Below are 67,613 nucleotides of genomic sequence, written 5' to 3'. Positions count from 1 at the left end.
ATTTATTTATTTATTTATTTATTTATTTATTTATTTATTTATTTATTTTTAGCAAGGCCTGTTTATAGGGGTGAGAGATGAGATGCATTTTAATAAATATCCATCTACAGGAGTGCTATTCTTCTCTGTCTATAAGTAGGATGTTAATTCTATTCTTGTTTTGTTTTGCATGTGTGATTTTCAGAGAAGGCCATAATTTGCTCAGTAGAGTCTTGATTTCTCTCCTTTTGGGGAAATTGTTCAAGGTCGTCATGGCCCATATCCATCAATTATGCCTGCTTCACAGACTTCCTTTGTCAGTAGTACATATCAGTATGATTAATGGTTCAGGGTTCATATGAGAAACCTGATTGGATAACTGTCGTTTCATTTGTTGTCACTGATAATTCAGAAAACATTGATGAAGTTGTCCAAGAAAAAAGGGCAGGGCAAGTCAGTTTTACTTATAATGAACAACAAAGGTTGGTCTTTTGTTAGCAAAAAAAGGCTATGCACTTCAGTATATTAGGGAGGGATATTAACTCTTTTAACTGACTATCATGCAGCATTAAGTGGTGGCTCTGTAATATGAAAGAGTGAATACCACACTATGTTGAAGGCTTCATTGCTGGAAGAATGAGGGTAATGAGCCCTTCGGTAAAACCTAACTTTTGTTCTATATCTAATAGACTAGTATTATTCACTTACTTTAAATATATCTTGATTTCTTATAAATTACTGAATTATTTACTTATTTAAAGAGACATGCTTTTTATACAAGAATGATGGATGTTTACCATTAAAGATAAAATTTAAAACATTAAATAAGTTTCCAAAAATCCCCTGAAATCTTAGTGTCCAAAGGATGGCTCTTGGTCTCAGAGGAGATACTAGAGGAATGTAAGAGACTCTAGAGTATTGAAATAGATTCAAGTTTTTCTGGAAATTTAATAAATAATACAAGGTGCATTTTAAGTCGGCAGAGTTTTTTCTTTTTCCCCAAGTAGATCATGCTGCTATAGCTACCTACCTTTTTGAGGGTAAAAAGCTTGTTCTCATTTTCACTCTCATTTTATACTTATGTAAATTCCTTTTTTAAATTAATTTTTTTATTTAAATTCAAGTTAGTTAACAAACAGTGTAATATTAGTTTCAGGTGTACAATATAGTGATTCAGCAATTCTATACATTACTCAGTGCTCATCATGATAAATATACTCTTAATCCCCTTAACCTATTTCACCCACCCCATCCACCTCCCCTCTGGCAACCATCGGTGTGTTTTCTATAGTTAAGAGTTTGTTTCTTGGTTTGTCTCTCTTACTTTTTTTTTCTTTGTTCATTTGTTTTGTTTCTTAAATTCCATATATGAGTGAAATCATATGGTATTTGTCTTTCTCTGACTGACTTATTTTACTTAGCATGATAATCTCTGGATCCATCCATGTTGTTGCAAATGGCAAGATTTCATTATTTTTGATGGCTAAGTAATATTCCATTGTGTGTTTTACACACACACACACACACACACACACACACACACACACACACATCACCTCTACTTTACCCATTCATCAATTAATGAAACTTGAGCTACTTCCATATCTTAGCTATTGCAAATAATGCTATAAAAATAGGGGTACATGTATCTCTTTGGATTAGTGTTTTTGTATCTGGGGGTAAATACCCTATAGTACAATTATTAGATTTCAGGTTAGTTCTATTTTTAAGTTTTGGGGGAACCTCTATACTGTCTTACACAGTAGCTACACTAGTTTGCATCCCCACCAACAGTGCAACCGAGATTCCTTTTTCTCTAAATGTGTGTGTGAAGCGATATCTCATTGTAGTTTTGAGTTGCATTTCCCTGATGATGATTGATGTTGAACATCTTTTCATGTGTCTGTTAGCCATCTGTAAGTCTTCTTTGGAGAAATATCTGTTCATGTCTTCTGGTCATTTTTTAATTGTATTTTGTTTGTTTTGTTTTTGTTTTTGTTTTCTTGGTGTGGAATTGTATACATTCTTTATATATTTTGGATACTACCCCTTTACCAGATATGTCATTTGCAAATATCTTCTCCCATTCAGTAGGGTATATTTTAGTCTTGTTGGTTGTTTCCAACCAGTTTTGCTGTTCAGAAGCTTTTTATTTTGATGTAATCCCAATAGTTTATTTGTGCTTTTATTTTTCTTGCCTCAGGAGACATATCTTGAAAAATGTTGCTATGGCTGATGTCAGATAAATTACTACCTGTGCTCTCTTTTAGGATTTTTGTGGTTTCAGGTCTCACATTTAGGTCCTTAATCCAGTTTGAGTTTATTTTTATGTATGGTGTAATAAAGTGGTCAAGTTTCATTCTTTTGTATGTTGCTGTCCACATTTCCCAACACCATTTGTTGAAGAGGCTGTCTTTCTTCCATTGCATATTCTTGCCACCTTTGTTGAAGATTAATTGACCATATAATTATGGGTTGATTTCTGGTTTGTCAGTTCTGTACCATTTGTCTATGTGTCTGTTTTTGTGATAGTACTATACTGTTTTGATTACTACAGTTTTGTAATGTAATGTGAAGTCTGGAATTGTGATACTTCTGATTTTTTTTCTTTTTTGAGATTGCTTTGGGTATTTATGGTCCTTTCTAGCTCCATACAATTTTAGAATTGTTTGTTCTAGTTCTTTGAAAAATGCTATTGATATTTGGATAGGGATTGCATTACATCTGAAGATTTCTTTCAATGGTACAGAGATTTTAACAGTATCTGTTCTTCCAGCTCATGTGCATGGAATGTCTTTCTATTTCTTTGTGTCATCTTCAGTTTCTTTCATCAGTGTTTTATAGTTTTCAGAGTACAGGTCTTTCACATCTTTGGTTAGGTTTATTCCCAAATATTTTATTGTTTTTAGTATGTTTGTAAATGGGATTTTTTCTTAATTTCTCTTTCTGCTGCTTCATTATTAATGTATAGAAGTGCAACAGATTTCTGTACATTGATTTGTAACCTGTGAGTTCACTGAATTCATTTATCACTTCTAGTTAATAGTTTTTTTTTTATTGAGGCTTTATGGTTTTCTATACAAATTATCATGTCATCTGAAAATAGTGAAAGTTCTTCCTTACCAAGTTGAATTCTTTTCTTTTTGTTGTCTGATTGCTGTTGCTAGGACTTCCAGTACTATGTTGAGTAAAAATGGTGAGAATGGACGGGCATTCTTGTCTTATTCCTGAACTTAAGGGAAAAGATCTCAGTTTTTCCCCATTGAGCACAATGTTAGCTGTGGGTTTTTCATATATGGCCTTTATTATGTTGAAGTCTGTTCCCTCTAAGCCTACTTTGTTGAGGATTTTTATCATGGATGGATGTTGCAGTTTGTTAATTCTGCATCTATTGAAATGATCATATGGTTTTTATCATTTCTCTGATTGATGTGATGTATCACATTGATTGTGTGAGTATTGAACCACGCTTGTATCCTGGGAATAAATCTCACTTGATTGGGTTGAATGTTTTTTTTAATGTATTGTTGGATTCTGTTTGCTAGTATGTTGTTGAGGGTTTTTTCATCTATGTTCATCAGAGATATTGACTTATACTTCTCTTTTTTGTGGTGTCTTTATCTGATTTTGGTATCAGGGTGATACTGGCTACATAAAATGAATTTCAAAGTTTTCTTTCTTCTATTTTTTGGAATAGCATGAGAACAATTGATATTAATGCATCTTTAAATGTTTGGTAGAATTTGCCTGTGAAGCCATCTGATCTTGGGTGGACTTTTGTTTGTTGGAGTTTTTTGATTACTGATTCCATTTAATTGCTGGTAATCTGTCTATTCAAATTTTCTATTTCTTTTTGCCTCAGTTTTGGTAGGTTATATATTTCTAGGAACTCATCCCTTTCTTCTAGGTTGTCCAATCTGTTGACACATAATTTTTCATAATATTCTCTTACAATTGTTTGTGTTTTTGTGGTATTAGTTGTTACTTCTCCCATTTCATTTGTGATTTTGTTTATTTGTCCCCCCCCCAACTCTTTTTTTGATGAGTCTGGCAAGAAATTTATCAATTTTTTTGATCTTTTCAAAGATTCAGCTCCTGGCTTCTTTGATCTGTTCTATTAGGGTTTTTTGTTGTTGTTGTTGTTGGTGGTGGTGGTGGTGGTGGTGGTGGTGTTTTTGTTTCATTTTGTTTTGTTTTAGTTACTATATTCTTTATTTCTGCTGTAATATTTGTTATTCCCTTCCATCTGCTGAGTTTGAGTTTTATATGTTGTTATTTTCCTAGCTCCTTTGGATGTAAGGTTAGGTTTTTTTTTTTTTTTTGAGATTTTTCTTGTTTCTTGAGGTGGACCTGTATTGCTGTAAACTCCTCTCTTCGATCTGCTTTTGCTGCATCCCTAAGGTTTTGGACTGTTATGTTTTCATTTTCATTTGTTTCCATGAACTTTTTCTTTTTTCAATTTCCTGGTTTACCTATTCATTGTTTAGTAGCATGTTATTTAACCTCCACGTATTTGTGGTCTTTCCAGATTTTTTCTTGTGGTCGAATCCCAGTTTCATGGGGTCATGGTCAGAAAGGTTGCATAGTATGACTTTGATCTTCTTCAATGTGTTGAGGCTTGCTTTATGGCCTCCTCATATGGAACATTCTGAATATATCTGTTAAATACATATATTTCACTGTATCATTCAAAGCCACTGTTTCCTTGTTGTTTTTCTGTTTAGATGATTTAGATGATTTCTCCATCATTGATTAAGGAGGATTGTTAAAGTGTTGTTAAGGATTGATAAAGTCCTTTTCTATATTTGTATTACTATTAATTGCTTCTTTTATGTTTGTTATTAACTGTTTTATGTATTTGGGTACCTTCATCTTGGGGGCATAAATATATACAATGGTTATATCTTTTTGTTAGATTGTTCCCTTTAATATTATTATAAAGTGCCCTTCTTTGTCTCTTGTTACAGTCTCTTTTTAAAGTCTATTTTGTCCAATATAAGTATTGCTACCCTGATTTTCTTTTGACATCCATTTGCATGATAAATGTTTCTTCATCCCTCATTTTAAATCCATAGGTGTCTTTAGGTCTGAAATTAGTCTCCTGTAGGCAACATATAAATTGATCTTGTTTTCTTTATCCACTCTTTCACCCTGAATCTTTCGACTGGAGCATTCACTACATTTACATTCAAAATAATTATTTATATATATGCATTTATTGCCAATTTGTTACTTGTTTTGTGTTTGTTTTTGTAGTTTTTTTTATAGTCTGATCCTTCTCTTGCTCTCTTTCACAGTTTTCTGGCTTTCTTTAGTGAGACACTTGGATTTCTTTCTCTTTATTCTTTGCATATGTATTAGTGGTTTTTGATTTGTGGTTACCATTAGGTTTGTACATAACATCTGTATATAGCAGTCTGTATAAAATTGATGGTCACTTAAACTTAAACCTATTCTTAATTCCTTTCTCCCTAGTACTTTTATTATATAGTATCACATTTTGCATCCTTTTATCTTGTGAATCCTTTGACTAGGTTTTACAAATATATTTTTTACTGCTTTGTGTTTCCTAGTTTTCATACTCTTATGGTCTTTCCTTTGTACATAGAGTCCCTTTTAACATTTCCTGTAGGGCTGCTTTAGTGGTCATAAAGTATTTTAGTTTTTGTCTGAGAAATTCTTTATTCCTCCTTCTTTTCTGAATGCTAGCCTTGCTCGATAGAATATTCTTGGCTGTAAAATTTTCCCATTCAGCACTTTGCATATATGCCACTCCTTTCTGGCCTACAAAGTTTCTGCTGAAAAATCCACTGATAGCCTTATGTGGTTTCCCTTATAAGTAAATGTCCTCTGTTGCTGCTTTAAAAATATTTTCCTTATTACTTCTTTTTCCCATTTTAATTACTATGTGTCTTTGTGTGGACCTCCTTGGATTGATTTTGTTGGAGAATCTCCATATCTCCTGGATCTGGATTTCTGTTTCTTCCCCAGATTCAGGAAGTTTTCAGCTATTTGTTCCTCAAATAAATTTTCTGCCTTCTTTTCTGTCTCTTCTTCAAGGATCCCTGTAATGCAGATGTTATTATGCTTGATGGAGTCATTGATTTCTCTAAGTCTAGTCTCATTTTGTATGTTTGTTTTCTTTCATCTGCTCAGCTTGATTCTTTTCCATTACTGTCTTCATTGTCATTAATTTGTTCCTCTGTTTCCTCTAGCCTGATATTTATTTCATCTGGTGTATTTTTAATTTCATTTATTGTGTTCTTCATCTCTGATTAGTTCTTTTTTATCTCTTTGTTAAAGGTCTCACCGATGTCCTTCACTTATAAGGACATAGGATAGTACAGTGACTATCTTTATGATCATTACTTTGACTTCTCTATCAGGCATATTACTTACATCCATTTTGCTTAGGTCTCTTACTGTGGTTTTGTTCTGTTCTTTTCACTTGGGACATGTTCTCTGTCTCTTCAGTTTGTCTCTCTGTCTTTTTCTTTGTGTTGGGAAAGTCAGATACATCTCCTGCTCTTTAAAGTAGTGGGCAGGGCATACACTTTTAATAAGTTGGTGCTGGTCATCTTCCGTAGGGTACGTACAGCAGCTGGCCAGTACAGGACTGGCCAGTGCTGCTCTGCAAAGCGCATGTGGACAAGGTTTGTGCAGAGATGACCCACTGCCAGGAACAAGCCCCCATAAAACATGCAGATTGGGAGACTCGGTGTTAGCAAGGTTTATGCCAGTCTTCTAGGGAAGGGCATGCAGTGCATGCAAGTGACTGGGAAGGGCGGATCTCCTGACATATGGAGAGGTGCTTGGTGTAAGCAAGTTAGGTAAGGAGTGTGAACTCTGCTAGTTTCTGAAGGTGGCCAAGTGTTTATGCTGAGGCATGGGGGAGGAAATAGTGCCTGCCAGCTTCTTTGTTTCTGGAGGAGTTTCCCAGGGAAATCTGTTTCTCTGGGACATGCTCTGTGATCAGTAAATAACTCTCCCTCCCATAGGCCAGGTGCATTTCAAACTGCTGCTTCAATGCTGTATTTCCATGGGCTATTTGTTGTGCTATCTTTTTAGGGGTGAGGACTCAGTTTCCTATAGTTCACTGGGCTCTCCCAGAGCAGAGCTTGTTAATGTTTAAAATTCCAGGCTTTAAGTCCTTCTGCTTATAAGCACTCATGAAATTTGGCCCCTCTTATTTTCAAAGCCAAATGTTATGAGGATTCACCTTTCCCATGGAGGTTCCCCAGTGTGACAGTGTATTTCTCACCTTTCTCTGTGTTCCTGATTCCCTCCAAACTTCAGACAGCCAGGGACCTTTGAGCTCTCCACTGCATTCACCCTTCCTACTCTCCTTGATATGGGTTCATCTCTACCTTTAGTTGTGGAGTTTGTTCTACCAGTTTTTGGGTCATTTTCTGGGTTATTTATGCTAATGTGAATGTTACCTAGTTGTATCCATGGGATGACAGGAGCTTAGGGTCCTTCTATTCTGCAATCTTCCCAGCTTCCTACACAAAGATTTATTTTTAGAAAAAAAAGTGAAATTGTAATTTTTTGTAATTAAATATGTTAATATTCCAAAAGCTTGGTTTAAGAAGGCCTTTTAAAACGTGTCAGAAACCCAGAAAATAAGAAAGGAAAAAACTCTGAAATCTGACTGAATAAAATAGAAAAACTTCAGCTTTTCAAAAAACAAAACACTATAAAATCAAAGATAAAAAGGTAAACAATAAAGATAAAAGAGAAAACAAAATGGAAGGAAACAGAACACATGAAAAAGAATTATTTTTGTAATATCCTAAGGTGCTAACTTTTAGTAATCAATAACAACAAGATAGAAACTACTAGAGGAATGTGCACAGGCAATTCTTCACAAAAGAGGAAAAATCAATAAACATACACTTTTTCTTATATATCAATAAATATATACTTTCTTAGTATTTAAAGAATCCACAGCACATGTTTTATTAAAATTTTGGTAAATTCCAGTACAATCAACAAATGGAAAGAATTTTCTGGTCAATAGGCCAGTGAAACTTAGTTGGCTCATTTTTCCAGCTTATCCTATATTTAGCCTGAATGTGGCCTCTTGATCTGGAGAAGGAATGGGGTAAGACCAACAGTATCATATATGATTCTTCATGGAAATCTGAGAATTTCTTGGAACTCTCTAAGTTTTATATATAAGACAAAATTGTCTATTTATATTAGAAGATGTGTTTGTAATTTTAATATAGAAATAAGTGATCAACATTATTCGAAATGCAACTTTTTGAATACAGTTTCATAATTGATATTTATGCTTCAACCACTATGAAACTCAGACTGTTATTAAAAAGAACCTTTCCCTCTTTCTTTATACTGAATTCAGACTCTTGCAGATCTTTCATAATTTCTGCTTTGAGATCAGGTGGTGCTGTTGTATTAAAGTTGCAGGTTTCTGTCAAAAAATCCCAAAGCAGGTCACCATTTTCATTGCCATCAATAAAACAATCAGATATGTCCATGGTGGACAGAAGGTCATAACATTCATACTTAATCCCCAATTTGTCCAGCATCTGAGAGAGGTCAGACGATGTAACATATTGGCAGAGGTCATATTGGGGTAAGCGGGATCGGTACTTTTTCCACAGCTTGTCCCAGCCACTGGTTCCTGTGTGACAGAACAAAGTTCATGCTTTCATTTATTCTTATTTTCATTTACCTACTTTAGCAGGCAGTATAGTAGATGTTTAGAATAAATCAGTCAAATAAAGAAATATTCTTTCCTTTGAGTAGCTTAATTTAAGGAGTACACAGCAGGGAGAAAGAAAGTTAAATACACAAGTAAATAAATCACATATCAGATGCTGCTAAGTGCTAATAAAAAACAAATTAGAGCAAGGAATAAGGAAGGTCAAAGAGTTGGATGGATTGCTGTTTTATATAGGTGGTCACAGAAAGTCTCTGTAATAATGTGACATTTGGGCAGAGACATGACAACTAACCATGTATTATTATTTTTTTAAATGTTTATTTTTGAGAGAGAAAGAGACAGAGCATGAGCAAGAAGGGGCAGAGAGAGAGGGAGACACAGAATCAAAGCAGGTTCCAGGCTCTGACCTGTCAGCACAGAGCCTGATGTGGGGCTTGAACTCATGAACTGTGAGATCATGACCTAAGCCAAAGTTGGATGCTTAACCGACTGAGCCACCCAGGCACCCCATGACAACAAACCATGTAGATATCAGAGGGAATAATCTCTCTACTTTAGGTAGAGAGAAGAGCAACTACAAAGGACCTGAGACAGGAGCATGCTTGGCATGTTAAACACTAGTCAGGGAACCAGTGAGATTGGAATTGAGTGAGCAAGGGGGAGAGTAGAAGGAGACAGGTTGGATGAGTGGTCGGGGGAGTAGATAAGGTGCCAAATCATGTGGGCGAGATGTGAAGCCATTGTAGTGCTGTTTGATAGAACTTTCTGTATTGATGAACATGTTCTATATCTGTGTTGTCCAGTATGGTAGCCACCAACCATCTGTGGCTAAGGAGCATTTGAACTGCAGCTAGTGTGATCAAGGAAATGATTTTTAAGTTTTATTGCATTGCAGCTCACTTAAATACCAATTTCAATAGCCAAATGTGGCTTTCATATTGGACAACACAACATTAGAGTGACTTAACCTGATTTACATTTTAATAAGTTCACTTGGTCACACACATGAGAATAGATTATAGGGGGAATATGGGCAGAAACTGGGAGAACAGTAAGGAGGCTATGGCAATAATCTGGGTGACAGATGATAGTTAAGTTGGAGGCGATGAGAAGTGGTTCAATTTTTTTTTTATTATTATGCTCGTAGATCCAGTGAGATTTGCCAACAATTTGGATACTGGGTGTGAGTGAAAACAAAGAGTCAGTGATGACCCCAATGATTTTGACCCAAGCACCTGAAAAGAGAGAACTGTCATTGTTGGAAATGGGAAGATTGAAGTAGGAGCAGTCTAAAATGTATCATCAGGGTCTAGTTTTGGAAATGTAAATTTGAGATATCTATTGATATCTCTATTGGATATTCCATTGGTTATTGGAGGAAGGCAGTTGTTTATGTGAGTCTTGCATTCAGAGGAGAGGATCTAAGGTTAATAACTGAAATAGAAAGAAAGAGCACAATAAATACAATCATGATTTTCTCAAAAGGAAGATGAGGTAGCCTCTCATGTCTCCACTTCTAAGATGCTGCCTTGGACTGCGAAAAATGAGGCTGATTCTTAGAAATTTTGTTGCCAGCTTTAGAAGATGTTTTAGCAATGCCTATTATGTTTAACTGAAAACCCAGCCCAGTGTAGAAGCTAAAGATGCAGCCTCTGAAAGAGAAACAAAGGTTGGAATGTACTTTTGACACTTCATGAATAAGATGAGATTCATTATTTAGTCTCTCAGAACCTTAGTTTTCTCATCTGTAAAGTGGGGATAACCATACTTACTTCACATGGAACTACAGTTATTAAATGAGATAATCGAAGTGAATTGCTGCACAACATTAAGCATGTGGCAGATGAGTAATAAGTACTTACAAAATAAATGAATATTATATGGAATTAGTTTGATAATGTATTTTCACTGGTTGTAATCTTGAAAAAAGCAAGCTTGCTCTTTGGAAATCTATACTACTAATAAATTAACATAAATGAGCATCTATTTATGGAGCCTCTAATACATGCATGTAATAATGGGATGTTATATACATAGTTGATACAGTGTATAGTAATTAAGAAGGTCTCTAAAGCCCAACTGCCTAAATATGAAGCCTGGCTCTTCCTCTGAGTAGCTTTATGAAACTATGCCTCAGTTTTATTATCTGCAAAATAGGGATAATAATAGAATTTATTTATAGAATTGGGGCAAGAATAAGTAAAGATACTGAGAACCATGACAGGCACATAACATAACATAACATAAATAAACATCGCTGAAGTGTTAGGAAATTAAGTTGGACCTGGCCAAAGCAATGTAAGGGAAAGCCTATATTTTCTGTGAGCTTCCAGGATTATTAGTGAAGATTTCAAAGGCTTAAGGTATTTTGGTTCCCAAACCTCTTTTGTGGTCTAATGAAATGGTTAACTCTCCAGAAAAGTACACAAACAATATATATGCATATTCTGCATAAAATTATTGGATGCTCAAAGACCCCTGGCCTTCATCAATGGACTAGTCTAAAGTCTCCTAACTGACTTCAACAAAAGAGACTATCCAAGGCAGGAAATGGTAAAATTTAAATAGTCTAGATAGTTGACATTCTACTAATACTTCAGAAGAGGGAGCAATAATTGCAGGGTATTCTCTACAAGGTACAACTGGAATTAAGCAGGAAAAAAAAAGAAACCTCAGTCCAGTGGGGAAAAAATTCGGGTCACAATTATGTATTAAAAATTCTTTCATTCCAAAGAGAGTGATCATCTGCCCAAATAAGAATTTGCCTACCAATAAGACTTCACAAGAAAGTAAATATTTCAGTGGTTGAGGAGAGGCTCTATTATCATTATTTTTTATTTTTAACCTGCCAGAGGAAAAACAAAACAAAACAATCCAAACACTGATTGCAGAAAATTTGCTGGTGTCAGTGTTGTGTGAGTTGGTGCCATTTCTGAGCTGAGCAATTATACAGTTTCTAACTGATGAGTTATCATAATGGCTCTTGGTGGGCACAACATATGGTGTTACTTTTGTCTCCAACATGATATAAATGAGATTCTTTTTTCCCCATTGTATTAAAAATAACATACCATGATTTGCCTCCTTCCTTAGTCAGGTATGGAGAGGGAAGGACAACAAACAAACAAAACCCAAAACTGTCTCCTTATGGCTAATACTCCTTAACCAGAAAAGTTGTGTTTTAATTAGCAACTCTCTCAACTAATGCCTGGCTACTATATTTGAAGAAAACTGTGCTACTGATATCATTAAAAAATTTTTTTGAACGATTATTTATTCTTGAGAAAGAGAGAGAGAGAGAGAGAGAGTGCATGTGTGAGTGGGGGAGGGGCAGAGCAAGAAAGGGACACAGAATCTGAAGCAGGCTCCAGGCTCTGAGCTGTCAGCACAGAGCCCTATGGGGGCCCCAAACGCAGGAGCCTTTGAGCTGTGAGATCATGACCTGAGCTGAAGTCAGATGCTCAACTGACTGAGCCACCCAAGTGCCCCCGATATCATTTTAGTGTGAGATACTCACTTTAAAAATCCACTTTGTCCTTATTTCTCTTCCTTTTCATACCCAAATCAAATATTTTATCTTTGTATAACCAGGAACTTCTGCTTGTTATAATTAAATGAATATTTATTGAGCTGGGCTACTAAGGAACACAGAGGAAAGCCTCTCTTCCCTCAAGCAACATGTATTCTAACAGGGTGACCAGTAAACTCTGTCACTTAATTACGATATCAATTTCTCTTTCTTTTCCTAATGAGTTTCACTTGCCTACCCTTCATCACTTTTGTCTGCCTGTTTCAGCATACACTGTAGTATGTGTGCGAGTATGTGTGTATGTGTAGCTTTTTTGTTGAGTCTTTTATTCCTGTTTATTAAACATATGTTTAGATCTCCAGAACTTAATATATCCTCTGATTCCATGTCCGTCATGTAGTAGGTTTTAGGTAAAACATACTCTCTTTTGTAGAAAGACATTCAGAACTAGTAGTTTAGAATATTATAAGGCAGCTCTAATAAATTGTTATTAAATAATTTATTCAGGGGGCGCCTGGGTGGCTCAGTCGGTTAAGCGTCCAACTTCAGCTCAGGTCACGATCTCACAGTCTGTGAGTTCGAGCCCTGCGTCAGGCTCTGTGCTGACAGCTCAGGGCCTGGAGCCTGCTTCGGATTCTGTGTCTCCCTTTCTCTCTGCCCCTCCCCTGCTCATGCTCTGTCTCTCTCTCTGTCTCAAAAAATAAAAATAAAAACATTAAAAAAATAATTTATTCAGTTCAATTCAGATATTTATTGAGTGTCTGTCTTCTAGGTGCCAAAGAGACAGAACTCCTGCTCTCAAGGAGCTCTCCTGAAACTCCCCATATGTCTCTGATAACACACTTAGCATACTGCTCCAAGTATTTCCATGTCTCAATCCTCCATTAGTTAGGAGCCATTCAAAGGCAGAAAAAAAGTAATAGTCATCTGCATCCTTCATAGCCTACCAGTGACTGACTGTAAGAACTCAATACAAGCTGCATGAACCAAATCTACACAACAGCTATACTGTGCAGCCAACAAGGAACTGAGAACACAGGCTATGTACCGTTTTGAATATGGCTGAACGCACATAATACCTTGGTACACAAGGTGCATATAGCCATCCTAGGTCTCTGTATAATTAAATCTAGAAACTGACACCATATTTCATTATCTTATGATCTAATAAAAATTGCAAAGGTGGGTGTCTATGGTACTCAGAAAACAGTAATTCAGTCTATTCAGGGAAATACATTGTCAATTTAGTAACAGGTCAGTTGTCTGAAATAGACAGGAAAAAGCCTTAGTTATGTAGCATATTTAAGACAGCCCTTTGGAGCAAGATAATAATCCAGACATACCATTATCTGCCTAGATATTATCTAGATGAGTATTCTTAGAAATTTAATTTAGTGACTAGTTCCAGGCTTGTCTGAATCTGTCTATAATGAGCAATCAATTTTCTGCATTGAAGTGTAGCTATGGATGTACTATGGGCAGCTATAGTACTGCCCTGAAACAAAGATAATACGCAAACAGGCTTTTCACTTCCAGGTAATTATGAAGCAAAGTCTACTTAGAAAGTGACTGCAAGAAGCTAGATAAGAACAGAACTTAATGTGAACCATTTTGATGTGCATGTGTTCCAAGTTTTAGGGCAATATTCAAATTTAATGAATGTTTTCATAAGGCAAATATGGAGAGTGGGGCTTCAAGAATCATAGTTTGGACTGAGAAGGGCAGTTTAGAGCAATGGTTTTTATACAGGGATGAGGGGGTAAGTTGCTCAGTCACCTCATATGACCCATTGAGCATTCTCAAACCTAGCTGCTAGCCACAAAAAAAGAAAAAAGAAAAAAAAGTATATGTGATAGAGGTAGGGGTCTTTAGAGTCCCTTTAATAGTTGGACATTTGTTATTTGTTACATTCTTATGTTTAGGAACAGTATCTGTGAACAATTTTTTCTTCTTTGGGATACCTGTCTCCCATGCTTGGTACAGTAATGAAGAGTTGTTTACTGCATAAAGACAAAGGTAGTAAAATACAAACTTAGTAAAATCAAACTACACAGACTGAGTAACTTTTGATTCAAAATACTTTTTTAAGAAAAAGCTCACTGATAGTTGAGTCTTTACTCCCTTTCTTTGATTTTTTCCCCATTAATGTACATACACATAGTACATATGAACCACATATATACATAGATGCAATGTAATGTAGGTGTGATTATCCAGAAATAGCCCTGGAATAAACGAAGGCTAACAGACCAAGTTCACACAGCTAGGAAGTGCCTCAGCATTCTTGCTGCATGTGTCGTCATACATTTCACTGTGGCTGTTTTGGTTTGCATATTTCTTGATGCCAACAAGCCATGGATTGTATTAATATGTTCATGAGATAGTGAGTAGAATACTGTATTTGTAAGGGCACTTAGTCAATTCTCAGTTGCTTGTAGACTACTCATGCCACTTTCTAAACCTTAGTCTGTTTTTTTTCCTATTGGTAGAAATAGACTCATAGAAAACTGCTTTCTGACATTAAAATACTTCACTTCTGAAAATATTTAAGAGTAAACAAACTATAAATAAGAGTGGATATGCTATTGATATGAAATATATCCTAAAATCAAACATACATGACTTCTGGATAAATTGCTGTTTCTGTCTGTAATACTTTCTCTTCACTATTGACACAGATTATCAAGAATAGACTGCCCTCAATGGTGACAACTAATTTTTACATTTCCTAAATGTACTATAAAGGCTTTATCCAAGTGTCTTAATTTGGAGAGAGGTTAGTAGGAAGCATCCGGTTTACATAAGCCCTTCTAAATGGGAAGATAGAACTCTCCCACATAAATGGGTATTTTTAACCAACCAGAGATAAAAATAGTTTATCAAAATGTTCCTTTGGGGAAGAGATTGTATGGCGGAGCTCTCATTTGCAAAACTGCCACATGAGTTCAAGCCTAGGATTACAAGCAACAGGCAAGCTTGCCATCTTTAAAGTCATTCCTCATATTTAAGAATAGATGAATTTTGTGACTTATGGTTTTGAGTATGGGGTCTGATATAAGTTTAGGAAGATAAAGACTCTTGTATATGTAGAATCAACCTGACTCCCACTGTGTGCACAATCCACAAAGAATGCTGAATGAAATAAGTAGTGAAATAATGAACTCAACAGTGTCAGTGTTTCATTTATTAACATGTTTGCTTACATTTTCTGTGTGGTACTTATTATATAGTGGGAACAACATGACATGATCAAATGCCTTCTTTGGAAAATAATAACACAAAATAAGTGAACAATTTTTGGTTATTTGAGAAAATCTATCATGAACAATATTGGCAATAGCTCTAGAAATGCAAATTAATCAAATATGAAAGCATCCCAAATATTTAAGCCTGTATTTATGTATTAATAAACACCATAGAAGGAAAAGAGATATTCAAGAAACAAAAAGGAGGTAAGCAGAAATATTTACTATTTTCGGTCTCATTAAAAAAATTCCTATTAGTGCTATTTGCTCCATGTTATATAAAGAAGAATTTATATAGAGACAATAAAGACAAATTTTCCCCAAGAGAAAGGTGTAAATAGACATTTAATTCCATTAAACTCCCTATATTGAGAACCATCGTGAAGGACTTTCTGAATACTGTATTAATTGACTATGATCAGAAGCCAAGTCAAGAATTTCATAATAAAGACAAAATATAGCAGCTGTCTTCAAATACATATCTCCAAGCACATATGCACTTTTGCTGTTTAGAAATTCAGGATGAATGTAAAAAATTTACCTGACACAAGAATAATGAGAATCTTAGCATTGGTAGCTAAGAGACTATGGAAGAATTGCAGGGTAGCTGGGATATCTTTTACATAATACAGCATCTAGAAATGAAGGAAAAGAGAAATTAGACACTTTTCTATATCAATGTCTTTGTTACTTGGGCTAGATATTCACTAGAAAGTTTGATTTTCAAATTGAGTAGATTTTTACTCAACAAAACACTTTAAATATTAAAGAGGTTATATGGAAAGAGAGAGTAATAATGTGATAATATATTAGGGAAAAGGGAAAACTATGGTATTTGCTCAATTACAGCCAAGTTGTTTTAAATTTACTCTTTCTGGCTTCAATAACACAGACATTTATAGCTGGAGATACTTAGTCTCCTCTCCACATGGGGGCATTGGTTCTATGCGTACTCTATATTTTGTGAATTATAGTTCTTATGGGAGAAGATAGTGCTGGCACCATAAAAACAGACCCCATTTCATGGAACGTTGCTTTAAAATTAAGCCCTTTGCACTAGCTTCACCATATGCTCACAAATGCTTTTTTAAAATCACAGAAAATATGGCAAGCTCTGATGTTGACAGATTCTCTAGGAAAATGGACTGAATAAAGCATGAGGTTACATGCTTGGTCACAAGGTGCTAGGGGTCAACCCACCACTTTTAAATAACTCTGGAATATATCTGGTGAAGCACAGGGAGAGGCCTTTTTATTCAATACAGGTAGAGCTTGGAATACACTGACGGTGGAAAATTTTCCCCAGAGCTTGCATCCTGGGAATCTATTCCCACAGACACTTACTTCTTATATCTCATCTCCATCTCTCTTGGACAAGAATTCAATATATTATGTAGATGCCCATGACAGAATTTAATGCATAATGCAAATACAACTTAAACTGTGTCCCTCTCACATGAATGAATGAGATAAAATGGACCTGCACATGGCCAATGCTGCTTCGGGGCCATATTTAGTCTCATGTCATTCCATGCTGTTCACAGGGGGAGAGATACCCAGATACATAATCTAATCCATAAGATGCCTAACAGTCTATGATGTGACCTGGCTAAAAAAGAGGAGGTGGCCCATAACAGATTCTTTGAAATTTGATCTAATAGACACTAAGATCTCTGAAGTTAACTGTGAGTATTAAGTTGAAAGAATGTCATGAGAGTGTTAAGACTATAGGGAGCAATGAAGAGACAAAAATATAACCCATAAAATGCAGAGTAGACAGAGAAGAAGATAGAGAAATAGAATAGTATAGTAATGCAGAGCAAGCAGAATTGCTCTAAGAAAGAAGACATGTGCAAATTTTGAGAGAAATGGGAGAATGATCTCTAAAGCTGTAACATTTTATAACAGGTAAAGAACTGAATCCAGAGCACAAGTGGAGAGATTGGCTTTTGATAAAAAGACACTTTTATAATAAGATGAAAGAAAAAGATGGTAGGTACAGGAGCAGCTATGTTTGTAAATTTGGAGGGTAGGGGCGCCTGGGTGGCGCAGTCGGTTAAGCGTCCGACTTCAGCCAGGTCACGGTCTCACGGTCTGTGGGTTCGAGCCCCGCGTTGGGCTCTGGGCTGATGGCTCAGAGCCTGGAGCCTGTTTCCGATTCTGTGTCTCCCTCTCTCTCTGCCCCTCCCCCGTTCATGCTCTGTCTCTCTCTGTCCCAAAAATACATAAACGTTGAAAAAAAAATTTAAAAAAAATTTGGAGGGTAAAAGATGACTTTCCATCTAATGATTTCACTTTTCACTATACAGTATGAAGTAAGGTCATCAGTTAGGAATGAATCATGAGGGAGGGGTTACAGGAAGTGTAAGGAGAGAGAAGGAGGTATGAAATAGATATATGAGGAAATAGGAAAGTAAGTCTGATAGAGAAACATTATATGCTTGCTGGACAATTTATGTGCTCCCTTATAGGTAAAAGATTTTGTCAGCTAGGAGAGCAGAGGTGTAGGACTGCTTGAATATGCCAATGTTAGAGTCATTTCTTCCTTGGGTTTCTTATAAGTTTATTCCCTTGGGATGACTGAATTATGGACTATAGAAAGAAAGAAGTCTCTTGCTGTTAATATTGGTATTTCTAAAGTACACACATTTTCTAGTGGTAGTCAACACCCAAAGATTATACACCCATATGCTATCCAGAAATATCAGTGATTCTCGTAATTGTGTCCCCATACCATATAATGAATAGTCATGTCCTTTCCAAGATATACTCTAGTGTATTTCTAAGAAATACACTATCAGTGCTGGATTATGGAAATAAATTCCTACTGAATGGCTGACTGTATTAGTAAACTTTATTGACATGACAAATCACCTAACATGCCCCTTCAGTTACATGCACATTAGCCAGGTCACCAACATAAGACAAAAGCAAGAGGATTCAGAAAAACTCTGGGACATCAGAGTCCCATCCAGACCATTAGAACTACTGAAGGACTATGCTAGGATATGTTACACTCTACTGTCCTCAAACCTACCTATGAACTTTCAATCCTACAAAGTTAATTAAACCAACATTGAAAAAAAAAAACACTATAAAGTATTTCAAGTATAAAAAACTAGCTTTTTGAGTGTTAGAGTGAATCTCTTAGTATTATAAACATTTTTATCCTCATTTTGGACAGATAATGTTCACTTGTAAAATCAGAAATCAGATTTTCATTTTTCTTCCTAAAGGTATAATATTAGGCACTCTTCATACATATTTCTGAAAAATCTCCTTTCTGAGAATATACAACAATAAATATTTCTTACCTGAATCATATGAATAAAGTCCCACTTCTGAATTTCTTTTTTCTCTGTGATTCTGTTTTGATATTCAGATGATGTCTCCTTATGCCAAACAAACTTTATGTTCTCAAGGTTTGATGTCTTGGCTACAAGCTCTAAAATACAGGGAAGAGGTGGCACACCACCAATTTTAATTGCAAATGCAGAATCCATTTCCATTTCGAATTTTAATGCAATCAATGTTATATACATAACAGATATAAAGCACATTTTTCTTTTTTATGTAGCTCTGGAAGACCAGAGTTCATACTGATTTTTTTTTCTAGCGTTAAATGAAATTAGAGATGAAAGAAAGAGTCAGTAAGAAATAATGAGAACACTTATCAGACATAGGTTACATTATCTCTGTGTTGATGAGGAATCAACTGGTGAATTTTATCAATGGAAAACAAGTGATATGATTCTGTAACCCAGGAGTCAGCAGACGATGGTCCGTGGACTATATCTGGTCCACCACCTATTTCTAAATGGACTACAAGCTAAAATATATATACTACTGTACTTCCTGACTTTATGCCTATCTTTTATATCTCATGTTGTTACACTTTAAAATGGCTGAATAAAATCAAAGGAAGAATAATACTTCATGATATGTGAAAATGATATAAAATTCAAATTTTAATGTTTATAAATAAAGTTTTATTGGAACATATGAACACTCAGTTTATCAGTATCATCTATGGCTGCCTTTGTGCAGAGTTGATTAGTAGAGTTTATTAGTGGTGACATGTGGCCTTCTATGTCTAAGATGTTGACTGTGTGTTTTTTCAGAGAAGTTTGCTGACTCCTGTTATAATCCATTAAACACAAGTTCTTTAAGAGCAAGGATTCTGTTTAAATATTTATTAATGAATTAATGACTCCGTCTCTAAGAAAAAACATCAACGATAATAGCTGATAACCAGGGAATAGATGAAAAGTTGGTAAAAAAGGAAGTCTAATTATTCACTGTTCATATTTCTGAGGTGTTAGTCATGTCTTTCAAGAAAAAAAATTAAATATGTTCTTTTCCCAGTAAGCTTACAAAGACTATATCACAGCAATTATGTTGTTAATGATTGAGGGGACATATTTGGAATGAAAGCCATTTGGGATAGGATTTGACATACAACACTATGGGTTACAGGTACCTTTGTACTTGGCAATTTGCTCACCACTTGGCTCAACAACTTCATTGTTGATATGAATTCCTGGATATTGAGCCTGAACTTTGGAAAGAATTTGAAGATCAATTTCACCTAAAAGACAAACATATGGAACAAATCATGTAATTCCAGAAAGAAATGCTTAGGAATAATTTGAGGTAGTTTATTGCCTGTCTTACTTGTACTAGGAAAGTTCAGCATAAGTAAAGAACGATGCTCAACTGTGGCCCTGCCACACTGTCTGTGGTGCTAGGTTGTAAGTAGGAATAATAATATGATTTGAGGGGGGCTATGATTGCTATTCATTCCTTCATTCGTATAACCTTTATGTATTATCTAGTACTGCATTATGTTAACTCGAAGCTGCCATTGATTATAGGACTCAATCAACTCTTCTTTTTCTACTAAGTCAGAAAAAAACACTGTCAATTATAATTTTAAGATTCTATCAACTGAAAGATGTATTCCAATTTCAAAGATGTTAAAATATGAAAAAAAAAGCACCTTAGAATTGATACACTTGGCTAAGCCAAAACCATATAAAATATGTCAGAAGAGGGGCACCTGGGTGGCTCAGTGTCTGACTCTTGGTTTTAGCTTAGGTATTATCTCATGGTTTATGAGTTTGAGCTCCGTGTCTGGCTCTGTGCTGACACCATAGGGCCTACTTGAGATTCTCTCTCTCCCTCTCTCTACCCCTCGCCCATCTCAAAACAAATAAATAAACTTTAGAGAAGTGTCAGAAGAAAAATATGTTAGGTGCAAAAAAATGATACAGAAATATGCCAGACATCTACCTTCAAATACACCATGGTCTAGTGGAAGACATAGACATGGAAGGAACCCTGTCAAGTTGGGCCATGGTGGCAAGAGGAAAGGAGACAGTGAGGAAAAGGATAGGAGGAGAGGTCAGAGAAATGAAAAGATTTATGGAAGTAGACCACTCCTGAGCTCTGTGTTACAGGCTCAGTGGAAGTTAACTGAGAGACCTCTGGGGAAAGGAAGAATTGCAGGTGGATAGGACAGCAAGTTAGAGATATGAAATCAGGAAACAGAATGGTGTACATGGACTACTGGAAGCTCAGAGTTTTGGAATATTGGACAAGGGAGAGCCTCCAAGCAAAAGGTGATTCTAGTAAGGTAAATAAAGAGGAGGCTATGATAGAATAGATACCTATTCATTAATTCATGCACCAACAATTACTGTTTATTATGTGTCAAGCACTGCACTAGGCTCTAGCAAATGATAGGAAGAGCACAGAGCTATCTGTCTTCATGAAAATTTAGCTTGTAAGTGATTGCATGAGAGAGATAGTGGTGTTTGATGGACTTGAATTCCAAACCTGTCTTCTCTACTTACTAGGTGTATATAACTCACATCAATTTGCTTTACCCTTTCAAGCTGCATTTTCCTCATCAGAAAAATAGCAATGATAATAGTACAGAATTTATTAGTTGTGAGAGTTCAGTGAGGCAATGCATATCAAAACTCAGTGCAAAATAGACACCCAATAAATGTTAGCTGTTCGTTAGTTTTATTGTTATCTTTGAGTGCCATGCCTCTCTTTGAAAATATCTCCTCTGTCCCTATTGCTGATACCTCCAACTTATGTTCTGCATTTGTTCTCTAAGGTTATGATGTTGACCTTTACTAAAGTAAACCTATGTGCTGGCAAGACTAGCATATGAAAATGATGTTATTCTTTAACATTTTGGCATAAATGACATTAACAGAACCTTTACAAGGTTAGATATAGCAGGCAGCAGCAAAAGCATGAGTTATAAGACTAGGAAATCTGGAAGAAAGGAAATGAGGAAGATAAATCAAGAACAAAAGATGCTAGACCAGGAAAAGAGGATAGTTTAACCGTATCATGAAAGCCCCAAGTACTGGTAGTAGGAGCTGGTGCGGGTCGGGAGGGGAAGGAACGGGAAGGAAGCTGAAATGGAGGATAAAGGAGCCTATGTGACAGTTTTCTGGCCTCACCAACATGAAGCCTTTTATACTTTCCTTAATAATTCTTCTAGCTCCCACTTATTGGCCACCTAACTATTTGTCAAACACTGTGCTAGGCAATTTACTTGGATCATCTCACTTAATCCTGCACACAATGTCATCACTCCACAATATTATTCCCAACCACATAAGGTGATTTGAGTAATTTGACACACAGGGGATATTAATATGCCTAAAGTTAAGGCACACTTTTCTGACTCTGAAGTGTTAGTTCTTCTACTTCATACTAAGAAATAGGAGGACACCAAATACTAAAAGGGCTTAAGAAATTTTTTCCCTTCTTTCCAGTAACTATTTTTGAATGATAAAAAATAATAATAACTAGAGCAAAAAGCTGTGGACTAATGAGAAACAGATTCCACCTTGCCTCAAAGAATCAGAGGCCCAAAATTCTATTCTTGCCTCTATCAAACTAGCCATATATTTTAAACAAAAAAATTCTGAGGATTCATCAATTCTGAGGATCCCTTGAAACTCAGAAGGTTGCAGTAATTTCCTCTTGGGCCTTGATGAGCCGCTTCTCCTAAGATGGACCCCAACATTTTGGATCTGCCCAAGTGTCAGAATGTATCCAGCATATATCCACGGTATATTCCTATATTGTTACTTTCCCAACCAGCAGAATGTTCTACTACAGTCAGAGCCAGCCAGTGTCTCTTTTTAGGGCAGTGATGGAAGAGACAATGCTAGAATTACAACTGAAACATGGAAAGCATGGGTTTACACGACAGCCTCTAGAATGTGAGCCCATGAACATTTGTGCATTCACTGCTGGATCCCTAGCAGAAATGAATGAACAACAAAAGGAGATAAACTATTACATCAGGAATTAGCACACAAAGTCCATTTCTGACTTCATAAGTTGAGCAACCAGACTTCTCGTTTGCCAGAGACAGTTCCACTTTTTGCTTATTGTGCTGGTGTTCCATCTGGTTTTGTTTCTTATTCTAAGATTTTTTTAATTATTATTTTTAAACAAATATTGTTAGAGTTTTATTTTTGTAAATAGTTTTTTAAATAACTATTTTATAGTGATAGTATTCTTAGTATTTCATTGTACTTATAGTACTTTATACATAACTATTTTATAAAGAAGTTTCATAATAAAAATATCAATAAATATTTTTAAAAATTATAATAATTTTAATTCTTTACTCACTACAACTCTCATTAATAAAAGCGTCCTGAGTTTGACAGTAAGTAATACCATCATGCTTATGGTGATATGGGGACACTTACTTTCTGTGCTATATTTATTATTTATAATGGACTCTTTTTTCTTATTGCAAAACATAGATAGATAGATAGATAGATAGATAAATAGATAGATGTAGAGATCACCCAAAATATAAAATATTCCTCGATCTCATACCCTACATAGTTTGCTTTCTGGTATCTCTCAGAAATAGGAGACATGCATTTTAAAAAATGATTTATATGAACATCTTCAACAAAAAGTGAGTAACAGATGACCTACAGTATTATGTCCTATAGTCTAGCCTAAACATTTAGCAATTCATGTTTTTAACAAATCACCAGTGCTGTTCACTATCCATCGAGTCTTTCAAGCTTTGCTCTTTGCTTCTTCCTTCCCTAGCCATGTGTAAGTTTTCCTGCCAAATGTTTCTTTCTTTTTTTTTTTTACTCCTATTAGCAATCCTTGTTCAGGCCAAAATTATCTGTCTTGGAATACTGCAAAAAATACCCTAAAAATCCACCCTATCTTTGCTGAACTTTATGTTCCTCCAAAGCCATCACTACAACAATTATCCAAAACTCTATGCTAAGCAAACCCATCATTTCCCTGCTTAAAACCTAAGGACTAATCAACTGGATAAAGTCCAAGCTCCTTAACTGAGCATGGACCACCCTGCCTGATTCCTTATTCTCATCTCTCACAGCTTCATATTTTGAAACTTTTAGCTCTAGGAACTTTGAATTTCTTGCATTTTTACCCTTCTCTATGCCCTCCATATACACCATGCTCTTCCATGCCTTTAGTCTTTTGCCCATGTTTGCTTCTCTGCCAGGAATCCTCTCCCTTCACTTCCTTATATCATCTAACTCCTATGTGTCTTGAACTCTTCTACACATGACCAATTACCTTGGTGGTCTTTCCCACAGAGTCTGGGATAGCATCAAAATCCTTCAGACAGAAACTACCCATCATTTGACTAGAGTTGGCAACAAAAATAAAACCTTGTGTGCCCTGATATAAATTATTGCTTTACTTCACTTATTTTATTCACTAGCAAAGGCTTGATTCCAATGAGTTTGTTAAAAAGTATCAAGGACTCTAAAATGCTAGATTGAACAACTGAGCAGGTTTGATCATCAATCACTGAAAAGCATGTGAGAGATTATCAGACCCTATAGTATCATGAGCCAGCAATAAAGAGATTCAAACAAACAAACAAACAAACAAACAAAAGCAAAGAGAGAGAGAGAGAGAGAGAGAGAGAGAGAAGGAGACCATTTGTTCTTTCTTAACTGAGTCCTCCTGAGTAGGAGCTGTAACATTATGAATGTGTTCCAGTATCAGGCATTAAGCACCCTATAAATGCTTTTAGAGAGCACACAAGCCAAACTAAAGTGCCAAAAGTAAACTAGAAACGAATCAATCAAATAATTCAGAAATTGTCAGCAAATTCAGGGGTAAACAAAAGAAATGTGGAAGCCAGTAGCCTATTTGTATTGTGCATTGAAAAGCCTCCTGGGAATCTTAACTTTGAGTTCCAAAACACAGCATTTAAGGGGAAGAAGGCATGCATGTCTATCAAAGTCAGTTTCCTTTTACATATGATCTCTCATTAGGCATTGCTTGATTATAGTTCTGACAATAGTAGGCTACTTATTTTTTTAATGTTTATTTATTTTCGAGAGAGAGAGAGAGAGAGTGCAAGTAGGGGACAGGCAGAGAGAGCAGGGAACAGAGCATCTGAAGTAGGCTCTGCACTGACAACATTAGCCTGATGCAGGACTTGAACCCACAAACCGTGAGATCATGACCTGAGCCAAAGTCAGACACTCAACCGACTGAGCTACCTAGGTGCCCCAGTAGACTATTTTTAATATCCTAACCTTTAGATAAATAAATGCCAACAATTGTTTGGATTAACTAAAGCCTTATTATGTGTTTCCCCTTAAAGTTTTGGAAGAAAATCTGCAGTTTCCTGCGACAAATGATAAAATTATAATGATTAAACAACTCTATTTCAACATACCATCCTTCTTTGGAGTCTGTGCATGTTATTCTGATGTAACTGATTTTCTCAGTTGGTTAATATGTGAAATTTTAGCAAAATTGGTAAAATCCAAACATGTCAAAATGTTACAGAGTATTTCATTTCAATATACAGTGTTTGGAAACATACACACCAATTTACAATCATTGGTTATTTCAGGGTGATGGAATTATAGGTTATTTTTCATTATTACCCTTTTTACTTTTTATTCTTGTGACTTATTCATTCCAGAATTGGAAGCCTGTATCTCCCACTCACCTTTACCCATTTTGTCCATACCCCCAACCCTCTCCCCTCTGGCAACCACCAATTTGTTCTCTGTATATATGAGTCTGTTTCTACTTCATTTGGTTGTTTGTTTTGTTATTTTTAAAATTTTTTTTGGTAATGTTTATTTTTTAGATGGGGGAAAGAGAGAGAGAGAGAGAGAGAGAGAGCGAGCAAGCACTAGCGGGGAAGGGGCAGAGAGACAGGGAGACAGAATCCGAAGCAGGCCCCAGGCTCTGAGCTGTCAGCACAGAGCCCAATGCAGGGCTTGAACTCACGAACTGCAAGATCATGACCTGTGCTGAAGTTGGACGCTTAACCGACTGAGCCACCCAGGCACCCGATGGTTGTTTGTTTTGTTTTTTAGATTTCATTTATAAGTGAAATCATGTAGTATTTGTCTTTTGCTGACTGACTCGCTTCACTTGGCATAATACCCTCTAGGTCTTTCCATGTTGTTGTAAAATGGCTAGATTTCATTCTTCTTTATGGCTGAGTAATGTGTGTGTGTGTGTGTGCCACATCTTCTGTATCCATTCATCAATTGATGGACACTTAGGTTGCTTCCATATCTTGGCTATTGTAAATAATGCTGCAATGAACACAGGGGTGCATATCTTTCCAAGTTAATGCTTTTGTTTTCTTTGGGTAAATCCTCAGAAGTGGAATTATTGGATTGTATGTATACTTCTATTTTTAATTTTTTGAGGAACTTCCATAATGTTCCCCACAGTGGCTGCACCAATTTACATTCCCACCCAGGTGCATTTTCTTCTCCACATCCTTGCCCACACTTGTTATTTCTTGTCTTTTTTTTTTTTTTTTAATGTTTATTTATTTTAGAGAGAGAGGCAGACAGAGTGCAAGCAGGGGAGGGACAAAGAGAGAGGGAGACACAGAATCTGAAGCAGGATTCAGGCTCTGAGCTGTCAGCACAGAGCCTGACACAGTGCTCAAAACCACGAATTGTGAGACCATGACCTGAGCCAAAGTCAGACCTTAACCGACTGAGCCACCTCTGGTCTTTTTGATACTCTCTATTCTGACTTCTGTGAGGTGATATCTCATTGTGGTCTTGAATTTCATTAACTTGATGATTAGTGATGTTGAATATATTTGCATGTGTTTGTTAGTCATCTATGTGTCTTCTTTGGAGTAATGTCTATTCAGATCCTCTGCTCATTTTTAATTGAATTGTTTGTTTGTTTGTTTGTTTGTTTGTTTTGGTGTTGAGTTGTAAAAGTTCTTTATATATTTTGGATATTAGCCCCTCATCGGATATAGGATTTGGAAATCTCTTCTCCCATTCAGTAGGTTGCCTTTTTGGTTTTTCGTTTCCATCACCATGCAAAAGATTTTGTTTTGGTGTAGTCACAATAGTTTATTTTTACTTTTGTTTCCCTTGCCTGAGGATACAGATCCAGAAAAATATTTCTAAGACCAATGTCAAAGAGATTATTCCCAATGTTTTGTTCTAGGAGTTTTAGGATTTCAGGTGTCACATTTAGACCTTTAATCCATTTGAGTTTAATTTTATGTAGGTGTAATAAGGGGCTCGTCTTTTGCATGTAGTCCAGGTTTCCCAGCACCATTTACTTAAGACACTCTTCTCCCCATTGTATATTCTTGCCTCCTTTGTTGTCAACTAATTGACCATATAAGTGTAGGTTTATTTCTGGGATCTCTATTCTGTTCTATCGATTTATGTGTCTATTTTGTGGCACTGTGTGCCAGTACTGTACTGTTTTGATCACTACACTTTGTCATATAACTTGAGGTCCAGAGTTGTGATGCCTCCAGTTTTGCTTTTCTTTCTCAAGATTGCTTTGGCTATTTGGGGTCTTTTGTGGTTCCATCTAAATTTTAGAATTTTTTTTCTAATTGTTTGAAAAATGCTTTTGGTATTTTGATAGGGATTGCATTAAATGTGTAGATTGCTTTGGGTAGTATAGACATTTTAACAATATTGTTGCCTCCAATCCATCAGCATGGAATGTCTTTCTATTTCTTTGTGTTGTCTTCAATTTCTTTCATCAGTGTTTTATATTTTTTGGAGTAAAGGTTTTTCACCTCTTTGGTTAGGTTTATTCCTAGATATCTTATTATTTTGGGTGCAGTTGTAAGTGGTATTGTTTTCTTAATTTCTCTTTCTGCTGTTTCATTATTAGCATATAGAAATGCAATTTCTGTACATTGATTTTGTATCTATGAATTTACTGAATTCATTTATCAGTTCTAGCTATATTTTTGGTGAAATCTTTAGGGTTTGCTGTACAAAGTATCATGTCATCTGCAAATAGTGAAAGTTTGACTTCTCCCTTATTGATTTGGATGCCTTTAAGGTTTCTTTGTTGTCTGGTGGCTGTGGCTAGGACTTCCAGTACTATGTTGAATAAAAGTGGTGAAAGTGGACATCCTTGTCTTATTCCTGACCTTAGCGGGAAAAGCTCTCAGTTTTTCCCCATTGAGCATGATATTAGCTGTGGGTTTTTCATGTATGCCCTTTATTATGTTGAGGTCTGTTCCCTCTAAGCCTACTTTGTTGAGGATTTTTATCATGGATGGATGTTGTAGTTTGCCAAATGCTTTTTCTGCAACTATTTTTTTTTTAATTTTTTTTTCATCGTTTATTTATTTTTGGGACAGAGAGAGACAGAGCATGAACGGGGGAGAGGCAGAGAGAGAGGGAGACACAGAATCGGAAACAGGCTCCAGGCTCTGAGCCATCAGCCCAGAGCCTGACGCGGGGCTCGAACTCACGGACCGCGAGATCGTGACCTGATTGAAGTCAGACGCTTAACGCACTGCGCCACCCAGGCGCCCCTTTTTCTGCAACTATTGAAATGATCATATGGTTTTTATTATTTCTCTTGATTGATGCATCACACTGATTGATTTGTGAATGTTGAACCACCCTTGCATCCTGGGAATAAATTTCACTTGATTGTGTTGATTTCTTTTTTTTTTTTTTTTGTATTGTTGGATTCTGTTTGCCAGCATTTTGTTGAGGTTTCTGCATCTATGTTCATCAGTGACATTTGGCCTGTAGTTCTCCTTTTTAGTGGTGTCTTTATCTGGTTTTGGTGTCAGGGTAGTGCTTGTCTCATAGAATGAATTAGAAAGTTTTCTTTGGTTTTTTATTTTTATTATTTTGGAATAGCTTGAGAAGACTAGGTATTAGCTTTTCTTTAAATGTTTGCTATATTTTGTCTATGAAGCCATCTGGGCCTGGACTTTTGTTTGTTGGTAGTTTTTTTTATTACTGATTCAATTTCTTTGCTGGTTATTACAAATTTTCTACTTCTTTTTTGGGGGGGTTTTAGTAGTTTATATGTTTCTAGGAATTTATCCATTTCTTCTAGGTTGTCCATTTTGTTGGCATATAGTTTTTCATAATATTCTTTTCTAATTGTTTGTATTTCTGGGTGTTTGTTGTTATTTCTCTTCTCTTACTTGTGATTTTATATATATATGTGTCATTCTCTTTTTTGCTTCCTAAGTCTGGGTAGGGGGTTATCAATTTTATTGAGGTTTTTCAAAGAACCAGCTCCTGGTTTCATTGGTACATTCTGTTGTGGTTTTAGTTTCTATATAATTTATTTCTGCTCTAATCTTTATTATTTCCTTCCTTCTGTTGTTCTTAGGTTTTGTCTGTTGTTCTTTTTCTTGCACCTTTAGGTGTAAAGTTAGGTTATTTATTTGAGATTTTTCTTGCTTCTTGCGTTCAGCTTGTATGGCCATAAACTTCCTTCTTAGAACTGCTTTTGCTGCATCCCAAAGGTTTTGAACTGTTATGTTTTCATTTTCATTTGTTTCCCTGTACATTTTTATTTCTTCTTTTATTTTCTGGTTGATCCATTTATTGTTTGGTAGCATGTTATTTAACCTCCATGTATTTCTGGTCTTTCCAGATTTTTTCTTTCGGTTCACTTATAGTTTTATAGTGTGTTAATCAGAAAAGATGCAGAATGTGATTTCGATCTTCTTGAATTTTTGAGGCTTGTTTTTTGGCCTTTTATGTGATTTATTCTGGAGAATGTTTCATGTGCCCTTGAAAAGAATGTGTGTTCTGCTGTTCTAGGATGGAATGTTCTGAATATCTCTGTTAAATCTATTTGTTCCAGTATGTCATTAAAAGTCATATGGTTTCACTCTTATGTGGATCCTGAGAAACTTAACAGGAACCCATGGGGGAGGGGAAGGAAAAAAAAAAAAAAGAGGTTAGAGTGGGAGAGAGCCAAAGCATAAGAGTCTGATCTGAGAACGAACTAAGGGTTGATGGGGGGTGGGAGGGAGGAAAGGGTGGGTGATGGGTATTGAGGAGGGCACCTTTTGGGATGAGCACTGGGTGTTGTATGGAAACCAATTTGACAATAAATTTCATATATAAATAAAAAATAAATAAATAAATAATAAAAAATAAATAAATAAATTAAAAAAAAAAAGTCATTGTTTCCTTGTCGATTTTCTGTTTAGATGATCTGTGCATTGATGTCAGTGGGGTGTTAAAGTTCCCTACTATTCTTATATTATTATCAATTAGTCCCTTTATATTTGTTATTAACTGTTATATAAAACAGTTATATATGTGGGTTCTACTATGTTGGGTGCATAAATATTTACAATTTGTTATATCTTCTTCTTAGATTTTCCCCTTTATTATTATATAGTGTCCTTCATCTCTTGTTAGAGTCTTTGTTTTAAAGTCTGTTTTGGGGGTGGCTGGGTGGCTTAGTTGGTTAAGCATGTGACTTTGGCTCAGGTCATGATCTTACAGTTTATGCGTTCGAGCCCCATGTCAGGCTCTGTGCTGACAGCTCAGAACCTAGATCCTGCCTCAGATTCTGTGTCTCCCTCTCTCTCTGCCCCTCCCCTACTTGCACTCTGTGTCTCTCTCAAAAATAAATAAACATTTTTAAAAAGGCTGTTTTGTCCAATATAAGTATTGCTACTCTAGCTTTATTTTGACATCCATGTTTCTCCCTCCCCTCACTTTCAGTCTGCATGTGTCTTTAGGTCTGAAACTAGTTTCTTATAGGCAGCATATCGATGGGTCTTGGAATTTTATACATTTTGTCACCCTAAATATTTTTACTGGAGCATTTAGTCCATTTACATTCAAAATAATTACTGATAGATATATATTGTCATTTTATTATTTGCTTTGTGATTGTTTCTGTGTAGTTTCTCTGAACTTTTGTCTTTCTCTCTTTCATGATTTGATGATTTTCTTTAGTGATATATTTGGATTTCTTTCTCTTTATTTTTTAGATATTTATTAGTGGTTTTTAACATATGGTTACCATTAGGTTTGTATATAGCCTTTTCTGCATATAGCAGTCTATATTAAGTTAATAACCATTTAAGTTTGAACCCATTCTTTACTTTTCTCCTCCCCATGTTTGAGGTATATGTTGCCATATTTTACATCCTTTCATTTTGTGACTTCATTGACTGACTTTTTATAGAAATATTGATTATTACTGCTTTTGTGTTTCCTAGCTCTATATGGTTACTTTTGGTATTCTCTTTCTATTCAAAGAGTCTTTTTATATTTCTTGCAATGTGGTTTAGTGGTCATGAACTCCTTTAGTTTTTGTTTGTTTGGGAGACTCTTTATCTCTCCTGTATTCAGAATGATATCCTTGCTGGATAGAGTATTCTTGACTGCAGATTTTTCCCATTCAGCACTGTGAATATATCATGCCACTCCCTTCTGGCTAAGAAACTTTCTGCTGCAAAATCTCCTGCTAGCTTTATAGGTTTTCCCTTGCATGTTATTGTCTTCTTTTGTCTTTCACTTAAAAAAAATTTTTTCCTTATCACTATATTTTGCCAGTTTAATTACAATATATCTTGGTATTGGATCTGCCTTTGTTGATTTTGATGGGAGTTCTCTGTGCTTTTAGATCTGAATATCCTTCCCCAGGTTACAGAAGTTTTCAGCTATTATATCTTCACATAAATTTTCTGCCCTCTTCTCTCTCTCTTCTTCCTGTGTTATTTTTTGTCAAACAAAACATGCTGATTTTGATTTACAAAGTTAAATGAAAAGTCATTTCTTAAAATCCCCCTCCTTGCAAATCTCTTTCCTTGCAAATCTCTTGTACCACCCTGTCCCTCAAATCAGCCATAAGTATAAAATAACTTCTCATGGTTCCTTTGGCGCTATGTTAAATGCTTTACTTAATTTTACAGTCAAATATCTTGATTTCACATGAGCCATATTTTAAATTCATCATGCCTATATTTAGAGGGATATATATTTGAAACTTATGACAGTGGAACTTATAAAAAGCTCAAAAACAAGGAAAGGAGGGAATCTCATCTTCTAGACATCTTTTCTCACCCTAAACTTCCATGATATATTGAGATAGCAGAGGAATGTTGTATTTTTGCTCTAAACCCAAGGTCAGCTGATTAACAATGGAAACAAAATGAAAAGTTCGAGGTTATGGACAGACAAAACTGGGCTCAAATTTAGTATTTACCAGAATTACTTTATACAAATTTATTAATATCTCTGCCCTTTAAAGTACATATCTGTAAATTAGGGATAATGTGGTTTATGCTACTGGGTCATTGTAAAGGTTGAAGGCACTATATGGAGGTAATTTACTTCAGTTCATAATTATATAGTAATTGTTCAATAAATTGAAACTGTTATACATTAATTCAACAAATATTTTTGAGCATCTACTAACTGCCAGTTTCTAATCAATGGGTATATAGTAATGAATAATGCAGATGAAAACATTCAACTGTTGCGGATAGTGATAAGCCCCATGGCGAAAACCAAGGCAAATAGGAAGGAGGGGAAGCCATAGTGGGGAGTTTGTGATTTTCAACTGCATGGTCAAGTAGGCTTCATGGAAAAAGTGACACTTAAGAGAAAGTTGAAGGAGGCTGGGAATGAGGGAATGAAGATTTGTCTTCTAAATGGGCAGCCCCATAATAAAATGACAACTTGGAAGAGTGCACATCACATATTCATATTGTCTGCTTTTTTCTTCTATCTTAGCCTACATCAAATGAAACACAAATCCCAGCTTGAGAACCCTGGGTCTTCCCCAAATGAGAAAATCTGCAGATCAAGAAAATGGAGTATTAATAACTGTGGAGATATCTCTTGCCATTTGATTTCCGTCTATTATTGCTTCATTTCTCATATCAAAATACGTGTGAATTCTTTAGATTATCAGTAGGAAAAATTTTATTCTATTATACGTTGCATTAAGATTATTATCTTCCTTTTCTCTCTACCAGAATATCGAGCACAAATAAAATTGTTTGTAGGGAGAAAAATTGCCCAGATAACTCTGTGCTTAGTGATGAAAAATAATTTCAGCTATGGGTTTGCAACCAGAGCAAGAACAATCTGATTTTGAGCAGCAATGGGAAAGATAGAAGATTGCTGACAAGATCACCTCATCTCTCTCCCATTCTCTCTCAATCTCTCTTTCTCTCTTTCCTGGGTAAGTATTGAGTATTCACCACTGAGACAATTCTGTCAGTATGGAAATATGAGAGTAGAATATTAAAATAGCCATAGGGTCTCAGGAAGGGGATTATAAACATAAATTCTGAGTCAAAAGGGCATTGCCATTGCTTTCATGTGTCTTCTGGCTGTTAGCCCAGGAACAAAACTGCCTGGATGCTTTGCAATTGCAGGAAGCCTAAGAAAAGCCATGCTACCAAAATGTTGCATGAAATACAAACTTAGAGAAAATTTCCCAAAGGGTGTTGAACATTGAAGTGTAGAGATATTTAGTAGACAGCTCACATAAAAGACTGAATTTTGCCTTTTAATTTTTAAATTTTAAACATATATTTGACTGCTACTTTAGCACATACATAGAAAGTAGCAAGTTCTATCTACAGAATATTATAATGTTTAAAAGTTATACTGAGTTACCCTGAATGAAGTGCCAACTCTCTCCTACCTTCCTCAAGCCCAAAGACAGGATTTATAAGATGAAAGTACTTGGACTGGCAAAGACAGTCCAAGATAATCAGGTAGATGGTGTGATTTCATTGATATTGGCACGCATGCATGCTTTCTCATTCTTCTCTCTCTCAAATAACTTTCATAAGCTCTCATAAGAGCCTGCAACATTAATGATTGTTAGAACACAAATGTTGAGGAAAATTATCAGTGATTTATACCCTTTATGAGTAGAGACTGAGGAGCTGCTGTCCTCATGGAATAAAAAGCAAGAAATAATCAGTATTATCAAGAATCTTAAGGAAGAGACAGCGGACAGCCACCTTCTTTTTTGTCCATCCTTACCTCATCATCATGGCTAACATGTACTTCGAGTAGGCATGATAGAATCTGTGTACTCTGAAGAAAATCTCTGCTAACCTACAACACAGATGAGATAGTTCTTCAGATATTTATACAGGTATAATGCTATCGCCAGTGGGTAAAAAATGGCCAAAGGAAAACTGTCCTGAAAACATATGTGTGGGAGCAGTGCTTTGGACATGAGCCACATAGCTAAAGTTGCTATCAGAAGTCAGTCTACTCTTTACCATCATGTCTCATCAACTATAAGATTATAGTTTTAACTAGGTTTATTTTTTCCTGCACCTAGCTATAAACAACTACTGTAGAAAACTTGAGAAATAGACAAAGGTATAAAATAGAAAATAAAATAAATGTCTCACTACTAGAGAAAACAAAAGTTAACATTTTGGTTTATTTCCTTGTAAGTTCTTCCTTTTTTTTTTTTTTCACTTTTAAGCAAACAATTTTCTTTATTCTACCCAGGTGAGATTATTATGCATATGAGTTATTTTGATTTTCTTACTTGAGGGTTAAACCACTAATATGTCAAAAATTTGTTTAAATGAGTAATTATTTGTGGCAGCAATACTATATCCTCTAAAATGGGTATGTGGAATGATTGATTTAATTATTATCTTTGATATTATAATATAAACACAATATAAATTTATATAAATGTATACATTTATTTGTGGAAATATATAAAACATTTATATATGTAAATACATTTTTACATATAGTTACTATATAGTTAGTTTTAAATTTTTCACTATTATGAAGAGCCTGACAATAAACCATGATTTTTGTGAAAAAAATATTAATTTTTTCAGTTTAATTCCAAGGACCAGAATTAATGGTTAGAATGAGACCCTTTATCTTTGGTGGTATTAAAAATAAAAATACAAAACAAAAAAAACCTTAAGGACAAAGGTGCCAGATGCTGAGAAAGGATGCAGACTGATGACCTGTGGCACATTCTTAGAGGCCCTCTCATGGGATAAGACCAATATAATTGCTGGAGCACTTGGAGATGGGGGGGTAAGGGGGCAGGGGTACAGAATGGATGCAGGGATGTCCAGGAGTCCATGAGGAGGGGCTGAAGCAGCAGCTAGGGTGTGTTAGGACAGCAGGGGAGTGGCTATTTATTAAGTATGTCAATATTTTCACCACCAGCATGACCAGGCCTGTATGTTTTAGATGAACATCAGAGCTCTTCTTGATACATAATGTCACATTTCTTTCAGGAAAATTTCATTTCATTTCATGTTTTTACCTTTTGTACATGAAAGCTTCCATATCCCTATCATCTCGTTGGTATTACATATTGGCTCTTTAAATCTTCTCAAACTGTTCTCAGTAAAAAATTTGAACTTTTCTCCAGATAGGTTGCTTATTTTTGTATTAAATATAATTATTAGCTAACTAATCCAACATTTTTTCATCATTTCTATCAGTCTGTTATCGCTAATAGAGACAAAGCTACAGAAGACCCTGTGCATTAATCCCAGTCTCTCTATATTTTTAGGCTTACCATCTATAAAATGAAGATGATAACAGACCCCCTGCCCCAGGGTTGCATGAGGGTGTATATTAAATCACAAAGTTTTATTCAATAGTAAATGTCAAGTGGAAGCCTATTCACTAATTAAGAGATTGTCCTAAAGTGTCATAAAAGGACTGGCAAGATACAAATTTTTTCTTCAGGGAAATTACAGATAAGCACATGCTAAGGACTTCCAAGTACATTGTAGATACTCCAAACTGTGAATGAAAACATTCATGTGTTAACAAAAAAGAATGTGGATCTGCCATACTTCTTTTTATCTATTTTACCTGTATCAAGGCATTACTGAATTCTTAATTCTAAGGCTGTCCCACTGTGTTTATTTGCTTTTCTGAGTATACAGTCATTTAATCTGCAAATAATGGTAGTTTTGTCTTCACTCTGCTCATTATCCTGTTTTCCTGTTTCAAGCCTTATTGAATTAGTCAAAACACTCTTGTTTACTCTGGCTTTAATGCCAATGGTTCCAATGTTGTAGCATTAGTTTGCTTCTCTCAAATTGGTAATGTATCTGTTGTTAACAATACTTCTATGTTCACTGAAAGTTTTAAATACAATACAATGGGGTTAATTATCTTGTTTAAATTATATATGGAGAAAAGTTTATTTTTGAATGATATAGTTATGGATGCCTTTAAAAAATGCATTTATATCTGAGGCCCCAAACTATGATTACACAAAGTAGACAGTCCTAAATTCTCTAGTCAATCAGTAGAGTCTCTATCCTTCTATCGAGTTAACTGCTAGCATGCTGCATATTAGTAAAATAGTACTTACTCATTTCAAGTTATAAGCAATAAGAATACAGATTAAAAATTGTCTAGGTATCTACAAGTCACAGTTAAATTCCACCTCCTTAATATAGCCAAACACAGTGTTAGCCATTCCACTCTGGAGAAATGCCTACCTTTTTTATAGAAGGTTACTCATGAAACCATAGATTTTCTGGACCAAAAGCACCTTTAATGGCCCCACCATCCAAGAAATCAGTGCTTAAGTCCTTTCCACAGCATGTTTGAAAAGTAACTTTCTGGCCTAGGCTGTTGCCTAGAGTCACAGATAATACCTTATCTCTCAAGATGTGTGCTTTCATTTCTGGACAGGTTTGATCATTACTAAATTCTCATATTGAATCAAGAAATCTTTCTCTCTTACAATCATTGGTTCTTTAGCAGCAAATATTCTGTAGTTTGATCAACAGGAAATATATGAAGATGGGAATATGCACATTAAAAAAATTAATCTCTGGGCCAAGAAAAAAAAAATCCCTGATTCTCTGCATTTCCCCAGTTATTCCCAATTTGCTAATAGACTGTTGGCTTACTCTGAATCACCAGAAAACATTAATCTTTGCTTCTTGCCACCTCCTGGCTTCTAACCTGACACACTGGATTGTTTAGTTCCTGCCCTAATTATATTTGTTTCACTTCTATCCAACTAGCTTAAAAAATTAAACTTCTGTGTCACCTTAACATGTCACTTATGAACAGAGGCAAAATGAATAATCTGAAAAGATTAAACTTTCAAGTAGCTGGTTATTACTAAGTACCTAATATTTCCTTTTTCAAGTCAATAATTAACTTTTATATCTGTTTAATATAATTTGCTGAACTGGACTAAAGTCAAGAGACTTGGATTTTGTTCTGCCTTGGTGCTTCTCAGGTTTCAACATCTTTAAAATTAGATGTTGATGGTCTCCAAACTTTTCTCTTTTTTAACCTCTGTAGGAATGCCAATGTCTGTATGTGGCAGAACAATAAAACTACCTAACTGCTCTCAATATATGTCATCAAAATTATTACCAAAAAAATGTTATGGGAGCATTCATACTACCTGTATTTCATATGTGAGTTTTACCTTGATTGAAAATTATCTATTAACATATATACTATTATACATGTTATGGCAATTGAGTTAGTACACAAAAGGTTAATAAAAATAGAAGTAGAAAGCTAGGTAAAATTAGATTATTTGAGTTATCATTTTGTCTAATCCTTATAAAACTTTCTGGTGTTTGAACATAGGAACTGAACACAGATTCTCCTTTAAGCAGAGCCCAGGGCAAGGAGAATACATTGCCCATTACTGCCTTTTGGAACATTTTTCCAGGAATAAATGCATGCACTATAAATAACTAACATTCTCCTTTACCAAAAAAGAATATGGGCTTCTTTTTCTCCATGTACTATGTAACATAAAGACACAATATTCATTAAAAAACAAATAATAATGAAGCTCCATTGGGTGGTTAATTTCAAGAACTATCAATATTGAGGATGAACCAAAAATTCTACGAGATTTAGAATACAGTGCAGTTGTTCTCAATATCTAAAAACAACTGCTGAAGTGAACATAGTGTGAGTACTTCAAGACCTTGAATAAAGCAATTCCAGATACCTCGTGTTTCATTAAAGCACAAACTCATGCAATGTACACAACACAACTTTATACTTCCCATTTGGGCTCTGTAAAAGCTACATGGTCTGTATTTCCTTTCATGATGTTTTTCTCCAGATTTTCTCTCTTTATTTTTGGGTTCACGTACGTATTTCATACATTTTCCTAATATTAAATACATAATCTATGGCTAGCAGTGCAATTTATCAATTGTATTTAATTGATGTGGAAGATTAAAAATGGCATTAAAAAGTTTGCCATGAATTTCCTCTCTTTTGAAGTGCTCAGAGCCCTAATAATTTCTCAGCTTCTGAAATGAATAACCAAACACCTTTTTCAAAAATGTTACATTCTCTTAAACTATGGAATCTCTCTCTACACAATCACCAACCTCTACAGAAGAGAGGCAGAAGACAGAAAGGGTGCATATGTACCCCCTGCTCATGTTTCTGAAAATAAAGATAGGCTGTCAAAGAACATGAGCCTTAAGTGATATAAAAGCATCAATTTCATTTAGAGAGGTTTTTAGTTTGTTTGCTTTTGATTTGTTTTTCTGTTGTGATGGGAAGAAGTGGTAGCACCATTATGAATGCAGAGGAAATATTTGCACCAAAGATATACAGAAAATGATCTGCAGGTATCTGGACAACCAGGAAGAGAACATTTAAACACTGAAACCAGAGAGGTCCCTAAGCTAAAAACGAAGTAGAACCTTGTAAGATACGTTATGGGAGGGGCCCCTAGGTGGCTTAGTCAGTTAAGCACCTGGCTTCAGCTCAGGCCATGATCTCATGATTCACGAGCTCGAGCCCCACATGGGGCTCTGCACTAACAGTGCTGATACTGTGGATCCTGTCTGGGATTCTCTGTCTCTCCCTGCCCCTCCCCTACTCTCTCTCTCTCTCTCTCTCTCTCAAAATAAATAAACTAAAAAAAAAAAAAAAAAAAAGATACATTGTTGAGCACAAGTACTAGATAGGGCCAATGATCTTGTTTGCTATGGATTGGAATTCAGTGACTGACTTGAAAGGATATTGAAGCCACAGGACAATGCAAAACTCTCAGGCATGCTATAGATTGCAGAACATGTGGGGAGACCATTTCTCTAAGGCAAAGACAGAAGGTATCTCATTGTAAAGTGATACATTGTTCTTTTGCATAGTGCTTGCAGTTAGGCAATGACAGGTTATCAGATGAGCATCTCCCTGTTCTATGTGAGCACTCAAACTTACTTAACCGGGTCCTTTCCCTACAACACACTGCTTCTTTCATGCCAGGAACATGTAGACCTAGGAATTTTAAATAAATCAATTTTAATTTCACGTAGCTTATTTACTGGAGCAGAGAAAACTAAGTTATCTATAATTTGAATTTCCCTTGGAGTTCTTCTATTTCTGATCAGCTTCTTAGGAAGAATAACCTTAAAAGGCACCCATATTCTATCCAAGGCAGAGCCTGTTACTAATACAGTGTTAGCGCTCAGTCAGAAAAACTCCAAGTGTTGCTACCTTTGTTTTGGTAAGTTCTCTATATTAGCTCCTATGTGCACCTTTATGTAAGGAATCACTGTGCGGGCCAAATGTTCCTTTCTCTAGATAGCTTATAAGCATCTGGATAAATTTACATTAGAAATTCAATTAACTTTATATTAAAAGGTCAATTAACTTGGCCATGATAGAGATTGTTTTTAATTACTTTTCCTTGTGGGGCTTCACTTCTTGTCCAAGCACAAGTGACACTATCAAACGATAGTTTCAGTGACTGTTGGATGCCTGAAACTAATATGTAAAACTCACTGGAAAGGACTGTCTTGGTGAAACAAATTCCCTTTTATAATCCTTAGGACTTAGAATATCAGTAGGCAACGAGAGGGTACTTTAGCTTAAACAATCTCTATAATATCATTCATGATAATATCTTTCATTATTTGTCCTTGTTGGTTTTTATTTTCTTGGTGAAAGATGATAATAAAGAAAAATTATTTTAAGAGTTAGCCCTCATTACATTATATCACACACAGTATATTTTATGAAAAAAATGAACAAATGATTACATAAAACTAGTAATTCTACTCCATTAGAGGGCTCCTGGTTATCTTTGTGTAAACATGGGCCACAATTTAACTCATTCATGTGTCACTAGAGTACTTAAGAAACTAAAGAGATTAACACTTGGCACTATATAAAAAGTTGTAGTGTACTGTTGACTTGCTACCAAGAAGTAACCAATACTAAGCCATTGCTCAGTCAAAAGAAAATAAAGAAAGATATAAATATGTGAATAATATATGTAACTCTATTTTATATATTGATATATTCAATCAGATCTCCAGATGACTAGCAAGTTAAAAATAAAACAAATGCGGGGCGCCTGGGTGGCGCAGTCGGTTAAGCGTCGGACTTCAGCTCAGGTCACGATCTCGCGGTCCGTGAGTTCGAGCCCCGCGTCAGGCTCTGGGCTGATGGCTCAGAGCCTGGAGCCTGTTTCCGATTCTGTGTCTCCCTCTCTCTCTGCCCCTCCCCCGTTCATGCTCTGTCTCTCTCTGTCCCAAAAATAAATAAACGTTGAAAAAAAAAATTAAAAAAAAAATAAAACAAATGCTACTCAGGAGTTTGATATGAGGCGAAGTCTGCACGTGAAATGTTTTGTTTTATTTTTGAAGGACCAGCCTGTACCTTACAGGTGTAGTAACAATGTGCTAACCATGATATAAATGTTATCTATATAATTCTCACTACAACCTTATAAGATATAATTCATTGTTTCCATTTTACTGATGATTATACAGAAGTTATGTATCAGCCAAGGGCACAACGTTTCATACCACACCCACATCAATCTGCTTTTCCGGATTTCCCATTTTCTCCTAGGATGAAAGCACAGATCAAAGAGTAGAGAGACCATGAGGTGCTTATAAAAGTGGGTTTGGGAGTGTGCTGAATGTTTGGAGGGCAGTTTTGAAACTGAATCAGAGGAAGGAAATAGTTTTAGCCAGTGCAACTCAGAGTTGGGTCACAACAGTATAAGTTAACTATGTCATTAAACATATTTTCCCCCATAGTGATACTTTCTCAATGAAGGGAGCTGTGCACTGATTTTCATTCCAGTGCATTCTTACCTCCTCCTGGTCCAGTAAGTTTGCAAAGCTGCAAGCGGTCCATGGACCTCACTTAAGTGGCACAAGCTTAAGGAATGTCTAACGAAATTTCCCTTTACTGTGAACAGTTAGATCATTTTGCACAAAAGTTATCCTCAAAGCCATCCTATGTGGTTTTCCACTTATAAAAAAGAATGAAAAAGCCATATCTTATCCATATTCTGGATACTAATGGAGGCTTAAGTCCTAAGTGTTATAAAACGATGGGGGCCTTGATCTTAGTTGAAGTGATCCTGCTCTTACTAGTTTTAATAAGCTAATCTCTTCCAGGAGCAAAGAAAAATAGTTTTCTTAAAGAATGAACAATATGCCATCAAAAAGCATGATGTTTGGGGTGAAATACAAATTTTAAAAATGTGTTATTCATACCTGCACCTCCGCCAATGCTTAGAATCTTAATTTCTGATTTTGTATCTCCAATCCTGAAAAAAAAATTATATAGTTTAATAAAAAGATTGCCATGTGCCTTGTAAAATCTGATTATCAACTCTAGTGGAAGAGAAAAATTTATAGTGAACAAAAACTAGGCCAACATGAAAGGTCACACTCATGTCAGTGATTACGCTAGTGTCTTTAGAAAATATGTCCCACTCATTAATGATCTTGATTGGAAGACTTTTAGAAACATTACTATAAACATCTCAGAAATAGGAAACACCATTTGTTTAGAGATTGCTTGGAGAGTAAGAACAGAAAAAGTGGGCCTTTGAGTCTAGTGATCTAATAAGCCATTCGTTATAGATGGGAAAAAGGCTAAGGAGATTCATACTGTATATCTGCCTTCCTTCTTCCTTGCTAACTTCCTTTCAATGAAAAAATGTTTATTAAACATTTATTATGTGTCCATATTTAGCATTGAGGATATAAAAATGAATAAGACACTACTTTGCTTTAAAGTTGAAATGTGAGATAATAAAGCCCAATATTAAGAGAAGGGAAAGATGGCAGAGTAGGAAGACCCCAAGCTCATCTCCTCCCACAGACACACTGAGGTCACAATGACATATAATACAACTCACCCTGAAAACAACCTGAGAACTAGCAAAACATATTTTCTACAGCTAAAGACATAAAGAAGAAGCCCTTTGGAGAAGGGTAGGAGGGACAGAGATGTGTTAGGGAACCAACACCCTAGCATGGCAACTACAGGCTGGAAGGACATCAAAGGCATGCAGATCCTTCCTGAGGAGTGAGGAGATCAAGCCCCACCTGAGGCATTCCCTGTCATGGAACCTATACCAAAAAGACAAGCTGTCATTGTATCTTGCTTTGCAAATCAGTAGGACTCAACTCCAGGAGAGCCAGGAGGGCTATAGGAAACTGAGACTCTGCTCTTTTTTTTTTTTTTATGTTTATTTATTTTTGAGAGAGAGAAAGAGAGAGAGAGAGAGAGAGAGAGAGACAGTGTGAGTGGGGAGGGGCAGAGAGAGAGAGGGAGACAAAGAATCCAAAGCAGGCGCCAGAATCCGAGCTGTCAGCACAGAGCCTGATGCAGGGCTCAAACTCACAAACTGTGAGATCATGACCTGAGTAAAAGTTGGATGCTTAACCGACTGAACCACCCAGGCTCTCCAACACTCTGCTCCTAATATCACTCAATCAGAGACCCAGTACAGAGACTGAAATTTGAAAAGTGCCTGAACCATATAGGAAGGAAGTTTCGTGACTAATTTTAGGATTTGTGTTGGAGGAGCAGGGACCTTTAGAAGCTTTCTCCAGGAGTGGAAATGCTGGAAGGCATCATTTTTCTTGCCCTTCTTCAGCCTAGCTTGCTGGATATTGGTAGGGGCCAATGATGACACTCTCCATCTACTGCTTGCACTGCCTGGCATGCCCCACCAGACCTGCCCCACCAGATACCCCTACAAAGGGGCTCATACCCCACCACACCCAGAAGACAACCCCAGCTGATACCAGTTCTCCTCCAAAGTGACTTCTGTGCCAAGGATACTGGGGGCAGCCTCACCTGCCAGTATGACTGCCGTAATTGTGGCTGGGCCTCTTGGCGGGCTGTGTTGGGCGCTCATACCACTGACCAGTGAGCCCACAGAAGCTATAGCTTGGTCTCTCAGCCAGCCAGGCTATGGGCTATTTCCACCTATCAGTGTGCCCATAGTAGTTTCAGCCTAGTCACAACAGGAATACATATGTATCCCACAGAGGGGATACCCCTAGAGTACCCTTAGTGAATGGGGGCATTGCACTACTGGCTCCCTCAGGATGCCTTCTACACAAGGCCACTACTTTCAAAACTATGAGATATAGCTGATCTACCTAATGTGTGGAAATAAACACAGAGAATCAGGTAAAATTAGAAGACACAGGAATATGTTCCAAACAAAAGAAGAAGACAAAACATCAGAAAAAGAACTAAACAAACTACCTGATGAAGAAATGTGAGTAATGTTTATAATGATGCTCACTAGATTTGGAAGAAGAGTGGATGAACTCCATGAGAACCTCAGTGAAGAGACAGAAAATGTAAAAAAGAACCAATAAGAGTTTGAAAACACAGTAACTGAAATGAAAAATATACTTGAGGGAATCAACAGCACATTAGAGGATGCAGAAGAACAGATCAATCTGGAAATCAGGATAGTGAAAAGCCCCAATGCTGAACAGCAAAAAGAAAAAATAATTTTTTAAAAAATGAGGATAAGTTAAGGGTCCTCTGTACATCAAGTGTACTAACATTCATATTACAGGAGTGCCAGAAGGAAAAGAAGAGGCAGAAAACTTATTTGAAGAAATAATTACTGAAAATTTCCCCAACCTGTGGGAGGAAACAGCTCCAGGAGTCACAGAGAGCCCCAAACAAGATGTACCAGAGGAGGTCTACCTCAAGATACATAATAATTACAATATAAAAAAATTAAAGATAAGATGAAAATATTAAAAGCAGCAAGAGAAAAGAAAACAGTTGTGTAAAAGGGAAATCTCATAAGGCTATAAGCTGATTTTTCACCAGAAACTTTCCAGGCCAGAAGGAAAAAACCTACAACCAAGAATATTCTAGCTGCAGGGTTAACATTCAAAATTGAATAAGAGATATAGAATTTCCCAGACAAACCGAAATTAAAGGAGTCTATTACCACTAAACCAGACACACAAGAAATGTTAAAGGGACTTCTTTACAAGGAAAATAAAAAGCCATAACTAGAAGTAAGAAAATTATGAAAGGAAAAAAAATCACTGGTAAAAGCAAATAAAGCTAAAATGAAGTATAAAACACAAAAGTAGTGAAATAAATTTTATATATATATATATATATTATATCTACAAAAATTAGTTAAGGATTACACAGAATAAAGAGATATACAATATGACATTATATACATAAAATGTAGAGGGGGGTGTAAAAATGTTTTTCTTTTAGAATATGTTTGAACTTGGGGCGCCTGGGTGGTGCAGTCGGTTAAGCGTCCGACTTCAGCCAGGTCACGATCTCGCGGTCCGTGAGTTCGAGCCCCGCGTCAGGCTCTGGGCTGATGGCTCAGAGCCTGGAGCCTGTTTCCGATTCTGTGTCTCCCTCTCTCTCTGCCCCTCCCCCATTCATGCTCTGTCTCTCTCTGTCCCCAAAAAAATAAATAAAAGTTGAAAAAAAAAAAAACTTTAAAAAAAAAAAAGAATATGTTTGAACTTAAGCAACCATAAACTTAATATGGACTGATATATACATAAGATGTTATATATGAGTCTCATAGTAACCATAAACCAAAAATTTGCAATAAATACACAAAAAATAAAGAGAAAGGAATCCAAGCTTTACACTAAAGAAAGTCATCAAATCACATGGCAATAGAGCAAGAGAAAAAGAACTACAAAAACAATTAACAACTATATATATTTATTCACCCAACATAGAAACACCTAAATATATAAAGCAAATATTATCAGACATAAAGAATTAACAGTAATACAATAATAATAGGGAGCTTTACAACATGTTTACATCAATGAATAGATCATCCTGGCAGAAAATTAATCAGCAAACAATGGCTTGGAACGACACATTAGATCAGATGGATTTAACAGATATATACAGAACATTCCATTCAAAAACAGCAGAATACCCTTTTTTTTCAAGTGCACATGGTAGGCCACAAAACTTGTATCAATACACTTAAGATAACTGAAATCATACCAAACATCTTTTCTTATCATAGCCATATGAAACTAGAAATCAATTACAAGAAAAAAATGGGGAAAAAAAACATGGAGGCTAAGCAGTATGCTACTAAAAAACCCTATGGATCAACTAAGAAATCAAAGAGGAAATAAAAAAAAAATGTCTGGAAACAATAAAAATGGAAACTCGACAGTGCAAAGTGTTTGGGATGCAGCAAATGCAATTCTAAGAAGTTTATAGTGCTACTTGTCTACTTAAGAAACAAGAAAAATCTCAAACAATCTAATCTGACACCTAAAAGAACTTGGAAAAGAATAAACAAAATTCAAAATTAGTAGAAGGAAGGAAATGATAAAGATCAGAGATGAAATAAATAAATTAAATACTTAAAAAACAATAGGAAAGATCAGTGAAACCAAGAGCTGATTCTTTGAAAAGATAAACAGAATTCATAAAACTTTAGCCAGATTCATTAAGAAAAAAGGAGCGAGGACTCAAATAAAATCAGAAATGAATGAGAAGTTACAACTGACACCATAGAAATACAAAAGATTATAAGAGACTACTATGAAAAATTATATACCAACAAATCATACACCAAGAAATAGAAGATTCTAAGACTGAATCAGGAAGAAATAGAAAATCTGAACAGGCAGATTACTATCGACAAAACTGAATCAGTAATCAAAAAACTTCCAACAAACAAAAGTCCAGGACCAGAAGGATTCACTGGGGAATTCTGCCAAACATTTAAAGAGCTAATACCTATACTTCTCAAATTATTCCAAAAAAGGGAAGAGAAAGGAATGCTTCCAAATTCATGCTACGGAACCAGCATTACCCTAATACCAAAATAAAAATCAGACAAAGACACTACAAAAACAAAAGAAGACAAAACAAGATGGCCAAGATCCAAAATAGATTCATAAATTCTCAGCAAAATATTAACAAACTGAATTCAACAATACATTAAAAGGATCATTCACCACAATCAAGTAGGATTTATTCTGGGATATGAGGATGATTCAATATCTGCTAATCAATCAACATGATATACCACATTAACAAAATGAAGGATAAAAATCATATTATCATCTCATTAGATGCAAAAAAAAGACATTTGACAAAATTAAACATTTATTCATGATAAAAATTTTCAACAAAGTGGGCTTAAAGGGAACATACCATAACATGATAAAGGCCAAATAGGAAAAACCCACAGTTAACATCATACTCTGGTGAAAAGCTGAAAGCTTCCCCTCTAATGTCGGCAATAAGACAAAGATTTCCACTCTTACAACTGTTATTCAACACAATACTGAAGTCCTAGGCACAGCAATCAGACAAGAAAAAGAAATAAAGGCATTTAAGTTGGTAAGGAAAAAGTTAAACTGCCACTATTTACAGAGGACACGACACTATATATAGAAAACCCTAAAGACTCCACTAAAAAACTATTAAAAGTATAAGTTCAGTAAAATTTTAGGATACAAAATTAATTGCAGAAATCTATACCATCTCTGTACACTAACAACAAACTAGCAGAAAGAAAAATCAAGAAAGCAATCCCATTTACAACCGCATTAAAAAGAATAAAATATTTGCAGCACTTGGATTAAATCCAATCCATTTGCATTTAAATGATTAAAAAATCATTTTAATTTTATTTAAATCCAAGATTTCATTTAAATGATTTCAGGAGTAGAATTTAGTGATTCATCACTTATGTATAAAACCCAGGACTCATCCCAAAAAGTGCCCACCTTAATGTCCATCACCCGTTTAGCCCATCCCCCCCTCACACCCCTCCAGCAACCCTCAGTTTGTTCTCTTTATTTTAAGAGTCTCTTGTGGTGTACTTCCCTCCGTTTTTATCTTATATTTCCTTCCCTTCCCATATGTTCATCTCTTTTGTTTCTTAAATTCTGCATATGAGTAAAAGAATTTAAAAAATTCCGCATATGAGTGAAATCATATGATATTTATCTTCCTTTGGCTTATTTTGCTTCGCATAATACACTCTAGTTCCATCCATGTTGTTACAAATGGCAAGATTTCATTCTTTTATATTGCTAATATTCCATTGTATATATATACATCACATCTTCTTATCCATTTGTTGGTCGATGGACATCTGGGCTCTTTCCATAATTTGGCTATTATTAATAGTGCTTCTATAAACATTGGGGTGCATGTGCCCCTTCGAAGCAGCACACCTGCACCCTTTGGATAAATAGTAGTGCAATTGCTGGGTCATAGGGTAGTTCCTCTATGGAGGAACCTCCATACTGTTTTCCAGAGTGGCTGCACCAGTCTGCATTCCCACCAGCACTGCAAAAGTGTACTCCTTTCTCTGAATCTTTGCCAACATCTGTTGTTTCCTGAGTTGTTAATTTTAGCCATTCTGATAGGTGTGAGGTGGCATTTCATTGTGGTTTTGATTTGTATTTCCCTGATGATGAGTGATGTTGAGCATCTTTTCATGTGTCTGTTAGCCCTCTGGATGTCTTCTTTCAAAAAGTATCTGTTCCTGTCTTTTGCCCATTTCTTCACTAGATGATTTGTTTTTTGGGTGTTGATTTTGATAAATTCTTTATAGATTTTCTGATACTAACCCTTTACCCAACATGTCATTTGCAAATACCTTCTCCCATTCAATTAGTTGCTTTTTAGTTTTGTTGATTGTTTCCTTTGCTGTGCAGAAGCTTTTTTATCTTGATGAGATCTTAATAGTTCATTTTTGCTTTTGTTTCCCTTCCCTCTGCAGACAGGTATACTCAGAAGTTGCTGTGGCCGAGGTCAAAGAGATTGTTGCTTGTTTTCTCCTCTAGGATTTTGATGGTTTCCTGTCTTACATTTAGGTCTTTCAACCATTTTGAGTTTATTTTTGTGTATAGTGTAAGGAAGTACCCTGGTTCATTCTGCATGTCGCTGTCCAGTTTTCCTAACACCACTTGCTGAAGAGACTGTCTTTTTCCCATTGGATACTCTCCTGCTTTGTCAAAGATTAGTTTTCCATGCTTTTGTGAGTCCATTTCTGGGTTTTCTGTTCTGTTCCATTGACCTATGTATCTGTTTTTGTGCCAGTACCATACTGTCTTCATGATTACAGCTTTGTAATACAGCTTGAAGCCTGGAATTCTGATGCCTCCAGCTTTCTTTTTCTTTTTTTAACACTACTTTGTCTATTTGGGGTCTTTTCTGGTTCCATACAAATTTTAGAATTGTTTGTTTTAGCTCTGTGAAGAATGCTGGTATTATTTTGATAGGGATTGCATTGGATATGTAGATTGCTTTGGGCAGTATCAACATTTTAAAAATGTTTGTTCTTCAAATCCATGAGCATGGATTGTTTTTCCATTTCTTTGTGTCTTCTATAATTTCTTTCATAAGCTTTCTGTAGTTTTTAACGTATAGATCTTTTACCTCTTTGCTTAAGTTTATTCCTAGGTTTTTTGTGGTATTTGGTGCAATTGTAAATTACATCGATTCCTTCATTTCTCTTTCTCCTGCTTCATTATTGGTGTATAGAAATGCCCACAGATTTCAGTACGTTGATTTTATATCCTGTGACTTTATTGGATTCATTTATCAGTTCTAGAAGTTTTTTGGTGGAGTCTTTTGGGTTTTCCATGTAGAGTATAATATCGTCTACAAAGGGTGAAAATTTAACTTCTTCCTTGCTGATTTGAATGTCTTTTATTTCTTTTTGTTGTCTGATTGCTTAGGCTAGGACTTGCATCACTATATGGAACAACAATTGTGAGAGTGGACATCCCTGTTGTGTTCCTGACCTTAGGGGGAAAGCTCTCAGTTTTTCCCCATTGAGGATAATATTAGCTGTGGGTCTTGTATATGGCCTTTATTATCATGAGGTGTTTCTTTCCCTACTTTCTTGAGTCCAGGGCTGAGTGGCTTTCCAGGGGAATTCTACCAAACATTTAAAGAAGAGTTAACACCTATTCTTTTGAAACTGTTCCAAAAAATTGAAATGGAAGGAAAATTTCCAAACTCATTCTATGAGGCCAGCATTACCTTGATTCCAAAACCAAACAAAGACCCCACTAAAAAGGAGAACTACACACCAATTTCCGTGGTGAACATGGACGCAAAAATTCTCAACGAGCTACTAGCAAACTGAATCCAACAATACATTAAAAGAATTATTCACCACAATCGAGTGGGATTTATTCCTGGGCTATAGGGCTGGTTCAATATCCACAAATAAATCAACGTGATACATCACATTAATAAAAGAAAGGATAAAAACCATATGATCCTCTCAATAGATGCAGAAAAAGCCTTTGACAAAATACAGCACCATTTCTTGATAAAAACCCTCAAGAATGTTTTTAATAAATATGTATCTACAGACATTTGGATATGCAAGATTTAAGCTGAGTGGGAGAGAGATCAGGGTCGATGATGTATTCTGGAGAATTAGCATCATAAAGCTAATGGTCAAAACTAGGAGACTATATTTTATCACCCAAGTATATTACAAAGAATTAGATGATCAGTGGGATGATATGCAATGTCAACTTTTAAAAGTCACTGCATTATGGGGAACCCACAAAGGGGACAAAGAGGAAAACAATAAAGCTCATAGAGGATAGAATTAGAGAAACTCTGAGAAAGCCATAGGTAGTGTCAACAGTAGCCGAGTGTACTACCAAAAAATAAAGGAGGAATCATCTCCAATGAATTTGGAAATATGAATATCTTTGATAATAGTTTTAAAAGAAGGTTGAGGGCACAAGTCTGATGGCAGTGAGATTAAAAGCAAACTAAATAAAGAGGAAGAAGCTAGAGATTGTTGACATAGGACGAAAGAGTAAGAATGGGAAGAGGAAGCAGGAACTGAAAGAGTAGTGCTTGTTTCTTTGCTCTTTAGATTTTTTTTCCCCCTGAAGTGAAAGAGCCTACACAGAGTAAGTAGTATGACAAAAACAGAGATTGAAGCAAGGTTTTTAAGAAAACTGGAAAGGATAGAGTCAAGAGCACATATGAATGAGTTGCCTTTCTTAGTTCTAATTATCTTCCCATTCATAATCATAGTCCTGATACACCCATCTCTATCTATGCTCTTGGTTAATTCTTAAAACTGCTTTATATTGTAGATAGCACAGGGAAGCTATGAAGCAGAGTACCAAGGTCAAAATCCCAGCTTACTGATATGTTACCTTGAGCAAATTGTCTAATTTCTCTGCATCTTTATTACCTATGAAATAGGATAATAATACCATCTACTGTGTAGGACTGTAATAATAGTAGCTGGCTTAAGGAGGAGTTGTATTATATTATTTAATTCATGTAAATCTCTTAGAAATATGTCTGTACATGACAAGCACTCAACAAAATATTAGCAATTATTATTATTATTCCAGGCACAGCTAAGTGATTTCACTCTGAAACTTCACAACTCTTCTATGAGTTAGACACTATTATTATCCCATTTCATATATTGTAATGATTAATAATTATTGAAAACTTACCACTTACTACTTACTACTTGACTTTAGAGTCAAGGCTCTAAATGCATTACATATAGCAACAACAAAAAACTTTATTATTTACAGCTATACTGGAATTCTCCCCACCCCATGCTTCACCTACAGATAGGGGATTGTTTCCAATCCAAAAGAAATCAAGAAAAGAATGGCATGAGATCTAGAATTAGGGAATCCAATATTGCAGAGAAGGGAAGAGAATATCTAGAAGGTGAAATAAATTATCTTAATAATTGTATAGCAGACGGAGAGCAAATCACCACAGACTGAAAAAATGAACAGAGCTCCAGAATAGACGTTCCCATGGGGAAAAGTTAACAGATGTCTTGATCTGCTGGACTGTATTGAGAGGATTAATACTTCTGCTTGGGGTATAAGTAGTGATAGTGATATGGAGAACGAAACAAAAGAAAAAAGTTAAATTTCCTTACAACTTACAGCCCATTGACATGTCCTTGAGACAGAGTGACCTTCCTCAAGGAGCTTAGCTACCTCGACGTTAATATTTTGCTAAGGGCAAAAGGCAGCCTTGGCTTAACATTAGCCTGAACTTCAGGATTCTAGAAGTCTCCTTTAACATATAAAAATTCCTTTGGAAGCTTCCTTTCTCTCTACTATCCCCAGATATATGTTAGCAATGATCCTCCAAGCAGATGGTCCTTTGATATACATCTGAAGGGTCTCTTGACTAAGGTTTAACTAAATAGTAGTAAATGACCTTTTCCTAACAAAAGCTAGTTCCTCAAGGTCCTGGAAACATTGCTTCCAAATTTTTAGACACTTAATGCTATCTCTAACCCCTTTCCAATTCAAAAGTATATAATCAGCCACTCCTCAGAACCCCTGTACAGCTCTTTCTGCCCATGGGTCCTGTCCCTGTGCTTTAATAAAACCACCTTCTTTGGGGCACCTGAGTGGTTCTGTCGGTTAAGTGTCTGACTCATGATTTTGGCTCAGGTCATGATCACATGGTTTGTGAGATCAAGCCCTGTGTAGGACTTTGCACTGACAGCATGGAACCTGCTCTGGAGTCTCTCTCGCCTCTCTCTGCCCCTCCCCACCCCTCTTTCTCTCTCTCAAAATAAGTAAATATGAAAAATTAAATAACTAAAAATTTAAAAAACACCTTTTGCACCAAAGACGTCTCAAGAATTCTTTCTTATCTGTTCCTTCCCAAACCCCAACATTTTCACATCAGTAGATATATGGAAAACTAAGAAAAGAAACTAAAATAAAAACAATAGTTATCTCTAGGAAAAACAAAAAAATACCTGAAAGGAAATGTGATTGTAGTATAACTCATCATTCAATTATGAATAATATGTACATAGGCAAAATGATATAAACATTCAAATTATTTAACCAAAAATTTTGACATAAATATACTGACATGAGGGGTGCCTGGGTGGCTCAGTCAGTTGAGCGACCGACTTTGGGTCAGGTCATGATCTCTTGCTCTGTGAGTTTGAGTCCTGCGTCAGGCTCTGTGCTAACAGCTCAGAGACTGGAGCCTGCTTCGGATTCTGTGTCTCCCTCTCTCTCTGTCCCTCCCCCACTCATGCTCTGTCTCTCTCTGTCTCAGAAATAAACATTAAAATTTTTTTTAAAAATTAAAAAAATAAATATACTGACATGATAGGGGAGGAAATGTGCGTATTTAGCTATTTTAATGCAGTAAAATTAAGAAAGAAAAGAATAACATGTTATTTAGAATTAGGAAAGAAAATTTCATAAGAAACAACTGAAATATTTCAAAGTGTTGAAGGTGGTTGCTTCTGGAGAGTGGGAGTCAGATGGGAGTGAGTAGGGCTAGGAATTTTTGCAATATTTTCAGTATTTTTACCACTGCAATGCAAATTTAATTATGCCTTTGAAAGTTCTACAGTCTTTCAGAAATTCTATATTCAAGATTTCCAACTAGATTGTATACCCTGTGAAGATAGGGGTCACCATTCATTATGTTATAACCATCCATGGTACCTATTCAAGCCACTGATGACCGAACAAAACCAAGGATCTGGATAAACTACAGACATGAACACAGACCTTTAGTACTACAAAAGAATTCGGAAATTAAGTCATTACCTTTAATTTTATAAATGAGCAAAAAGACCCAAAAAAGTAAATTATTAGTTCCTAGAGAAGAAGTTATCTGAATGTACTGTATGCTTTGATTTTGGCATCATTATCTATTACTTATTAATTAGTAATAAATTATATAATATTCTATTAAAACAAACATTTAAAAACTGAACCATGGGGCACCTGGGTGACTCAGTAGGTTAAGTGTCTGACTCTTGGTTTCGGCTCAGGTCATGATCTCACAGTTTGTGAGTGTGAGCCAGGTATTGGGCTCCGCAGTGACAGTGCAAAGCCTGCATGGGGTTCTCTCCCTCACTCTCTGCCCCTCCCCTGCTTACTTGAGCATGCACTCTCTCCCTCTCTCAAAATAAATAAATAAACGTAAAAAAAAAAGTAAAAACTGAACCACAAAAAAACAGAAAGGGAGGGCCGCCTGGGTGACTCAGTGGGCTAAGCATCCTATTTCACCTTAGGTCATGATCTTGAGGTTCATGAGTTTGAGCCCCATGACTGTCTGTGCTGACAGCTTGGAGCTTGGACACTGCTTCGGATTCTGTGTTCCCTTCTCTCTCTGCCCCTCCCCCACTCACACTCTGTCAGGCTCTCTCTCTTAAAAATAAATAAACATTAAAAAATTTTTAACAGTAAAAAGAAAAATAGGGGAATGGAATCCCCTATACATCCAGCAATGCCTGCTCTGATCAGGCAGAGGTACTGTCCTGGTGAAAGAATGTCAGGCCTACAATAGAGAAATCCAGCAAAAGATAAAATATCAGTTTCTGTTGCTGTTGTAAATTGGATCCACAGTCAGTCATTTCTTCCCAGTTTTCTATCATTATTTCCTGAAGCAGAGTAAGTTACAGCAATCCACCTCCAGATAGGTGATTTGATTATCTTTAGCATGTGGAATCTTTTACTCTTGTAATGCTTATCAGCTCTGGCACAAATTGAACACATTAATCACCAAAAAAAGAAGTCTGCAAGAAGGATAGGAGCTAGTGAGTTTCACTGATAATGGAAAAATGCTTTTTTTTTTTTTTAAGAACCACATTGCTAATATTAAGTTGAAAGGAAAAGACAATTTTTTTGGAGTGATAACTATAATAATGAGTACAGAAGTGAATTTAAATGGACATTAGGAGAACTGAGAAGCACTCACTCAATCCTCGGGCAAACAGGAGTTGGTAATTATTTATATTTGATTCTAATGAAAAGAATACTAGACTCTCCGTTTGGGATTTTTTTTTTTTGAGACACGTAAAATCTGGAGGAGGGCTGAAAAATCTGAGCTCAAAGATCTGTATCTTTTCCCAAATGAACATATGGATGTGTGCCTTCAAATGGTTAACGCTTATCTCGGCGCGGCTGGAAACACTGCACAAATCAGAGCCTGTGAACGTTGAAAGCGAGCGTCTAACTAAAGCGCCGCAGGAGAAGGGGCGCCAGGGGGGCGAGGAGCGCCAGGCGGCAGCTGCTATCAGTAGCTCCTTCTTATCCCCTCGCCCAGCCTGCAGGGCTGGGCTCGACCCATCTATCACCGCATAGAAAGAGCCCGAGGCTTGGCTCTGACAAAAACGTCCTTTTTTGTTACCTTGCTATTATGCCTGGCAGCTTCTGGTCCATGAATTCCTGCATGCACTGGTGTTCCGTGGAACTGCTGAGAAACCTCCGGAAAGATTCAACGTATCTGCTGTGGTCAGAAAACAGGCTCCTCATGGAAGATGCCATGTTTGGTTTCTGATGGAAGGCAGAGAAGGAGGGGAAGCTTTAACTTCCCCTCCTCTTCCCAGTTCCTTTTCTCTCTACTCACCCCCACCAATTCCTATCCCCACTTCTCGCACCACTACCCCCCCCCCCCCCCATGCCAGAAAAGCCTGCTTTGAGTTTTAACATGCAGCGAAGGCTGGTGTGCAAATCACATTCTTACGTCAGTTATTTGTGCAGGACTTTGAGCTGATACTTTAACCCCTGCAGTGTTCCTTTATAAGAAACGGAGGTGGTAAAGCAAAGCAATAAATCCACTGTTATAACTTGTTTTTAAACGTCTGAAGTTCAGAAAGTCATAAAAACTGATCCCATTCTAATCACTTCCTGTTTTGTCAGCCTTTGCCAGGAGTGAATTCCAAGTGGGACAGTGGCTGCTTTAAGGGCCAAAGGCGACAAACACAGGGTAAACAGCCAGTTACAAGGCTACAAACCACTTTCAGAAATATACCCCTGCTGAAATCTTTGACAGAAGATGGATGTCCGCCTCCATGCTTTCTACAGGAGAATTTCTTGCCTTCACCCTTCTCAGAACATGAACTTTTTACACTCCTCCACTGCGTTTCTTCAAATGCTGGTTTGTTGTGATTCAGGAAGTCTCCTTAGCAGAAACCATCCTGGAGGGACCTGGAAACTATTAATTGGAAGGTGTGAGAAGCCTGCTGGAGTATGGGGAAGGATCAGGGGAATGAGAGTAGCCTTAGGGCACAAAATGCAGGAGAAGGGGTAAAAGCCAAGTCCCTAAAAATCATTCCCTAAATTCTTCTGAACATGAGATTTTAGATACTTAGGGCTGGATGAACCTCTGGCAGCCTAGTGGTGTCACCTATCAGAGACCCACAGTGGTAGAGTGTTCATGTGCCAGAGCTTTTACTTGGGAAGTGGTGTTGAAGAAGACCACTCCTTCTCCAGCACAGGATGTTAATAATAGTATCCAATTCATGGAAGAGTTGTAAGAATTAATGAGTGAATTCATATGCCTCTCTTAGAAATGTATCTGCCCAAGCCATTCCTCTGCTCTGATTCAGCTCCAAAACTGCCCTTCAAGCATTCAACAAACCCTTTTTATTAAGCACTCATGGTCCCACTACTCTTAGAACTGTGCTTTTATCCTAGGAGAAAATGGGAAACCCGGAAAAGCAGATTCATGTGGGTGTAGTGTGTAACTATGTGTCCTTGGCTGAAAGACAAGTTTCTGTTTGCTCATCAGTAAACTGGGAACAATGAATTAAAATCTGATAGGGTTTTAGTGAGAATTATGTGGATAACAAGTACCTTGTGCTTAGCACATTGTTACTGCTCCCATAAAATGCAAGCTGGTCCCTTCTGGATGAGAAACAAAACAAACAAACAAACAAAAACACTGAAATTGAGTTTCATGTCATTTTCACATGTCATGAAATATTACTCTTCTTTGGATTTTTTCCAGTCATGGAAAGATGTAAGTTATTCTTAGCTCATGGGCTGCACAAAAACAAGTTGCTGGGCTGGATTTGACCACCAGGCGCTAACTTAGCTCCTAGGGCTACACACATACAAATATACGCTACTCAACTGCCATGTCTATCCAACCAGCCCTGCCTTCCTCAAACTGACTCTCACAAGCTTCTGGTTCTTCATTACCACCTCTGCTCTTTTCTTAAGCACTCAATCCAAATCATTCATTTACATATTCATCTACTAAACAAATACTTAGTAAGGGTGTATTCAGCTGTGAAGAAATGTCATTGACCTTAACTTCAAAAGTGCCTACTAAAACCTGCTTTTAATTAAAACTCATTCTTCACCTGAGACCATCACCTGCGTCCCTTGTCAAATTTTCTCCAACAGTCAGCCCTTCATTTATGTTTCATTAAGGATTTCCTCCCCGTTCTCAGGGCCTCTGTCCTACTTGAGATTCTGGTTGCTGTTGTTGTTGACCTACTCTGCTATTTTCTTCCTGGCCTTCGTGCCTTAGGAGTCACACAGATCCTCACCAATTTTATTGCCACTGCCAAATTCAGTTTTTTAAAGCACAGTAATGATAAAGTCACTCCTCTCCCTGCAAAATGTGTACTGTCTCTCCACCATACCCCAAGTTAAGTCCAAGACTCACTCTTTGCCCACCACCCTCTCCCCCTGCCCCAAATCATCCAGACTTCTGTTTCATTTTCCTTTGGACTTGCCAGTGTGTCCCTTTCAACTGTGCTGCTTCTCTGGATGTATCCCTGTGCTTTCCTTCCTACCCCTCTCCACATAACGGCCCCTCCTTCAGTTCCTCCTCTTACCCCACCCACTGAAAATATTCCTACTCTTCATAGGCTACCACTTCCATGAAGCCTTCCATATTCCCCCCAAAAGGATTAGCACTTGTGCTCTTAACTTTGAGCCTCTTACAACTTTGATGGCATTTGTCCTTATGTTAGGGTTTACTAACATACTTGCCTCGTCCCCCCTGCTAGTCCCTATGTGATTGCTAGCTAATAGAGACAGGAATTGAGTCACAACTCTCCATGATGTGTGCTGCCCACAGTAGGCTTTCAGTTATTTTAAATGACTAAAATTGTACTTTATCATTTTCACTATTGAGCTACTCTCCACCGTCAGATACTCTTCATCCTTTACATTATTGGGGGACTCTGTTAATATACAACTATGATTCCATTTATCGAGTTCTTATTATGTGCCAGGAATTATATGGATCTTTTCTAACGTAGTAGAGGATTTTTCACTTTGAAGCACCTCTGTGGGCTTGCCTATCTTACAGATGAGAAAACAGATTCTGAGAGGTTGGGTCCTTTGCTCAAGCATGCTTAGCAAGGAAGGGGCAGGACTGGGAATGTAATTCTAATATTTCAAATCCCTAACCGGTGCTCTCACAAACTATGTTCAGCCCAAATCTGCCTCCCTGTAACTTATACAGGGTACTGCTTAAACTGAATGGAAGGATTCTAGTTTCTTCCCCATATAACACTTATTGAAAAATTTGAAATTGGCTCATAGGATAGCCCTACTCTCAAAGGTGTCTGTTTCGTAGTTCCATAATTCTTAGTCCATTTGGGCTGCTATCACAAAAATGCCATGCACTAAGTGGCTTAAACAAGGAGCATTTGTTTCTCAGAATTCTACAGCCTGGGAAGGCCAAGATCAAGGTGCTGGCAGACTGGGTGTCTGGGGAGGACCCATTTCTTTGCATAGTCATCTTCTCACTGCCTTTTCACATGTTAAAAGGGACAAGAAAGCTCCCTGGAATCTCTTTTCTGAGAGCACTAATCCTACTCATGAGGGCCCTACACTCATGAACTAATCACTTTTCAAAGACCCCCACCTCCTAATACTATAACATTGGGGCTTAAGCTTTCAACATGTGATTTGATGGGTACACAAATACTTGGTCCATAACAGTTACTAATCATTCCTTTCCAGTATAGCTTTATATAATCCATTATGCTAGTTTCCCCCTTTGGACAAACGAATTTGTCAGGTTTTCTTTAAAAAATTGGTGTTGTGGGGGGCGCCTGAGTAGCTCAGTTAGTTAAGAGGTTAAGCATTTGACTTCTGTCATGGTCTCAGGGTTCGTGAGTTCAAGCCCTGCACCGGGCTGTCAGCGCAATCCTTCTTTAAATCCTCTTTCTCTGTCTCTGCCCCTCCCCCCCCCAATAAATAAATATTTTTTAAAAAAATGGTGTTTGGAAATAAACACAGTCCCCCAAAAGTTGCCTAAGCAGTACAGATTAGACTAATATTTCCCAACCATGTTCTGTCCAATCCGAGTTCTTTCAGATGTTACTACTGCTTTCCAAAAAAAAAAAAAAAAAAACCCCAAAACAAAAAAAGCCCCGAGTTCAACAGATTCCTCTGGACAGTCATAATTCACATTAACATAAGAAAGGTTTATAAAACCTTTGCCACATGCCCTGTTAAAATGCAGATACACCATGTCTATGGCATTTTGGCATTTCTCTGATTAATCTTTCAGCCTCTTCAAAAAAGGGAAATCTTGTTGCTTTCAGCATGACTTGCACTTAACTGAACGCTGGTTTTAGCAATCACAACTTCCTTTTAAAATTGCAAACAGAGGGGTGCCTGGGTGGCTCAGTCTGTTAAGCTTCCGACTTCTGCTCAAGTCATGATCTCACGGAGTTTGAGCCCCACGTTGGGCTCTGTGCTGACAGCTCAGAGCCTGCTTGGATCCTCTGTCCTCCTCTCTTTCTGCCCCTCCCCCACACATGCGCGCGCGCCACACACTCTCTCTCTCTCTCTCTCTCTCTCTTTCTCAAAAGTGAATAAACATTAAAAAAATAAAATTGCAAATAGAATATCTGTTTCATAATCCAAAATGCATCTGGAATGTCCCTGGGGATTAAACATTTAGCTGGCTGGTAGGAATTAACTAAATTTTAAGAGCCCTCTTTCCCCCTCTTTTTTGAAAATGGGAGCAACTGTCTGGCACATCTGTCATTTGCCATGACTTCTCAAAGTTTACTGGCAATAACATCATTGCTCTTATAAATTATTTTGGTATATTCCAATGTGATTCTTCTAGGCTGTGAAAGATTGTCTTAATTAGAATTCTTAGATGTTCTCTTACCTATTGGGGTTTCTGTCCTCTATTACTTACCATATATTAAGCTGTTTCTGTGTCAAAGTACCTTTCACACATTATCTCATTATACTCCTAATCCTCTGGGAATGGAACTATTGATATCATCAAGCAAGACTCAGAACAAATACATTGTACAAGATCATATATCTCATGAGAGAAGAATCTGGATTCAAATTCATGTTGTTTAACTCCATGGACTATTTTTAAAAATTATATCATACTACTTCTTACCACTCTGTACCTTATCAACATGAAGATTATTTTCCATATTAGAAAACTCTGGAACCAACAAAAAGTGGAGCGATTCTGTATTCTTCCTATCACCTATTAATATAATAATGTCCATGCTAGGTCATAAAGGAAAGGGTTTCTCTTGTTTATTCTTAACAAACAAAATTTATTTGTTTATTTTGAGAGAGAGAGAGAGAGAGAGAGAGAGGGTGCATGTGAGGAAGGGGCAGAAAAAGAAAGAGGGAGAAGGAGAGAATCCCGAGCAGTCTCTGCACCGTCAGCATGGAGCCTGAGTCAGGACTCAAACTCACGAACCATGAGATCATGACCTGAATGGAAATCAAGAGTTGGACACTCAATTGACTGAACTACCAGGCACCCCTATTCTTTTTTTTTTAATTTATTTTTTATTTTTTATTTGAGTATAGTTGACACACAATGTCTCGTTTGTTTTAGGTGTACAACATAGTGAATTGAAAAGTTTATACATTATGCTGTGTTCACCACAAGTGTAGCTGCCGTCTGTCCTGATATGTCACTATTACAGTATTATTGACTATATTCTTAACAATGTGCATTTTATTCCCGTGACTTATTCTTGCCATAACGGGAAGCCTGTATCTCCCCTCCCCTTCACCCGCTTTTTTCAACCTCCACCCCGCTCCCTTCTGGCAATCATCAATTTATTCTCTATTTATAGGTATGATTCTGCTTTTTTTTTAATTTCCTTTTATTCTTATTGCTTTGAATGTGCTCTGCCAAAAAACAAACAAATGAACAAAAGAGGAATAAACGATAGCAAAATCCCAAGGACCCATTTTATGGTACGTAACATTCTTCAGCAGTCTCCACTCTGGTCTGTAGTCTTTTGAACACTGTTTTTATTGGCCTTATTCTTATCCTTAGCTATATGCCCCATAGCGTAACATATATGTAAATGATAATGACAATATTATTAAATTATCTTAATCAAATAGTTACAAGAGTCCCACTTTATTTTCTCTTGACAAACATGGAGGAAGAAGGTATTTTATACAAATTGGTTGGCATATTTGATGTGCTAGTTTACTTGAAATTTAACAAGCAGTTTAGCCCAACTGTGGTCTTGAAGGGAGGTTTGAAATCATAGTACATAAAATATTAGAGCTCAATTTGATTGGTAACATCAGGCACAGATGATAGATATCAGAATCCTACTTTTAACAGGACATTTAGCTAAGTTTCTCGTAAGTGTAGAAACAAGCTAAGAAGCGAGAAACTTGAGCACTATATACAAGCTTAGCCTCTTACTAGGTAAATAACATCAGGTAAATGATGTAACTGCTTTAAACTTCCTCCCCCATCCCCTACCACCCCTACTATATATAAATATGGGGAAAGAAGGTAGACTAGATGACCTTTAAGGTTCCTTGAAGTTCTGATTAGTCTTCATCTTTTAAAAAAGATAAATTACTTTGGGCTTATGAAACTAAAGTTAGATGTATTCATAGCTAGCAGAGCCACCATATACAAAGACTATCAATGAATCATAAATGATAACCTGAAGATAATCTCTGGGTAAGCAGCCCCTTGACTTTATGTGAAATATCCCTGGCCACATTTTATCAATGGAAGTTTCTTAAACTCACACAACTGGTAATAATGCCATTATGTCTTGTTTTTAATGGCATAGTTGTTTCAATTGCTCTTTTTTAGCCTGGAGTTTATGCTCCAAAATACCCAATAAGAGAGAAGACAAACCAAATGAAATAATGCAGAATAAATATTTGGGGAATAATTACTTGGGAGGTAAGAGGGTGGATGGGTAGACAGAAAATAAAAAAAATATAGAAGAGTAACCAATGATATTCTAGAGACTTAAGAAATGTTTAAGGGTAGGAATAAGTAATGATACAAGACAAAAAAGAAATAGAGAACTTAGTTCCTATTTAATAATCCAAAAATTTAAAGTAACCTGGAAAGGTCTAGATCCCCTTCCAAAGATAGAAGACGGTAAATATTTAGAACCTGATATGTTATCAGGAACTGGGAAATTATGAAAACAAAACAAACATAAAAGAATGCAATTCATCAAACAGCCTTTGCCTGAGTCCATTATACAGATCATCTCAATTACTGTCTCAGTGACTATAAGTCTAGTGTTGAATTAGGGGTCTGTGAAGGTTAAGGGTTCATGTAAGAAAAATTTTATAAAGAGAGTGTTAATGGTAAACAGACTACTCTGGGATTTGGTACAGAGGCATTTGTTCAAGTATATGATGGGTTAAAACATTCTCCCATCTGAGAAGCCTTGCTTGTACATGATCCAGAGACTAAAAGGACGCACATGCCTATGAGGCTCGGATATTACTTAAAAAGAATCAAAGCACAATTTATATATAATAAAGTACACAAATCTCAAGTGTACAGCTTGAGGAAGGTTTATATGTGATACACCCTAGAAGACTAATTTATGTCTGCAATTAATAATACAGCCCCCCCCCTTCAGATAACAACCATTCTGATTTTTATCCCCATAGATTACTTTTTCCTGTTCTTAACTTCCTATAAAAGGGGCATACAGAATGTATAATTTTGTGTCTGGCTTCTTTTCTCTTCATAATATTTTTGAGATATTCCCATAATTTTGGGGGGGGTGGGGCATCAGCAGTTAATTCTTTTTATTGTTGAATATTATTATAATGTATTATTTTTTATCTATTTTTCTCCTAATGGACACTTGGGCCATTTCTGTTTGGGGCTATTATAAATAAACCTGATGGAAACATTCTTATACATGTCTTTTACCGCACTCGTTTTTGTTGCCATGAGTGAAATTATGTCATAGGATAAACAAATATCTAGCTTTAGAAGATATTGCAAACAAGATCTGCAAATGTCCACAATCACTAGCAAAATATAAAGATATTAGGTGCCACATCCTCATCAATTCTTGATACTGCCAATCACTTTTGTTTCATCCCTTCTGGGCGTATATGGCAGTATGTCTTTGTAGTTTCAATTTTCATTTTCAACTGATTAGTGACTTTGAGTGTTTTTTCAAATACTTGTGGGCCATAAAAAGTGTGTAGTCTTTCGTGAGGGGTCTGTTAAAGTCTTTTGTCCATTTTTTTTTTTTTCAACGTTTATTTATTTTTGGGACAGAGAGAGACAGAGCATGAACGGGGGAGGGGCAGCGAGAGAGGGAGACACAGAATCAGAAACAGGCTCCAGGCTCCGAGCCATCAGCCCAGAGCCTGACGCGGGGCTCGAACTCACGGACCGCGAGATCGTGACCTGGCTGAAGTCGGACGCTTAACCGACTGCGCCACCCAGGCGCCCCATTTTTGTCCATTTTAAAAGCCTGTATTGTTTGCTTCTTTTCTTATTGATTTATATAAGATTTCTTTATATATTCTAGATGAGTCCTGTCATATACGTGTGAGTATGTATACATATGTACACATTATATACATATATATACATACACATATGTAATATCTTCCACGTTGTGGCATGCTGTTCATTTTTTGATGATGTCTTTTGAAAAACAGAAATTCATCAACTTACAGTTTTTAAATCCTTAATCTAAAAGTGTATTTATTTAATATAATCAGGTCAACAAAAACTAACCATGTGCCTTTTTTTGAAAATCTTTGTTTATTTTTGAGAGAGAGAGACAGAGAGACAGACAGCGTGAGTGGGGGAGGGGCAGAGAGAGAGGGAGACACAGAATGCAAAGCAGGCTCCAGGCTCCGAGCTGTCTGTATGGAACCCAACGCAGGGCTCAAACTCATAAACTGCAAGTTCAGGACCTGAGCCAAAGTCGGACAGTTAACTGACTGAGCCACGCAGGCACCCCAATCATGTGCCTTTTAGACCTTTAGCCAGTAGTATGGTGGAGTTTCAGGAATTCTGGGAGCTGCTTGATATCATATCAATAGCTTGAAATCAGCTGTGGTGAGAATATTTACACTATGGAGATGGGCAAACACTATGAATCAGGACTTTTTAATTTTTCCTGGAGGGCAGATTGTTAAACAGCAGTACACAGATGCTTTTAGCCCTGTGATTATTTGCAAAGCTGCTGGGTGGCCCTGAGCCTTCTGGTAAAACAGCTGAGCTATGGCAATGCGACAAAGGCCTCCTTTTTCAACTTTCTAGCATGACCTTGCTAAAGAGTTTGACCACTCAAATTCTGGAAGAAGTGGTACCCTATTCCAGCATCTCTTAATTAATTGGTTATTCTCTTACTATGATCTAGAAACTGATCTCAGCATTACTCCTGGGTCTGCCACTAACTAGTATGAAATTGGATAGGTAATTTATGTTCCTTGAGCCTCATTTTTTTAATCTGTGAAATAGGAATAATAATATTACCTCATAATATTTTTGTGAGGATTAAATGGAATAATGTTTATAAAATGTCCGGCATAGTATTTAATCCATAGTAATCTCTCTGGAGTGAGACAGATTTCTCTAACATTCAGTTTCTTCATTTATAGGATGAAGACAATAATACTCTATTAGCCAGGTTTCAGTCCAAATTGCAGAATTCTTGTGAGGTGGTTCAGAGGGAATTTTTAATACTGTCAACCAATTTAAAAGGTCTTGAAAGAGCTAAAAAGGCAAACAGAGATGTTGAGGCAACCTATCATGAAGCTCCCACCACCTGTAGGGCTGGAGGAATAAAGGGAGGACATGTGTTACCAAAGCTCTGGAGCCTGGGCTACCCAGTAAGAGCTAGAACAATGGGCGAGACACAGCTACTCTTGGAGATGCTGCCTGAAACCAAAGGAAATGGACAGAAATACCCAGCATCTTCCCTCTTCTTATGCTCTCATCTTTGCCAGTGTCCCTCTTTACTAAAGCTGAGTGAAAACTAAGCTGGCAAGAAAGCATGAGTGATGTAACTTGCAAGATTCAGCCCCCTGTAATACTGAACAGAGCAGGAGAAGGACCAAAAGTGGATCTGATAGCAGCCAGTGACCAGCACAAGTGCTTACTATGCTGATTTGTTGTGAGAATTAAATTAAAAAAGTATAAAAGTGTAAAGCAAAACACCTAGAACATGTTAAATGCTCAATGAATGCCAGGTAATCACAGTAAAATAGTGAAAATAAAGGTATTTTCACTGTATTATGATATTATTATAGCTATTATGATATTGCATGTTGCATATTATATGATATTATTATAGTTAATATGATAGCTATAGGGTCAAAAGAAGGCTGGTATTAATGAAATCTTAAAGAGTGGAGACGATTGGCTATGATCATTAACTCCCTTAGGACATCAGGAAGATTGGCTTTGTTTATGAGGAAGGTATTTGCTGGGAAATTATCTCTTCGGAATTCATCGGAGTTCATTAAATTCATGAGGAGGAACCATCAGTGGGCACCTGGGACTCCTCTAGCCTCTGAAAGTTGCAGAGTTAGCCACGGGCAAAGTCAGGAGGTCCCTGTCTCAGACAGTCGGAGGAAGTTACTAAGTGGAGTAGTGTGTGATGCCCTGGTTCTTCTTCAGTTCTACTCCCTAGCTCCCTGTGTGACTTTGGGTAAGTACTTAAGTCAGTGGGAGTTCAGTTTCTTCAAATGTGAAGAACTAGATCCCATCATCTCACTTCCAGTTCTAAAATTCTAAGGATACTTGAGTTTAAACCTGGTATTCAGAGATGTGGCTAGTATTTCCGGTTGGAAGCAGGATGCCACTTCTCAGAAATTTGGCACTGTGTATACCTCATTCTCTGATTCCATGGTACCACCCCTTCTCTAAATCCAAAGCTATTTTCCATTTTTAAGCACAGATTATACCATCAGAATGCACTCTTTGGAAAACAGAAGGAAATCATTCTAATTACCCATATGCTCTCAGGCAGTGGAAAATAATTAAGATCTATTTATCAGTATGGCTAATTAAAAACAAAAAGCATATGTGTCAATGTTTGTTTTATTATTTCCTATTTAGGCCTCTAAGAGTTTTCACGGATACCTATAGGACCTGAAGAATAAGCTCCTTTCCCAGCATGTTCTATAATCAGACATTATACAGGGGGTGTCAGCCAGTTTCAGTAGCTAGAAGATGGTCTTCCATAAACGCAATTGCCCTTACATTTCAGAGTTATTAATTGTGAATCCATTTTGTGCAGTCAAGTGAAACTTGCAGCCAATAAACACAGGGTTAAAGAAGGAGGCATGATATGTACAAAGTGCCTACAAAACTTCTCTATTTGCCTAGTGCAAATAAATACTTCCATTGATCCAGTTCTAGCAGAAATGAAATGCAGATTGGGTCAAGGATGGTGAAGGTATGTGGCATTGACTTGTTAAGTTTTGAAAATTTGCTTTTGGGAATTCTGAATACGTATGTGAGCTCTCTTGCCTCTGGAATGTCATGCCACGGAAAAAAAAAAAAAAGGCAGAGTGAGTTTTGCCTCCCACACATGCCTGCTGTGTATTACATAGTCTGCTTTTAACTTTGAATGCCAAAGGAAGCTCTCTTTGGAATTTCAAAGTTGGTTAAAACTTCACAGTATTTGCAGTATTTGGCCCTTTCACTCCTCAGATAAACAACAAAAAGCTCACCTGTTCTTCATAATATTGCTGTTAGAATCATTTTTCTGAAGTTCATTTTATCACCTTTTTATCTCTAGTCGGGATAAGAAATGAATGCATATTGGAATTTAATTTGTTTAGGGAATTCATTTTGTTTAATTTGGCTCTAAAACACTCATGGCAATCCAGTATTGAGAACAGATAGCTCAAACTCCTTAATAGCCAAATCCAGAGAGATTTCCATAGTGAAAGTGGAGGGAGATATTGATGATATTCAAACAAATGATTTTAGAAAACTCATGGAATGAGCCAAAATTATATATGAAAACTCAAATTGGAATTAGAATTCAAAGCAAGGTCTCAGTGAATACGGGGCCCTGAATACTGCTGCTAGGTGGCAGACAGAAGGAAGAATAAATGAGCTCCAGCTTTTGAGAAACTTAATTAAAAGTTATATCAAACCTGGGATTCTCCAGAAAGAATTTGTACTTACTTTAATAAAGGCTGTTTCTCCTTGAGAAGCAATTCTAATTTTATACCAGGGTTGCAATTTCTGTGCTGAAAATGGCCTTTCTATGAGATCGTGTTCATTTTTGCAAACACAATATATCCCCACCCCCAGGACCTTTCTCTGGCACCCAGACAGGAGAGCATTTGCCAAAACAATGATAGGGATGCTTAGAAAACAATAGCTCTTCTTTGAACTTTATTACTATGAGCTACAGTACAACAAAACTCCAGACCAAGGGCGATGCTGAGATAGGAAGGAAACTACATTTACCGACCAGATGGGAGATTTTCATTTCCCGTTTTAAAATTCTAGTAGCAACATAGAGCTGGCTCAGTGGTTGACAGGGGTTAAAGGTCAGGGGAGGAGCAGACTGTAAAGGAGAAGCAAGAGAGACTCCTTTTGGAGTGATGAACTCTGTACTCTGGGTGCCATGGTAGTGCATGTGTCAAAACCCTTGGAACTGTATGCCAGGAAGAGGGATTTTACTCTTCGTAAATTAAAAATTAAACAAACAAGCAAACATGGTTAACTTTGACATTTTTTAAAAGTGCATCAGTTTGGTTTTATGTTATATGTGTGCACCAGTCGACTTGACATTTACCCAGTACTTCTTTGCCTCCCTAATTACTATTTCAAAGACTCTTCCCTTCCACCTCTCCTTAGTTTCACCTCTTTCCCAGGGTTTGCTATGATTTCCTGATTTCTCTTCTTTTCAAAACAAAACAAAACCTTTGCGGACCAAGTCCTCAAATTAATGATGATGAAAAGAATTCAGACCTGGGCAAGAGCAATCTGATAGTGGAGAAAATGTGCTTCTGGGAAAAAATTTATGGAACGTTGGCAGGGACAGGGCATCTAGACAGGTTGGTCTGACGGGGGCAAATTGCAAAACCAAAGGGTGGGGAATAGGGAAGAAATAAATAGAAGGCTATCATGATAACCCTGCCTTCTATTTGTAAAGTGTGTCATGGCTTATGATAATCTGAAACTGGCTCCTTTAATATTCTGACACCTTGCTAATGTAGGTGGAGTCATTGCTGCCATCTTATAGATGAGAAAACTGTGGCCCAGAAAAATGAATTGTCCATGGTCACAAGGCTAGTACATGAAAAAGCTTGTACTTGAGCTGGGATTCCTGGTTCTAAGCACTGGTGTCAGGCTACAACCAGCCACAGGTAGCCCCTGCTGTCCAGAGCTCCTGATAGCAGTGTCACACCCAGTGAAATCCTTGAGGTCCTTGGGGTCTGCTGCCCAAAGGACATGGGTAGGAAGTGAATCAATGATCTCCACTTTGGGCTTATCTTTTAGGGATGGCACTGCAGCTAATTCCGGGTTGATGGGCTCACTCTTACCCTTTCAACTGGGTGTAGAAAAGCCACAGAAATAGGTAGCTC

The 67,613-nt window shown here is 36.6% G+C and overlaps 1 protein-coding gene across 2 annotated transcripts; it reads right to left on the bottom strand.

The window, feature by feature from the left end:
- Window positions 1-7,907: 7,907 nt before the first annotated feature.
- Window positions 7,908-54,623, bottom strand: HNMT (histamine N-methyltransferase). Of its 2 annotated transcripts, XM_040474960.1 has the most exons (7): window positions 54,523-54,623; window positions 54,187-54,332; window positions 41,244-41,296; window positions 19,923-20,030; window positions 18,757-18,887; window positions 15,984-16,077; window positions 8,271-8,626 (listed from the first exon to the last, which is right to left on the bottom strand). In XM_040474960.1, the coding sequence occupies exons 2-7, from the start codon at window positions 54,321-54,323 to the stop codon at window positions 8,271-8,273; spliced, it is 879 nt and encodes a 292-aa protein (XP_040330894.1). In that variant the 5' UTR covers window positions 54,324-54,332; window positions 54,523-54,623. The 2 variants fall into 2 exon arrangements, with proteins under 2 accessions (XP_040330895.1, XP_040330894.1); XM_040474961.1 differs by lacking the exon at window positions 54,523-54,623 and having other exon boundaries at window positions 7,908-8,626; window positions 54,187-54,323.
- Window positions 54,624-67,613: the final 12,990 nt, after the last annotated feature.

The sequence above is a fragment of the Herpailurus yagouaroundi genome, unplaced genomic scaffold (genome assembly GCF_014898765.1).
Source record: "Herpailurus yagouaroundi ecotype Mexico unplaced genomic scaffold, PumYag 140, whole genome shotgun sequence".
NCBI classification, from domain to species: domain Eukaryota; kingdom Metazoa; phylum Chordata; class Mammalia; order Carnivora; family Felidae; genus Herpailurus; species Herpailurus yagouaroundi.
Note: the sequence above shows the minus strand (reverse complement) of the source record. Positions and strands in the feature narration are given on the sequence as shown.

What these genes read in the sequence shown, in the direction of transcription:
- HNMT (XM_040474960.1), bottom strand. Translation starts at nt 54,323, where the DNA reads ATGGCATCTTCCATGAGGAGCCTGTTTTCTGACCACAGCAGATACGTT. An exon ending in GCAAATTGCCAAGTACAAAG is followed by an intron (nt 18,888 to 19,922) that starts GTACCTGTAACC and finishes CCTGTATTTTAG; the next exon opens with AGCTTGTAGCCAAGACATCA. An exon ending in ACTTTATTCATATGATTCAG is followed by an intron (nt 16,078 to 18,756) that starts GTAAGAAATATT and finishes CTTCATTTCTAG; the next exon opens with ATGCTGTATTATGTAAAAGA.